Here is a 70,114-nt window from a genome sequence, read left to right as displayed (position 1 = left end):
TCCTTCTAGAAGCTGGGACATTTCACCATCTCAGCAGAAGAGGGCAGGGGAGTTACAAGGTGAGGGCACACTCTCCCCTGTTTATCTGGCACTCAAAGAGAAAGAGAAAATGAAAACCAGATGTGTTTCCCTGCCCATGGCAAACACCAGCCTTTCCATCCTTACAGTCCTTCCTGACATCAGCACTAATTGAAACAACATCCCACTCACCCTTGCCATGTCTGGCAGAGGTTGCAGCTCTTGCTATTGCATCCCTCTAGCTTTCAAGTCAAGTGCTCCTGTGTCACACAAGGAAAGCAATCTGTTACCTGCTGTGCCATGCTCATGGCAGCAGCAATGCAGATGCCAGCAGCTGATGCCCACAAGGACAGCCAGCCTGGATTTATTTTCATTATACATCTTTGTCCTGATGTCCTTCTAGAAGCTGGGACATTTCACCATCTCAGCAGAAGAGGGCAGGGGAGTTACAAGGTGAGGGCACACTCTCCCCTGTTTATCTGGCACTCAAAGAGAAAGAGAAAATGAAAACCAGATGTGTTTCCCTGCCCATGGCAAACACCAGCCTTTCCATCCTTACAGTCCTTCCTGACATCAGCACTAATTGAAACAACATCCCACTCACCTTTGCCATGTCTGGCAGAGGTTGCAGCTCTTTCTATTGCATCCCTCTAGCTGTCAAGTCAAGAGCTCCTGTGTCACACAAGGAAAAGCAATCTGTTACCTGCTTTGCCATGCTCATGGCAGCAGCAATGCAGATGCCAGCAGCTGATGCCCACAAGGACAGCCAGCCTGGACTTATTTTCATTACATATCTTTGTCCTGATGTCCTTCTAGAAGCTGGGACATTTCACCATCTCAGCAGAAGAGGGCAGGGGAGTTACAAGGTGAGGGCACACTCTCCCCTGTTTATCTGGCACTCAAAGAGAAAGAGAAAATGAAAACCAGATGTGTTTCCCTGCCCATGGCAAACACCAGCCTTTCCATCCTTACAGTCCTTCCTGACATCAGCACTAATTGAAACAACATCCCACTCACCTTTGCCATGTCTGGCAGAGGTTGCAGCTCTTGCTATTGCATCCCTCTAGCTGTCAAGTCAAGAGCTCCTGTGTCACACAAGGAAAAGCAATCTGTTACCTGCTTTGCCATGCTCATGGCAGCAGCAATGCAGATGCCAGCAGCTGATGCCCACAAGGACAGCCAGCCTGGACTTATTTTCATTACATATCTTTGTCCTGATGTCCTTCTAGAAGCTGGGACATTTCACCATCTCAGCAGAAGAGGGCAGGGGAGTTACAAGGTGAGGGCACACTTTCCCCTGTTTATCTGGCACTCAAAGAGAAAGAGAAAATGAAAACCAGATGTGTTTCCCTGCCCATGGCAAACACCAGCCTTTCCATCCTTACAGTCCTTCCTGACATCAGCACTAATTGAAACAACATCCCACTCACCTTTGCCATGTCTGGCAGAGGTTGCAGCTCTTGCTATTGCATCCCTCTAGCTTTCAAGTCAAGTGCTCCTGTGTCACACAAGGAAAGCAATCTGTTACCTGCTGTGCCATGCTCATGGCAGCAGCAATGCAGATGCCAGCAGCTGATGCCCACAAGGACTGCCAGCCTGGACTTATTTTTCTTACATATCTTTGTCCTGATGTCCTTCCAGAAGCTGGGACATTTCTCCCTCTCAGCAGCAGAGAGCAGGAGAGTTGCAAGGTGAGGGCACACTCTCCCCTGTTTATCTGGCACTCAAAGAGAAAGAGAAAATGAAAACCAGATGTGTTTCCCTGCCCATGGCAAACACCAGCCTTTCCATCCTTACAGTCCTTCCTGACATCAGCACTAATTGAAACAACATCCCACTCACCCTTGCCATGTCTGGCAGAGGTTGCAGCTCTTGCTATTGCATCCCTCTAGCTTTCAAGTCAAGTGCTCCTGTGTCACACAAGGAAAGCAATCTGTTACCTGCTGTGCCATGCTCATGGCAGCAGCAATGCAGATGCCAGCAGCTGATGCCCACAAGGACAGCCAGCCTGGATTTATTTTCATTATACATCTTTGTCCTGATGTCCTTCTAGAAGCTGGGACATTTCACCATCTCAGCAGAAGAGGGCAGGGGAGTTACAAGGTGAGGGCACACTCTCCCCTGTTTATCTGGCACTCAAAGAGAAAGAGAAAATGAAAACCAGATGTGTTTCCCTGCCCATGGCAAACACCAGCCTTTCCATCCTTACAGTCCTTCCTGACATCAGCACTAATTGAAACAACATCCCACTCACCTTTGCCATGTCTGGCAGAGGTTGCAGCTCTTTCTATTGCATCCCTCTAGCTGTCAAGTCAAGAGCTCCTGTGTCACACAAGGAAAAGCAATCTGTTACCTGCTTTGCCATGCTCATGGCAGCAGCAATGCAGATGCCAGCAGCTGATGCCCACAAGGACAGCCAGCCTGGACTTATTTTCATTACATATCTTTGTCCTGATGTCCTTCTAGAAGCTGGGACATTTCACCATCTCAGCAGAAGAGGGCAGGGGAGTTACAAGGTGAGGGCACACTCTCCCCTGTTTATCTGGCACTCAAAGAGAAAGAGAAAATGAAAACCAGATGTGTTTCCCTGCCCATGGCAAACACCAGCCTTTCCATCCTTACAGTCCTTCCTGACATCAGCACTAATTGAAACAACATCCCACTCACCTTTGCCATGTCTGGCAGAGGTTGCAGCTCTTGCTATTGCATCCCTCTAGCTGTCAAGTCAAGAGCTCCTGTGTCACACAAGGAAAAGCAATCTGTTACCTGCTTTGCCATGCTCATGGCAGCAGCAATGCAGATGCCAGCAGCTGATGCCCACAAGGACAGCCAGCCTGGACTTATTTTCATTACATATCTTTGTCCTGATGTCCTTCTAGAAGCTGGGACATTTCACCATCTCAGCAGAAGAGGGCAGGGGAGTTACAAGGTGAGGGCACACTTTCCCCTGTTTATCTGGCACTCAAAGAGAAAGAGAAAATGAAAACCAGATGTGTTTCCCTGCCCATGGCAAACACCAGCCTTTCCATCCTTACAGTCCTTCCTGACATCAGCACTAATTGAAACAACATCCCACTCACCTTTGCCATGTCTGGCAGAGGTTGCAGCTCTTGCTATTGCATCCCTCTAGCTTTCAAGTCAAGTGCTCCTGTGTCACACAAGGAAAGCAATCTGTTACCTGCTGTGCCATGCTCATGGCAGCAGCAATGCAGATGCCAGCAGCTGATGCCCACAAGGACTGCCAGCCTGGACTTATTTTTCTTACATATCTTTGTCCTGATGTCCTTCCAGAAGCTGGGACATTTCTCCCTCTCAGCAGCAGAGAGCAGGAGAGTTGCAAGGTGAGGGCACACTCTCCCCTGTTTATCTGGCACTCAAAGAGAAAGAGAAAATGAAAACCAGATGTGTTTCCCTGCCCATGGCAAACACCAGCCTTTCCATCCTTACAGTCCTTCCTGACATCAGCACTAATTGAAACAACATCCCACTCACCTTTGCCATGTCTGGCAGAGGTTGCAGCTCTTGCTATTGCATCCCTCTAGCTGTCAAGTCAAGAGCTCCTGTGTCACACAAGGAAAAGCAATCTGTTACCTGCTGTGCCATGCTCATGGCAGCAGCAATGCAGATGCCAGCAGCTGATGCCCACAAGGACAGCCAGCCTGGACTTATTTTCATTACATATCTTTGTCCTGATGTCCTTCTAGAAGCTGGGACATTTCACCATCTCAGCAGAAGAGGGCAGGGGAGTTACAAGGTGAGGGCACACTCTCCCCTGTTTATCTGGCACTCAAAGAGAAAGAGAAAATGAAAACCAGATGTGTTTCCCTGCCCATGGCAAACACCAGCCTTTCCATCCTTACAGTCCTTCCTGACATCAGCACTAATTGAAACAACATCCCACTCACCTTTGCCATGTCTGGCAGAGGTTGCAGCTCTTGCTATTGCATCCCTCTAGCTGTCAAGAGCTCCTGTGTCACACAAGGAAAAGCAATCTGTTACCTGCTTTGCCATGCTCATGGCAGCAGCAATGCAGATGCCAGCAGCTGATGCCCACAAGGACAGCCAGCCTGGACTTATTTTCATTACATATCTTTGTCCTGATGTCCTTCTAGAAGCTGGGACATTTCACCATCTCAGCAGAAGAGGGCAGGGGAGTTACAAGGTGAGGGCACACTCTCCCCTGTTTATCTGGCACTCAAAGAGAAAGAGAAAATGAAAACCAGATGTGTTTCCCTGCCCATGGCAAACACCAGCCTTTCCATCCTTACAGTCCTTCCTGACATCAGCACTAATTGAAACAACATCCCACTCACCTTTGCCATGTCTGGCAGAGGTTGCAGCTCTTGCTATTGCATCCCTCTAGCTGTCAAGTCAAGAGCTCCTGTGTCACACAAGGAAAAGCAATCTGTTACCTGCTGTGCCATGCTCATGGCAGCAGCAATGCAGATGCCAGCAGCTGATGCCCACAAGGACAGCCAGCCTGGACTTATTTTCATTACATATCTTTGTCCTGATGTCCTTCTAGAAGCTGGGACATTTCACCATCTCAGCAGAAGAGGGCAGGGGAGTTACAAGGTGAGGGCACACTCTCCCCTGTTTATCTGGCACTCAAAGAGAAAGAGAAAATGAAAACCAGATGTGTTTCCCTGCCCATGGCAAACACCAGCCTTTCCATCCTTACAGTCCTTCCTGACATCAGCACTAATTGAAACAACATCCCACTCACCTTTGCCATGTCTGGCAGAGGTTGCAGCTCTTGCTATTGCATCCCTCTAGCTGTCAAGAGCTCCTGTGTCACACAAGGAAAAGCAATCTGTTACCTGCTTTGCCATGCTCATGGCAGCAGCAATGCAGATGCCAGCAGCTGATGCCCACAAGGACAGCCAGCCTGGACTTATTTTCATTACATATCTTTGTCCTGATGTCCTTCTAGAAGCTGGGACATTTCACCATCTCAGCAGAAGAGGGCAGGGGAGTTACAAGGTGAGGGCACACTCTCCCCTGTTTATCTGGCACTCAAAGAGAAAGAGAAAATGAAAACCAGATGTGTTTCCCTGCCCATGGCAAACACCAGCCTTTCCATCCTTACAGTCCTTCCTGACATCAGCACTAATTGAAACAACATCCCACTCACCTTTGCCATGTCTGGCAGAGGTTGCAGCTCTTGCTATTGCATCCCTCTAGCTGTCAAGTCAAGAGCTCCTGTGTCACACAAGGAAAAGCAATCTGTTACCTGCTTTGCCATGCTCATGGCAGCAGCAATGCAGATGCCAGCAGCTGATGCCCACAAGGACAGCCAGCCTGGACTTATTTTCATTACATATCTTTGTCCTGATGTCCTTCTAGAAGCTGGGACATTTCACCATCTCAGCAGAAGAGGGCAGGGGAGTTACAAGGTGAGGGCACACTCTCCCCTGTTTATCTGGCACTCAAAGAGAAAGAGAAAATGAAAACCAGATGTGTTTCCCTGCCCATGGCAAACACCAGCCTTTCCATCCTTACAGTCCTTCCTGACATCAGCACTAATTGAAACAACATCCCACTCACCTTTGCCATGTCTGGCAGAGGTTGCAGCTCTTGCTATTGCATCCCTCTAGCTGTCAAGAGCTCCTGTGTCACACAAGGAAAAGCAATCTGTTACCTGCTTTGCCATGCTCATGGCAGCAGCAATGCAGATGCTAGCAGCTGATGCCCACAAGGACAGCCAGCCTGGACTTATTTTCATTACATATCTTTGTCCTGATGTCCTTCTAGAAGCTGGGACATTTCACCATCTCAGCAGAAGAGGGCAGGGGAGTTACAAGGTGAGGGCACACTCTCCCCTGTTTATCTGGCACTCAAAGAGAAAGAGAAAATGAAAACCAGATGTGTTTCCCTGCCCATGGCAAACACCAGCCTTTCCATCCTTACAGTCCTTCCTGACATCAGCACTAATTGAAACAACATCCCACTCACCTTTGCCATGTCTGGCAGAGGTTGCAGCTCTGTCTATTGCATCCCTCTAGCTGTCAAGAGCTCCTGTGTCACACAAGGAAAGCAATCTGTTACCTGCTTTGCCATGCTCATGGCAGCAGCAATGCAGATGCCAGCAGCTGATGCCCACAAGGACAGCCAGCCTGGACTTATTTTCATTACATATCTTTGTCCTGATGTCCTTCTAGAAGCTGGGACATTTCACCATCTCAGCAGAAGAGGGCAGGGGAGTTACAAGGTGAGGGCACACTCTCCCCTGTTTATCTGGCACTCAAAGAGAAAGAGAAAATGAAAACCAGATGTGTTTCCCTGCCCATGGCAAACACCAGCCTTTCCATCCTTACAGTCCTTCCTGACATCAGCAGAAACTGAAACAACATCCCTCTCACCTTTGCCTAATCTGGCAGGGAGGTGATGCTCTTTCTAATTTACCCCTCTGGCTTTGAATTCACCAGTGCTTGTGTCACACAAGGATATGCAAGATTCCACCTGTTCTGCAATTTCCATAGCAACAACTATGCAGATGTCAGCACCTGATGCCCACAAGGACAGCCAACCTGGACTTTTTTTCATTACATATCTTTGTCCTGAAGTCCTTCTAGAAGGTTGAACACTTCTCCATCTCTGCTGCAATGGTCAAAAAGTGTCCAAGTTTAGGGCACAGTCTGCTCATGGCCTCTTGCACTCAAAGACAAAGGGAACATGAAAAGCAGAAGTGTTTCTTTGCCCATGGCAGACACTAGCCTTTCCATCCTTACAGTCCTTCCTACAATCACCTGGAATTGAAACAACATCCCCCATCTCTTTTTTGAAATTATTCATGCATAAATAATGATAATGAGAATTTTTCTGTAAATCTTATTTCTGCATGGAAACGATCAGATAACCGGAGCTCTTTTCTCTAAAACAATCCAGCAAATTTTCATTGCTTATCTATGTACGGAAATTGTTTTTGCCATTCATCTCAAATATCAATACATCTGGCAAATTAATACACAAAAATTATTTACAGACATTTCTGGACAGTCATTAGAGCAGAATCCTTTCACTGATGAAATCCCACAGTCCTGATTCATACAACACTGACACTGGAGGACACAGTAGTTTAGATGAGAGCGCATTAAAAATGACTAAGTTAAGGTCTCAGAAATAGCAAAGAGTGACAAGTATGAAAAAAAGAGGTTGCAGAAACTGCTTCAGTTTGGCACTCTGGCATAAAGTATGACAACACACAACCTGCCTGTGCAGTTCCAGAAGCAGAAGAAAGCCGTCAACCAAGACTTGTTCTCATCTGCTCTGAAAGTCCACTGGGACAAGGCCACTTTTCTCTGACGTGCTTCCAGAAGTATCACTTCTGAGCACTGTGCCAGGGAGTTACAAGATACTGTTTGTGTGTACAGAGGAGAAAAAGACGTCTGTCTGGAAACAGACTTGGTGAAGGAGAAGCAGCATTTTCCAGAGTACTTCAGAAAGAACTGAGCACTGCCCCAAGAGCTTCAGAGCGGCAGGCTGTCACAGTGTGCCAACCAGCTCAGCTGTGAGTTGGCACTGAAGCTGCACCACAGGGAGAACAAAGCCCCCTGTGCACCCTTGGAGAGCCAAGGGTTGGAGATTCATGAACCTTGAGCTCCTTTCCAACCCGGGCCATGCTGTGATTCTGGGATTCTCACCTTTGCCTCATCTGGCAGAGGGAGGCAGCTCTTTCTCTTGTCTCCCTCTGGCTGTCAGGTCACCAGGGCCAGTGTCACACAGGGAACTGCAAACACTGTGTGTGCTGTGCCCTGCCCATGGCAGCACAGAGGCAGCTGCCAGCAGCTGATGCCCACAAGGACAGCCAGCCTGGACTTCCTTTGATTCCTTCCCTTTGGATCAGCGTCCTTCAGGAAGGCGGAACATCTCTCCAGCTGAGCAGCAGAGGACAGCAGGGCTTCGTTGTCTGGGCATGTTCTCTTCTGGCCCTCTGGCCCTCACAGACACAGGAGGAGGACACAGAGGCTGCTGTAACACAGCCAGCCCTGCCTCTCAGGTCAGCTCTCAGGCCATCCTCTCTCCCCTCAGCAGCAGCTCACTGTTCTGCACTCCTCTGGCCTGGGCTGGCAGAGGTGTGCAGCAGTTCTGCTGATCTCCCAGTGCTGGCCATGTCTGCAGTGCCTGTGTGAAAGACACAGGAAGCTGCCAGCATTGCACTGCTCTGCTGTGCCCCTGCCATCACCGAGTTTGCTGTCAGCAGCTGCTGCTACACGTCCATTCAGGCACAGGCCTTTCCTTCCTGGCCCTCTTTCCCCCCCTCTCTCCTCTGCTCTCTCTCGTGCTCCCCTTTGGCCTGGGCTGGCTGAGCAGTGCAGGCCTTGTTGTTGCTCCCTGGGCCAACTACGTCACGGTTCCCCGTGACTCTGCCAGCTGCTCTGACACAGCGACTGCGTCCTCAGTGTGGATTCCAGAATGCGACAGACGTCCAGAGAAGACTTCCAGGGCTGATTGGAACATGCTGCCATCAAGAACTGCCATGGCTCAGGCCCCCTGGGAATCTGCTCACAGCGAAAGCTGCTGTCACTCTGTGTGGGCACAGCCTTGTCTGTGTAGGCCTGCTCACACTGCAGCCCCTGTCTGCACCAGAACCGTGCCGATCCACCTTCTCTTGGCCTCCTTGCCTGCATGGAAAAGGGCAGCTTGGGCTGAAGGCCCTCAACTTTCAGATGGCCGAGTGAAGTCTCTGAGCCCTGGTGACCCACTCAGCTCTTCAGCCTGCTGACCTGCTCTGCTGGGGCTGTCTTAAAAGGCAGAGGGCACGTGATCCTAATGTCCCCACATCCATCCCTCTTAGCATACTGTAGGCCAGTTCCTAAAAGGACACCTGCACAATCTCTCTGAATGTTAATCAACATGCACTTGGTCTGTGCACTGCAGAAATTGCATCTCTTAATTCCTGCTTGAATGAACATTCTGTAATAATCTGCTGAGACAGTGCAAGGCTTGACAATGAGACTATAGTTTATGAAAGCAGCACTTTTTACTTCCTTTACAAGTTCTTATCTGGATGCTAAATTCAATATCAATTCACTTCTCACTGGGTTGAATGTTTTAAATATTTGGTAAACATAATGGTTCTAATTCTGACATTTAATATGAAAATATTAAAATTCCTTCTAAGTACTTTTTTGTTAGAATGCCAGATGCTAAAGGGATGAAGTGGCACAAGAAAGCAAAATATCTTTGCTGATGGCAGGAAGGACTGTAAGGATGGAAAGGCTGGTGTTTGCCATGGGCAGGGAAACACATCTGGTTTTCTTGTTCCCTTTGTCTTTGAGTGCCAGAAAAATAGAGGAGAGCGTGCCCTCACCTTGGACCCCTCCTGCCCTCTGCTGCTGAGATGGAGAAATGTCCCAGCTCCTACAAGGACATCAGGACAAAGATATGTATTGGAAATAAGTCCAGGCTGGCTGTACTTGTGGGCATCTGTTGCTGGAAAATTTAATGTCAGTAAACTGCCTAGATAATGACAGAATGAGGGTGACAATAGAATGGTACGTAATCACAGTGCAATGAAAAAAGTATGCAGGGTGCAGGAAGGGAGGTGTGGACATTCTGAGTTGCAACTCTTTATTTGTTCCAGAAAGCTCTATCAGAATGGAAGACTGAAGGAAATACTTTGAGTGTTTTTTTAATGTGACTGGATAAAAGATCCATGTGGCAAATTGAATAACTGGGTGGTAAAGGGACGTAGATACCTCACTGTTTCATGGAACCTCTCAATTAAGCATCTGAGCACTGCGTACAGGACTTGGGAATATAAGTATTAGAGGATCATGGAATATCTTTATTTGGAAGGGACCTCGAGGATCATGTATTCCACCTCCTGGTTCCACACCGGACCTCCTATGGGTCAAGCCCTGTGTCTGAGAGCATTGTGCAAATGCTCTTTGGCCTTTGTCAGCTCAGTGCCAAACCACTGCCCTGGGGAGCCAGTGCCAAATTCCATGTATCTAGTTCATCCTCCAGAATGATGCCAAGAACAGTTATAGAGATCGACTTACAAACAAAATTCTTGTCTTGAATTAATGGTACACTGACCATTTAAAAAAAAAAAAAAGGAGTTAGAAGAAAACATGTAAGTGTAGATTTAAAAGCAACCTGTATTGTTACTTAGAGTTTGATATAGTGTAATCCAGTGCACAGTACTTGTAACGTGTGTTTTACAAAATGCTTTGCAATGTAGGGATCTATTAAGATAAATGCTGCAAGTTCTAATATGTCCATGACCTTTTCAAACTGTTCCTTACTCCTACACATCACTACGAGTAGTTCTTCTGTCAGGAAGGATCACATGAGTAATTAACCTGTGACCTTAAGTTTGGAATTAAATGCATACAGTGGAAGTAAGGGCTGTGGGTTATTTTGCTCTTTCAGTGTTGAACAGCCGAGGTGTTTTGTTTTGGAGGGTGGACAGTGATGGGACAAGTGGGGAGTGGCTTTAAACTGAGACGAGGGGTGTTGAGGTTTAGGTTGGATGTGAGGAGGAAGTTTTTCAGCCAGAGGGTGGTGAGGCACTGGAACAGGTTGCCCAGGGAGGCTGTGGATGCCCCATCCCTGCAGGCATCCACGGCCAGGCTGGATGTGGCTCTGGGCAGCCTGGGCTGCTGGTTGGCAGGTTAGAAACCCAGCATGACTTTATTGCAGCCCTGGGTGCAGGGGGATCACTGCTCCTAGCATGCACACAGAAGAGCTGGAGCACACAGGTGATGTCCATTCCACTTGTGAACATTCCTGCAATTGCAGAGAGCGTGCGCCTGTTCCACTCACTGCTGCACAGATTAAAAACTGATTGCAGATGAGCTGTTTTGGTATGGGGTTCTTGCCAACGGTCTGCAGTGGCTGTGTGATTCCTCGGGGAGTTGCTCTCCAGCCCAAAGGTCATGTCCTAAGTCGACCAGATCCCGTTTGTGTCCAGAAATGGCTGACAACAGATCAGCTGCTGGTCAAGTTTCTAACATCACACTGGCCTTGCTCCAGTGTCTGTGTCATCAGCCCCAGCACATACGGTGCACCTCTTCAAGGCTTTGCAACACTGAGACTCTGCACTTGGGCTCCAGACATCCTGCTGCACCAAGAGGTTATTCTAGCTTTGGTATCTTGCAACTTTGTATATAACTACATCACTGTAATCATAAATGTCTAGGAGCATGGAGATGGAGAAATTAATCTTCGTGTAATTCTCTGTACTGCAGCCCCGTGGTTGTCAACACCTAATGCAATATTGAAATTTCAGTTGAGAAATTGAAAGCTATCCCTAACAAAAAACATCTAAATTTGTTATTGAAATCACAGTAAGGATCAATAAATCCAAATGCTTCTAGCATAACCACGATTATAGGCAGTGTTTAGACAAGCTCTTACAGGAAAACCATGAACACAAGGCTAAAGAGAGACTAAGTGATGCACTCTGCAGGAATACTCATGGAAGTCTTCACAGTGCAGGAGTCTGATCTGATTACAGATGCTGTGCTTTAAGTACCCCTTATCATATCTTTTTTTTCACTGTTGTGCAGGGGTTGGACTCAGTGATCTCTGGAGGCTGGAGATGCTGTTTGCTAATGGCAGATGGAAGATGGAGAGAGGAAAAGCAAGTCCAAGGCATGCTGTGCATAGCCACCACATGGCATCTGCACCATTTCCCCCTGCACCAAGGAGGAGCAGCTCACAAGCTTGGCCTGGGCCAGGGAAGGGAGCAGACAAACATCTGGACCGACCCCAAACGAGCTGGTTCTGCAGGTTGGGTGTCTTCTGCTGCTTGTCTCACATCCTGCTGCTCAGCGGTAGATTTGTTCCTGCTCAGTGCTAACAGGAAACTCACACAGCATTTCTGTTTCAGCTGTGCCAACGCTTTGATCCCTTGCTGCTTGGATGGGGCGTTTGAAGAATGATGCCTGTGCTGATGTCCAGCCAGGCTTTGGGGATGAGTCTCCACACCAGGGTCCGTCTGACAGGACTGAGGGTTGGGGATCCAGCCAGGTCGAGTCCAGCGTGCTTTGCTCTTGCTCTTAGTGCTTGTTTTTGCTCAGGAGGGCAGGAGGTGAACCTCGTGAACCAATGCCTGCAGACGGGCTTTGCAGAGAAAGAGGTCCTGCAGGCCTTGTGTGACAGCCACGGAGCTGCAGCGAGGCTGCATCAGTGTAAAACACCAGAGATCCACGGAGGTGTGAAGGGGAGCTGTGGGCTGCAGTAACGCAGGAAGGGATGTGCATGCTCGGGGTTTGGTTGTTGTGTGTGTGTTAAGTGACTGTGATACCACTGCTGGGTCAGTGGGAGTGTACGGAACAAGTGTGACAGCCTTTTTGATGGAGCCCTGTGAAAGGAGTCCTATGGATTTGAGATCCAACTGTCAGCCCGTGGGCATCATCCAGGAGTTGGGGTAGGGGATGAGGCAAGGGAAGTTGGTGTAAGAAGGTGATAAAGCAGTCTGGCAGCAGTTCTGTGTTTCTCCCATCTCCTGCTTTATTTCCTTACAGGTGATTGGTGCTGCAACATGCCCTTGAATGTAACAAAACCCACTCTAGTGTGGATTTGACATGGGCCCAGCACTGCAAGGTACGCTGCTGGGAGGAAGCGTCCATCTGGCTGAGGGCAGGAAGGCCCTCCAGAGGGATGCACTGAGGCCAGTTGTGCGAGGCTCAACAGGAGCAAGCGCCAGGTCCTGCGCTTTGGTCATGACGACCCCGTGCCAGCTTCTCCAGGATTTGGCTGGGGTAGATGATTCCAGAACGTTGGGCTGGGCTGTTGGAATCTTCTGCCCTTGTGACTGGTCTTGCCTCCCCAGCCTGTCCGTCGTGGTGGAGCAGCCTGGTGGCCCTCAGTGATGTCATAAGGGCTAGAATGAGGGGAGGAGCAGTGCGTGCTGCGTCCCTTCATTGGAGCGCTGGAGCTCTGACTGAGCAGCTCGCTTGTTGCACTTGTGCACCGACTGCGTCCCTTTGTCTTCACACCGTCCTGTGCAGCACCTTGTAGGTAAGCTGAGACAGTGTGGGAGAGACGGGGGGACAGTGAGTGCTGAGAACTGCTGGCTGGCGGAGCTCATAGGATCACATTATCTCCATCAGCAGAGGGGTGGCCATGAGGGACAGGGAGGTGATTGTCCCCCCCTGCTCTGCTCTTGTGAGGCCCCAGCTGCACTACAGTGTCCAGAAAGACAGGGAGCTGTTGGAGAGGGTCCAGAGGCGAGCCACAGAGATGATCAGGGGACAGGAGCACCTCCCCTGCCAAGACAGGCTGAGGGAGCTGGGCTTGTTCAGCCTGGAGAAATTAAGGCTGTGGGGTGACCTCATGGCAGCCTTCAGTACCTAAAGGGAGCCTAAAAAGAGGAGGGGAATCAACTCTTTGAAAGGGTAGATAACTGCAGGACAAGGGGAAATGGTTTTAAGTTGAAAACTTAAGTTTTTAAGTTGAGGGAGGGCAGATTTTGGTTTTTCCCTCGTAATAATTGCTAAACCGTGGAAGCAAACTGACCTGCTCTTTCACTCTCCTCTCTCCACCCTCTGCCTGCTTCCCTGCTGCAGCTTTTGCTCGTGGAAGATCAGAGCAAAGTGACAAGGAACGGCTGCGGATTCGTGAGATTTGTCTCCCTCGTTCTGATCTCTTGCCAGGTACCTGCCATGGTTTGTCCCCCCACATGCTTTAGCAGCCCGTGACGCCCCGTGTTTAGTAACACAGCCTCATCCAGCTTTGATGGGACGCTGGTCACGTGTGGGTTTTCTCCACGTGCTCTGCAGCTCAGCCCTCAGAAGGATGCTGTCTGTGGTGCTGTGACCAGCTGGTTTTATGGAAAGCAATCCCTTAGGCAAAGAGTCCCAGCCCCAGCTTGTGCAGAGCTGCACAGCATCACCAGGGACACCAGCAGGCGTGCTTGGGCTGTGTGAGTGTGCCCGACAGCTGTAGGGAGCACAGCAGAGATGTGAACAGAGAAAATAAAAGTGTGTTTCTTTTCAGTTCCAGCTTGTCACACCTACGCTGATGGCTGTGGCGTGCAGCGAGATCAGCTGTGGGCCTGACCTGGCATGGACAGAGGTAGAGTATGAAGCTCTGATTGGTCTTTGTTCCCTGACTGCAGCCAGCAGAGTGAGCCGCAGATGTGCTCTCCTGCTTTCCAAGAGAGCTCCTCTGTGGCAAGACAGTAGTGCAAGAGTGGCAAGTTTATAAAAGTACCAGAGCCATCTCGGCTGTTGTGTTTGTCCTCTACTGACTTTTCCCTTGAAATGGCTGCAGAAACAACAATCATTCTCTGCTCTGTTGGTTGGACTGCTCAAGAGAGCTGCTTGGTGCTTGCAATGGCACTGTTTGCACCTTGTAACTGCAGCCGTAGCTTTGGTTTCCCTCTTCACGGTCTCCTAGCATCTGAAACAGTCAGCCTTCCTGCACAAAGAGCGCAGGAAAGGAGGGGGCAAAATGGACAAGGCCACCTGTCTGCGTCAGTGCCATTGCTGATTAGTCTGGGTGGGGAGAGATGCATCTTTGCATTGCCTGGCGTGTGCCTGCTGCACACCAGGGAGAGAAACAGCCGTTATTAGATTTGCAGTTCCTTCTGAAGTGCCCATGATAAGGGCCGAGTGCATTTCCTGCAGCTTTCTCTGCAGATGTGCTCCTCACCTTGAAATCCTCCTTGTTGGTTCCCAGCTCCTCACCGTGGCCTGTGCTCTCTGTTTCAGGCTGAGAACAAGGGGAAGCCCCTGCTGGACCATGAGGTGGCACCTGTGAATGTTCCAGCTATTGCTGCTGCCGATGTCGTTAAGAGATACGTTGCCCAGGCAGCGGATGAACTCTCCTTTGAGGTAAGCAGTTCAAGGCGTTCCTTGTTCAATTTTACAATGGCAAATGCCTTCAGAGCTGCACTGGTGCAAGTGCTCTCATGCTCAGCGATGTTTGGCAGTGCAGAAGAATGCAGACATTTGAGCTGTGCTTTCCTCCCAGCTGTGCTGAAGCTGGGACTGACGTTGCAATCTCTTGCAGGTGGGAGACATCATCTGTGTCATCAACATGCCACCAAAGGAGCTGACCCCCTGGTGGAGAGGCAAGCTCGGCTTCCAGGTAGGCACAAGCTTCAGACTGGAGAGTGCAACTTCAGTAGAGGCAGGAATCTCAGCTTAGAGCTGCTCTGCCTGCATAGGATGCCTAATGGACATAAACAGTTTCCCTGTGTCGGTGCCAGAGGACCTTGCCTTTATCTGCAAATGTTGAAAAATTATTACGTTTGTGCTTTGAACTATGGCCATTTTCTGCTGGATAGTCTTATGGAATGTCAGGCAAGCACATTCCGAGGGAAATGTTACGTGGCTTTTGGTTTAACAGTTCAGATCTGAGAAGTGCTGCATGCAATAGTTGGCCTCTCTTCTTGTTACAGGTTGGATTTTTCCCAGGGGAGTGTGTGGAACTCATTAATAAGAACATTCCTGAGGCACTCATCAACTCAGTGCCAAAGCCAGGTACGGATGTTACATTTGATGGTGTGGGAAAGCAAAATGAAGTCTTTTTTGGGGTGCGTTCAATGTTTAGTACCTCCTTAATCCATCCCACATTGTCCTCTGAGTTGATGATTCTTCATGCACACCATGGGGCAGAGATTTGGCCCAATCCTCCTGTGTTTATGACTGGACTTGGGGAAAGTATAGAATCTTCATAGAATGGCTTGGGATGGAAGGGAACTCAGGGATCATCATGCTCCAACCCTCCCGCCTCAGGATGGTCTCCCAGCCCCCACATTTAATGTCAGATTAGACCAGGCTGCCCAGGACCCCATCCAACCTGGCCTTGGGCTCCTCCAGAGATGGGGAAAATCCCTTTTTGTATGTACTGGTTGGTAATGTTCTTCCCGTTCTGACGTGCTCTGTAGAATGTGCTGTGCTCGGCCTCGTCCAACGGAGCCAGACCTGAAATGACCTGGTTTCTTCCTTTTGTTGTGCAGTGCCCAAGAAACGCAGCAAGATCCTCACCTTCCTTCGTTCCTTGGTGAAGGCCCGCCCAAAGAAACCGACCGAGCGGGAGGTGGAGAAGGAAAGGGTGTTTGGCGGTGACCTGGGAGAGCATCTTCTCCACTCCGGTCGTGATGGTAAGGAGCTGCCCATTCCTGAGATCTTCCTCTGCTGGGCATCTAAAGAAGATGAAAGGGAGCTCATATCTAGCAGGGGGCAGGCTGATAGCCGTGGAGACACGTGTAATGGGAGTTGATGGCTGAAGGATAAAGTGAGGCGGATGCTCCTAAGAGACAAGCACATCTGTATTTGCTTCAGCCAAGCCTGGCTGGGCTTAGTGGATGGGATGTGAAGCACAGCCTGCAGCAGGACTTGAATCAGGAGCTCCACTGACGGCTGGCACGTGTTCTTCAGTCCCCCAGGTCCTCCAGAGCTGCGCTGAGTTCCTTGAGCAGCACGGCGTGGTGCAGGGGATATACCGCCTGTCCGGCGTCGCGTCCAACATCCAGAGGCTGCGGTAAGAGTGCTGCGACTGACACAGCCTGAGTGCATCTGGTGTGGCTTTGGGCTTGCCTTCCTCTCGCTCAACCGGGTTTGCGTCCCTCTCTCCAGGCAGGAATTTGAGTCGGAGCAGATTCCTGAGCTCACCGTCCGTGACATTCACAGCGTGAGCTCCCTCTGCAAGATGTACTTCAGGGAGCTCCCGAACCCTCTGCTCACCCACCAGCTGTACGGCAAGTTCTCGGTAAGCACAAGGCCACGTCTTTCATTTCCCTCTTCCTGGGCCTCTTGGCAGATGGCTGCAGCAGTGCCCCAGCTCGGAGGCCCTTTTGCTGTCAGCCCCACGAGGTTTACTCGCAGTGGTGTACTAGCCTGATTGGTGTCTCGCTCCCTTTCTGCACTACTCCAGGATGCTGTTGGTGCCGCTACAGAGGAGGAGCGGCTGCTCAGAATGCAGGACGTCATCCAGCAGCTGCCCGCTCCTCACTACAGGTCAGTGCTGCCCTCAGCCTGCTGAGCTCAGCCCTGCTGCATTGCAGAGGGCAACGATGCGGTTCCAGGCTCTGTCTCACGCCGGCAACACGATGCCTGTGTATGCTGAAGGGTTGAAGGCTCCATGGGCTTACTTTATGGGGTCAGTTCCTGGGCACGGGGGCACGCTTGGTGCAGCTGATGGCTGCGGCTGTGCTGTGCTGGGGCTTGGTGCTGCAGCGTGGCACTCAGTCAGGTTGGATCTACTTCATCTTCCGTGACAGTAGCAATCACAAGAAGTAGCATGAATGGAGGTTTGCTTTCTGAATTGCAGCACGGCATGCTCGTTGGTGCTGAACGTTTGCCTCTCTTGTTTTCCAGGACACTGGAGTTCCTGATGAGACACTTGGCGTGTCTGGCTGGGAGCTCCACCATCACAAACATGCATGCCAAGAACCTAGCCATTGTGTGGGCTCCAAACCTCTTAAGGTAAACTTCTGGTTCTGATTCAACACAACACTGACATCTGTTCTCCAGTAAAAAAAAAAAACAGTCCTCCCTTTTTCGCCATCAAATGTGCTCTTCTCCTGTAAAATCTGTGGCTGACAGAAGAGCTGGAGCCTGGGCTGTTCTCCAATCCCACGGGCACAATGTCTATGTGACAATTTCTGCAGTCTTGTTGAGATGGGACTGACGTGTCCTTGATCATCCAGGGGAATTTCTGCAGTGGCATCACTGATTGCCCACTGCGGAAGTCTCCAGAGCCTCAGCTGACAGCTTTTGGCTGCAACAATTCAGACTCGGGGAAACGGTCTTGGAGAAATGACTTCTAAAATCTGCCTTTTCTACAGATCACAGCAGAACGAGTCTGCCTGCGCCAGCGGAAGAGCTGCCTGCATGGAGCTGCAGACGCAGTCGGATGTGGTGGAATTTCTCATCAACCACACAGACGTCCTCTTCTGCTCCAAATCCGGAGCAGACATTGCAGATGCAGCAGGTGAGTGTCTTCCTCCATTAACTTTATCTTGACCTGACACCTTGACCAAATGCAGGCCTTCTCCGGGACCTTTGAGATTCTCTTTTACCATCAAGGGGACAGCAGACCTCTGGGCTTCCATTAGAATCTGGCATCCTGTTGCTGGATGCTGAGAATGTCCAAGCCCAAACTTCACAAGGAGGAAACCATCATTATTATGGTTTGCATGCAGGAAAAGCTTGATGCAAGCGTGGCAGCGAAGCTTTCTCAGTTCCCTGCCCCCATTTCCTTGGGTTTTTCCTTGCCTGTTTTGATACAGTAAGCTGCTCTTAGTTATAACCGTGTCCTTTGCCATAAACAGACTTCTGCCCACATGGTTATTTTGGGCTTCTGTTCTTCCAGTGGCTCAGATAAGCAAGCCTGAGAAAACTACAGCACCTCCCCCAGAACTGTGGTGGCTGTGCTGCTGCTTTCTGATCCTCACTCTTACCTGTGGTTTTCCCTGACAGGGCACAATTCTCTCCCAGGGCCCAAGTCTGTGGGGGTCTCTTCTGCTGCCACAAAGCTGCTCAGCCTGGAGGAGGCACAGGCACAGAGGCGAGGCCACAGCAGCTCTCCCCCTGTGACAGAGAGCAGCAGGGACATTGTAGTGGAAGAAAGCCCTGCAGCTGGGCAGGGCAAATTCCACACCGTCGTTGACTTTCCATCTGACAGGTAAAGAGGACTTTCTTTTCCAGCAGCTAGCATCATTGTCTGGGTGGGTGTTAGTGTTTTTTTTTTTCCAGTATTTCTAGTGCCAGAAGTTGCTGAAAGTAAGTTAGGCTAAGGTGTGGTTTTCTAGATTTCAGGGCCACGTGCCTGAAACCAAATCCAGTTCTCCTCTAAGCAGAGCAGTTGGTCAGACTTGCTGGCACAGGAAATTAAACATGGCAGTGAGATGAGGCCGATGAGGTGCTAATGTAATAGTCAGAGATGCTTCTGAACTTCCTTTATGGCTGCACGGTTCCTCAGAAAGCAGTTACGCCTGCCAGCTCCATCAAAGCCATCCCTCAGATGCTGTGCTGTACAGCTGTGGAGCCTTTGCTCACATGCTCTGCATCTTGCTTGACAGAGTTGAGGGGAATTTAGCCAGCAAGACTTCAGGGCTGAGCTGTAGAACGGAGCCATCCTCAACTGCTGGAAACAGCGAGTTTCTAAGTTGTGTTTCTGCAGAAACCAGGCAGTCCCAGGAACAAGAAACTGCTGCCAAGAGCTCAGTGCTGCTCTTCCCTCACCCTGCACCACGCACGACTCACAGCATTGGCTGTTTTCTCTCTCCAGACAAAATCCACCCAGCAAGAAGGAGGAATCGCCAGCTAGCAGTTGGTGTTGCTGCTTCAGCCTCAGAAAGCCATTTTCTGGGAGCAAACGCCAACTGCAGCGCAATGCCAGGCAGCCCTCAGAAACAGCAGTGGTAGTCCTGGCAGGTAAGGGTGCAAATGCAGTTTCCAAATCCCTGCTTTTCAGGAACATAGAATTCAAGTATGCTCTGCACTTGTATCTCTTTCTAGCGTCCAATCCCATGCCTAAATCTTCATCCCTGATCAAGAACCACTGGCGTAATTCAGCTTGTGAAAGTTTGACACTAACCCCTGTGTATCCTTTCTAGGTGAATCGAGCCCTTGCCAAGCCATAAGATCCAGGGCAAGTAGCGAGGATGCTCTCTGTGCTTCCATCAGTGGAGAGCTCTTAGGAAGCACAAATTGCTGCAGTTCCAATAGCAGCCTTCCATCTAACAACATTAATGGAGAGAAGGAGCTCATCGAAGTCCATGCTCTCATTACACCTGGCTCTGCTGAAGTTGCTGACCTGAGCCTCCCAGACACCACAGTCACAAGTGTGGATTTTAACCAAGAGTCTCTGCAGTGCAGCCCATCTGAAGCACAGTGTGAGTGCCCTGACAGCAGCACCTCCATGCAGGAGCAGGTCAGCATCAGTGAGGAGGAGCAGAGCCTCTTGCAAGGGGACTTTCAATCAGGCCTCCAGTCCCAGGCACCGGATAGCAGCACTGAGAGCTCTGAGCCACTCTCTCCATGACAAGACAGGATGAGTCCCATCTTCACCGTGGACCTCTCACACCCTCCTGTCCTTTATATAATAATAAAAGCACACTCGTGCTCAACCAACGCCTTGACTGCCTCCAGAGTCTTCATTCACACGGACTGGGATGAATGCAGCACACAGCAAGGCACCCCAGCTTGCAATGCTGTGGCTGTGGGGTGCGTGCAGCACAGCTCCGGGTTTGTTCCTGTTTTGTCTGGCTTTGGGATGTCTGCAGGGGGAGCTCTGCTACCATTTGGCATGGTAGCAAATAATCTCTCGCATCCTGGATGCTGCTCATGATACTCCCAAGCTTCCTGGCTGTGGCTTTGTGATGCTTTTCAGGGCTTTCTGATGCATTTTCATGCCTTGGATGTTGCTTAACACCTCCCTCCTCCCATCATGTCCTTTCCTGGCTCCCATCTACGAGCTGGCCGTGCAGATCATCTCCAGACCTGTCATCAGCACACTGCGGCAGGAGAAGCTCCCCCTGGCCAACGTCAGGCAGTACTGCTTGGTCTGCAGCTCAGTGGCCATTTCCCTTTTAGGCGGCTCCTGCAGAAGAATCAAGCAGCAGAACCTTTTGCTCACCCTGCAGCACACAAATGCTACGAAAGCAGAAACAACCTGGGAATCTCTGGGTCTGCCAGACTTCACAGACACTCACCGACTGTGTCTGATGGTTCCCTCCCATCCTTGATTTCCTTCTCCCCTTCTCCTCGTCTGATCCCACTGCTGAGCCATGATCAAGCTGCCCAGTGTGGCAGAGCATCATGCAGAGCCGTGCTGGCACCTCCTCCCCTTCCTCTCCTGCAGCTCAGCGTGCAACCTGAGCAAGTTTTTTTCTGAGAAAGTGACCAGCTCTTTTCCATCCCTTTGCCCCTACAAACAGTTGTCCAGAGGATCTCGTCCAAGAATTCCTGGAACAGCCTGCAGCTGGCTCTCCTGAAGTTCAGGCTCCTGCCTTTGCTTCCTGCCAGGCCCGCATTCCTTGAGATCACCAACTCAAGGAGGGCATGGTCACTGCAGCCCTGACCGCCTCCTGTCGTAACCCCTGGTGTGCACCATGTCCAGCAATGCTTCCCTTCTGCTTGCTGTGCCCAATGCCTGCACCACAGAGTGATTCTCACTGCACTCCAGGAGTCTGTCAGATTGCTTGCAGCCAGCCATGCTGATTTCCCAGACTGACTGGAATCCCCCATCAGGATGAGAGTCAGTGAGTGCGATGCTTCTGCTGGCTGCAGTAAGCAGCTCCCACCAACAGGCTCTCTTTCCAGGCGGCTGTAGCAGACCCTCACCTCCAGAAGCCCTGCACTGCTGCACTTCCTAATTTTACCCACAAGTTCACAACCTGCTCATGGCTCTTCTTAGTTCTTTGCAGTCAACTTCTCATCATAGGGGGCAAATCCCTTGCCTTCCAGAATTCCGTAGTATCAATTGTGTCTCCTTTATGTCAGGATTTTTTGTCTTTCTTTTTTTTTCCCATTTTCTAGGTAGGAAAATGAATTTCTGAGCCAGGAGAAGCAGAAGTGAAACAGTCTTCCTGGCACTGCTCAGGTTGCAGGAGTTGCCAAGTGCTCCTCAGGTAATGTGTGCTGAAGAGCTGACCTTGGTGGCAGGGGCTGTGGCTGCATTTTGTGCCTGTCATGCGGGAATCCAAGAAAGCCTATTCAGAGCAGGAGCTGCAGAGCGAGATAAACATCACGAGAAGGTAAGGCTGAGAAGCAAGGACACCTCCAGAAAGAAGAGAAAAACTGAGTCAAGTGAGCTGCGTGACGGCCGTGTGATGCTGACCATGATTGGAGGAAGAGCGCATGGCTGGGAATGACTGATGGCTCTGGTTGGATGGGTGCCTGTGTGCACAGAGGTAAGGAGTGTTTGTGGGATGTTTTGCTGGCATCTAACGGCTGTAAGGGGAAGTCAAGAGAGAAAACTTGTGAATGCATAGAAGGGATGTTAAAATCTGGAACAGACTGTTTGGATCAGTCACAGCTGAGTCCAGATTGCCACACTGTCAGAACCTGGGGCCTAGGATTTTCCTTTAAGAGTGCCAACTGCTCATTTTAAATGATAAAAAGTAACATTGATAGAAGCTTCCCTCCTTGCATTAGAATAAGGCATTGATATTTGATGTTTCTGTCTTTCCATTCCTTCAGCAGCCTGGGTGTTGATGCAGCTGTATGCATCTGCTGCCCTCTCCTTCTGTTTTGTGTAAAAGAACAGTAAAATATGCAATCAGTGTGAGATCTTTCTGAAGTATTTTACTTTATTTGCCCCTAGGCTGCAATGGCTGGGAAATGGCAGTGTCACCCAGGAGCCCACACGGCGACCTGATGTCTCATTGTTGGGGTCTATTGGAAACCACCACGATGACAAAAGAATGCCTGGGATTCCTCCGGCCCAAATGCCAAACCTTGCACTTGGCTGTGCTGAACCTCATGAGGTTCACCCAGGCCCACCTCTCAAGTCTGCTGAGCTCAAACAGATGTCATTTTTCTCGTGTCCTTCCATTCCGAGTCCATCTGTTCCCCAAAGCAAAAGAATTTGGAGGGAACCACCGACAGTTATGTGAGCGATTTCAGCGTCTATTTCTGATCATGGCAACAACTTCAGAGGTCACACTTAATTTACGGTGCCCGTTGTAATTCTGACCAAGGCTGCAGTTGCAGCTGACTTCCCAAGGCTGCAAGACGTGGTGGTGACACAGCCTTGTGCTTCTGCATTTGTGCTCATCCCACGTTTCCTTTCTCTGTCTCGCAGGTCAGCTCCTGCTGGAAGCAGATGGTATCCCAGTGTGAATGAAGGTCAGTGCAGGAGCAGCTGCTGATGGGAGGAAGGAAGTCCATGCTGAAGAGCTCTGAAGCATCTGCAGGTATGGTTCTGGAGGAGGCAGCAGTGATGTCGGAGGGCTCCCAGCAGGAAGCTGTCTCATCCAAATGCTTGCTGAGTGGTTGGAAGGGAGCTTTCTGCATGACAGCAGCACCAGTCGCTTGCTTCAAATGCTGCAAAGACAAGGATTAGCACGAGTTCCAGTATCTACAGTATCATCACGAATCACGACAGGATTACAATGTGTCCTCATACAAACGCAGCCATTTCTCTCTGAGTCCAGAGGCTGTCCGGAAAGCATCTTTGAGGTCTCTCACACCAAACCACTGCTGTCCGTGTGGGATCTGACTCATTAGGGTATAGGGGTTAGGAACCACAGGCTGTCTTTTGAGAACGGGTTCAGTCATTTCCTTACATCTTGCACCAGCCGATACGTGCCGTCTGCCTTCCGTGCCGACAGGATTGGGGTGTTATAAGGCCACAGACAAGGTTCCAGAAGACCATCCTTAAGCACTGTCTGTGTTACAGCTTTTAGACCCACTCTCCCTTCTAAGGGTATGGGATATTGTTGCTGTTTCACAGCTCCACTCCCTCCTTGGGCAGTTATTTGTAAGGGAAAATTGTGAGTCCACCCCGATTTCCTTCCCCTGCCCACACCTTTGGATTCATTTCTTCTCATCACAGCTGTTAACACATTCATTGACCCCTGATATCTGTTTCACAGACTTGCAGCTGTAATCCTCATTTAACTGTTAAATCTCTCCCCCATAAATCGGTCCCTGCTTCAGGCACAGAGAACAATTGCCCTGCAACTATTTTATCTTTCCATTTCAGTTCTGTGGTCTCCAAGAGTGGAGCTGTCACTTCTGATCCCTCAGCCCCAGTTATGCACAACAGCCACATCCAGATACACGTCTGGTACCTCTGAACTAGCTAATGCTGTAGGATGGAATGTTGTTTCTGCACTGGCTATCAAATGTGGGATTGCTCTGAAGCAGTACAGCACCATGTGTTTTGTAATTTGCCCTTAGAAACAGTTTGAAAAAGTAGAAAGACTTTATTAGTATTAGTAAAAAGAAGTTATTTCATAACATATTTTAGAAATACAGTTGTTCAATCATGTGATCAATTCTCACCTACAGAACTGTAATAGTTACAAATTGCATGGGTATAGCATTAAGGACCAGAAAGCATGTTGTAAGGCCATTCTGTTTGGATAGGAGAAGCTCAGCAAAAGAAAAACAGACTCCAAAGAAGCCAGGGCCTCCACACAAGGCCGAACTGACTCACTCTGTGGGCAGGTTGGGATGCAACAGGCAGGCATCAAGAGACTCCCCTCTGTCCTCCTTCCAAACTTCTCTCTCTTCAGGGATGAGCAGGTGTCCAGAAATAGTGGCCAAGTGTTGATAAGCAGCTGTCAGGCATTCAATAATTAGCAGTATACCTGCTGAGCTAGCAACAATTGGTGTTTAGCCAGTCACACACACACACATAGAATGGCACTGGTTGGAAGGGACCTCAAGGATCTGGAATCTCCAACTCCCTGCCACAGGCAGGGCCACCAACCTCTGTACCACTGCACATATGCACACTGCTGGATAAAAACAGCAGTGTGGGAAAAATCTGTATGCTGTGGATGAAAAGGGTGAATCAGAATGGCTTAACAGCTGTCCCACAAGGAAAAGCAATCCCTTACCTGCTGTGCCATGCTCATGGCAGCAGAAATGCAGATGCCAGCAGCTGATGCCCACAAGGACAGCCAGCCTGGACTTATTTTCATTACATACCTTTGTCCTGATGTCCTTCTAGAAGCTGGAACATTTCTCCATCTCAGCAGAAGAGGGCAGGAGGGGTCCAAGGTGAGGGCACACTCTCCTCTTTTTCTGGAACACAAAGACAAAGAGAAGATGAAAACCAGATGTGTTTCCCTGCCCATGGCAAACACCAGCCTTTCCATCCTTACAGTCCTTCCTGACATCAGCACTAATTGAAACAACATCCCACTCACCTTTGCCATGTCTGGCAGAGGTTGCAGCTCTTTCTATTGCATCCCTCTTGCTTTCAAGTCAAGAGCTCCTGTGTCACACAAGGAAATGCAATCTTTTACCTGCTGTGCCATGCTCATGGCAGCAGCAATGCAGATGCCAGCAGCTGATGCCCACAAGGACAGCCAGCCTGGACTTATTTTCATTACATATCTTTGTCCTGATGTCCTTCTAGAAGCTGGAACTTTTCTTCATCTCAGCAGAAGAGGGCAGGAGGGGTCCAAGGTTAGGGCACACTCTCCTCTTTTTCTGGCACACAAAGACAAAGAGAAGATGAAATCCAGATGCCATGCCCACAAGGATAGCCAGACTGGACTTATTTTCATTACATATCTTTGTCCTGATGTCCTTCTACAAGCTGGAACTTTTCTCCATCTCAGCAGAAGAGGGCAGGAGGTGTCCAAGGTGAGGGCACAGTCTCCACTTTTTCTGGCACACAAAAGGAAAGAGAAGATGAAATCCAGATGTGTTTCCCTGCCCATGGCAAACACCAGCCTTTCCATCCTTACAGTCCTTCCTTTCATCAGCACTAATTGAAACAACATCCTACTCACCTTTGCCATGTCTGGCAGAGGTTGCAGCTCTTTCTATTGCATCCCTCTAGCTTTCAAGACAACAGAACCAGTGTCAGTAAAGGAAAAAGCAATCTTTTACCTGCTATGCCATGCTCATTGCAGCAGCACCAATGCAGATGCCAGCAGCTGATGCCCACAAGGACAGCCAGCCTGGACTTATTTTCATTACATACCTTTGTCCTGATGTCCTTCTAGAAGCTGGAACATTTCTCCATCTCAGCAGAAGAGGGCTGGAGAGTTCCACGGTGAGGGCACACTCTCCCCTGTTTATCTGGCACTCAAAGAGAAAGAAAATGAAAACCAGATGTGTTACCCTGCCAAATGGCAAACACCAGCCTTTCCATCCTTACAGTCCTTTCTGACATCAGCACTAATTGAAACAACATCCCACTCACCCTTGCCATGTCTGGCAGAGGTTGCAGCTCTTTCTATTGCATCCCTCTAGCTGTCAAGTCAAGAGCTCCTGTGTCATTCAGGGAAAAGCAATCTTTTACCTGCTTTGCCATGCTCATGGCAGCAGCAATGCAGATGTCAGCAGCTGATGCCCACAAGGACAGCCAGCCTGGACTTATTTTCATTACATATCTTTGTCCTGATGTCCTTCTAGAAGCTGGAACATTTCTCCATCTCAGCAGAAGAGGGCTGGAGAGTTCCACGGTGAGGGCACACTCTCCCCTGTTTATCTGGCACTCAAAGAGAAAGAGAAAATGAAAACCAGATGTGTTTCCCTGCCCGATGGCAAACACCAGCCTTTCCATCCTTACAGTCCTTTCTGACATCAGCACTAATTGAAACAACATCCCACTCACCTTTGCCATGTCTGGCAGAGGTTGCAGCTCATTCTGTTACTTCCCTCTAGCTTTCAAGTCAAGAGCTCCTTTGTCAGTCAAGGAAAAGCAATCTTTTACCTGCCGTGCCATGCTCATGGAAGCAGCAATGCAGATGCCAGCAGCTGATGCCCACAAGGACAGCCAGCCTGGACTTATTTTCATTCAATATCTTTGTCCTGATGTCCTTCTAGAAGCTGGAACATTTCTCCATCTCAGCAGAAGAGGGCAGGAGGGGTCCAAGGTTAGGGCACACTCTCCTCTTTTTCTGGCACACAAAGAGAAAGAGAAGATGAAAAGCATATGTGTTTCCCTGCCCATGGCAAACACCAGCCTTTCCATCCTTACAGTCCTTCCTGACATCAGCACTAATTGAAACAACATCCCACTCACCTTTGCCATGTCTGGCAGAGGTTGCAGCTCTTGCTATTGCATCCCTCTAGCTTTCAAGTCAACAGAACCAGTGTCAGTCAAGGAAAAGCAATCTTTCACCTGCTTTGCCATGCTCATGGAAGCAGCAATGCAGATGCCAGCAGCTGATGCCCACAAGGACAGCCAGCCTGGACTTATTTTCATTACATATCTTTGTCCTGATGTCCTTCTAGAAGCTGGAACATTTCTCCATCTCAGCAGAAGAGGGCAGGAGGGGTCCAAGGTTAGAGCACACTCTCCTCTATTTTTCTGGCACTCAAAGACAAAGAGAAGATGAAAACCAGATGTGTTTCCCTGCCCGATGGCAAACACCAGCCTTTCCATCCTTACAGTCTTCCTGCCATCAGCACTAATTGAAACAACATCCCACTCACCCTTTGCCTAATCTGGCAGGGAGGTGATGCTGTTTCTATTATACCCCTCTGGCTTTGAATTCACCAGTGCTTATGTCACACACGGATATGCAAGATTCCACCTGTTCTGCCATTCCCATAGCAACAGCTATGCAGATGTCAGTAGCTGATGCCCACAAGGACAGCCAGCCTGGACTTATTTTCATTACATATCTTTGTCCTGAAGTCCTTCTAGAAGGTTGAACACTTCTCCATCTCTGCTGCAATGGTCAAAAAGGGTCCAAGTTTAGGGCACACTCTCCTCATGGCCTCTTGCACTCAAAGACAAAGGGAACATGAAAACCAGAAGTGTTTCTTTGCCCATGGCAGACACTAGCCTTTCCATCCTGACAGTCCTTCCTACAATCAGACGGAATTGAAACAACATCCCCCACGTCTCTTTTTTGAACTTATTCAAGCATGAATTGTAATAATGAGAATTTTTCTGTAAATCTTATTTCTGCATGGAAACGATCAGATAACCGGAGCTTTTTTCTCTAAATCAACCCAGGAAATTTGCATTGTTTATCTTTGTACGCAAAATGTTTTTGCCATTCATCTCAAATATCAATACATCTGGCCAAAGAATATAGAAAAAGTATTTACAGACATTTTTGGACATAGATTACTTCTTGTCAAGTGGGAAAGAATCCCTAAGCTGCAATCATGAAATTCTTTTATCACTTTCTCTGATTTAGCCAGTGTTACTAAAAGGGAAATAAGACACAGGCGTTTGATAGCAGCTGCCAATTTAAGAATGATAATAACTTTTATTATTCTTGGCTAAGATCAAAGTCCCGCATTTCAGGATTATCTCCAGCTCATCAAGTATAATTAACAGTTTTGGATAGCCACATTATTGTATAGCAATATTGTCTTCCTGCAAGGAATTTCATTGTTTTGATACGTGCCACAGGTTGTTAATAGATTGCCTGATTACCATTTATTTTTTTTATTGGCTTATGATGACCACAGAAAATTATACAGCAGCACCATAAAAACTTTAAATCCTATCCCATGTATCTGCATTCATACAAAAATCATATTGGAAAGCATTGGTGAAACTAAGATTACAAAATAAAGCAGAGGACAATGTCAGTGAAAGCCTGCAGGTTTCTCAGCTCTGCCCATTTCAAACCCCTGAAGACATCCACGGGTTTCCTGCTGTGGGACACAGGCACTCACCTGCAGCTCAGCACTGCCTGCTCATGCCTGCGCACACCTTCAGGCTGGAACCAAGGAAATCCTCAGCAAAGACATCAGTACACTTTTGTTATGACGACTTTCATAAAGAAGCATCAAACATTTCTTCACGAGAAATACTGCGAGTCACTTTGACACTAGCCCTTATTTTAAATGTTTAGATTTGTGCTTCATTCAGGCGTGCTGTCACTCACAAAAAGATTTGTATTCTTTTGCTTTTCATTCTGAGGAACACAGTGATTTCTGCCTTGTTTACTGGCTGTAGGCACAGCAATACTCCTGCACCTTCAGGGAAACAGCAAATCCATCTCCTTCACACCCTACTTCTATCAAGCTCATTCACCTTACAAGGTATTTATTGCAAGCAGCTCTTCCAAAAATGGAGATTAACAGAACCTGCAACCCAGGACACCTCAGTAAGCCAGTACTTTTCATCTCCTGAAGGTGTAGGTAGACACAGAGCTGGAACATCTTTTCCAGAGCTGTGTGATGCTATCTCATCTGTGTTCCCTAACTGTTGACTCAGTTTCACTTCTTCTCTAACCTGGTTGCATCCCAGGATTTCTGGTGCCAAAAATAAACTGACAGCTTTCATCACTAGTTAAAAGGAAACTGCAATAGGAAAAGCAATTTTTCTGATTTCTCTGTTGATCAAAGATGCTTCATGCAAGCCTGATGCGGTAGAAACAATATCAGCTTTAGAATGACAGTCATTAGAGCAGAATCCTTTCACTGATGAAATCCCACAGTCCTGATTCATACAACACTGACACTGGAGGACACAGTAGTTTAGATGAGAGCGCATTAAAAATGACTAAGTTAAGGTCTCAGAAATAGCAAAGAGTGACAAGTATGAAAAAAAGAAGTTGCAGAAACTGCTTCAGTTTGGCACTCTGGCATAAAGTATGACAACACACAACCTGGCTGTGCAGTTCCAGAAGCAGAAGAAAGCCGTCAACCAAGACTTGTTCTCATCTGCTCTGAAAGTCCACTGGGACAAGGCCACTTTTCTCTGACGTGCTTCCAGAAGTATCACTTCTGAGCACTGTGCCAGGGAGTTACAAGATACTGTTTGTGTGTACAGAGGAGAAAAAGACGTCTGTCTGGAAACAGACTTGGTGAAGGAGAAGCAGCATTTTGCAGAGTACTTCAGAAAGAACTGAGCACTGCCCCAAGAGCTTCAGAGCGGCAGGCTGTCACAGTGTGCCAACCAGCTCAGCTGTGAGTTGGCACTGAAGCTGCACCACAGGGAGAACAAAGCCCCCTGTGCACCCTTGGAGAGCCAAGGGTTGGAGATTCATGAACCTTGAGCTCCTTTCCAACCCGGGCCATGCTGTGATTCTGGGATTCTCACCTTTGCCTCATCTGGCAGAGGGAGGCAGCTCTTTCTCTTGTCTCCCTATGGCTGTCAGGTCACCAGGGCCAGTGTCACACAGGGAACTGCAAACACTGTGTGTGCTGTGCCCTGCCCATGGCAGCACAGAGGCAGCTGCCAGCAGCTGATGCCCACAAGGACAGCCAGCCTGGACTTCCTTTGATTCCTTCCCTTTGGATCAGCGTCCTTCAGGAAGGCGGAACATCTCTCCAGCTGAGCAGCAGAGGACAGCAGGGCTTCGTTGTCTGGGCATGTTCTCTTCTGGCCCTCTGGCCCTCACAGACACAGGAGGAGGACACAGAGGCTGCTGTAACACAGCCAGCCCTGCCTCTCAGGTCAGCTCTCAGGCCATCCTCTCTCCCCTCAGCAGCAGCTCACTGTTCTGCACTCCTCTGGCCTGGGCTGGCAGAGGTGTGCAGCAGTTCTGCTGATCTCCCAGTGCTGGCCATGTCTGCAGTGCCTGTGTGAAAGACACAGGAAGCTGCCAGCATTGCACTGCTCTGCTGTGCCCCTGCCATCACCGAGTTTGCTGTCAGCAGCTGCTGCTACACGTCCATTCAGGCACAGGCCTTTCCTTCCTGGCCCTCTTTCCCCCCCTCTCTCCTCTGCTCTCTCTCGTGCTCCCCTTTGGCCTGGGCTGGCTGAGCAGTGCAGGCCTTGTTGTTGCTCCCTGGGCCAACTACGTCACGGTTCCCCGTGACTCTGCCAGCTGCTCTGACACAGCGACTGCGTCCTCAGTGTGGATTCCAGAATGCGACAGACGTCCAGAGAAGACTTCCAGGGCTGATTGGAACATGCTGCCATCAAGAACTGCCATGGCTCAGGCCCCCTGGGAATCTGCTCACAGCGAAAGCTGCTGTCACTCTGTGTGGGCACAGCCTTGTCTGTGTAGGCCTGCTCACACTGCAGCCCCTGTCTGCACCAGAACCGTGCCGATCCACCTTCTCTTGGCCTCCTTGCCTGCATGGAAAAGGGCAGCTTGGGCTGAAGGCCCTCAACTTTCAGATGGCCGAGTGAAGTCTCTGAGCCCTGGTGACCCACGCAGCTCTTCAGCCTGCTGACCTGCTCTGCTGGGGCTGTCTTAACAGGCAGAGGGCACGTTATCCTCATGTCCCCACATCCATCCCTCTTAGCATACTGTAGGCCAGTTCCTAAAAGGACACCTGCACATTCTCTCTGAATGTTAATCAACATGTAGTTAGTTTTCAGTGGTGATTAGCTATGTGTTTAGTCAGAGGTGCAATGGTTCTAATGGTGAGAGAAAGACATTCCCAGTTGTCACCAGGTGGAACACACTTCAGACTGGAATCCTCAAGCAGACTGCAGTCAAGCTTTCTTAATTACTCGTTGTTGTTATCAATTCAGACGCATCTCTGAATTCCTGCTTGAATGAACATTCTGTAATAATCTGCTGAGACAGTGCAAGGCCTGACAATGAGACTATAGTTTATGAAAGCAGCACTTTTTACTTCCTTTACAAGTTCTTATCTGAATGCTAAATACAACATCACTTCACTTATCACTGGGTTGAACGTTTTAAATATTTGGTAAACATAATGGTTCTAATTCTGACATTTAATATGAAAATATTAAAATTCCTTGTAAGTACTTTTTTGTTAGAATGCCAGATGCTAAAGGGATGAAGTGGCACAAGAAAGCAAAATGTCTCTGCTGATGGCAGGAAGGACTGTAAGGATGGAAAGGCTGGTGTTTGCCATGGGCAGGGAAACACATCTGGTTTTCTTGTTCCCTTTGTCTTTGAGTGCCAGAAAAATAGAGGAGAGCGTGCCCTCACCTTGGACCCCTCCTGCCCTCTGCTGCTGAGATGGAGAAATGTCCCAGCTCCTACAAGGACATCAGGACAAAGATAAGTATTGGAAATAAGTCCAGGCTGGCTGTACTTGTGGGCATCTGTTGCTGGAAAATTTAATGTCAGTAAACTGCCTAGATAATGACAGAATGAGGGTGACAATAGAATGGTACGTAATCACAGTGCAATGAAAAAAGTATGCAGGGTGCAGGAAGGGAGGTGTGGACATTCTGAGTTGCAACTCTTTATTTGCTCCAGAAAGCTCTATCAGAATGGAAGACTGAAGGAAATACTTTGAGGGGTTTTTTAATGTGACTGGATAAAAGATCCACGTGGCAAATTGAATAACTGGGTGGTAAAGGGACATAGATACCTCACTGTTTCATGGAACCTTTCAATTAAGCACCTGAGCACTGCGTACAGGACTTGGGAATATAAGTATTACAGGATGATGGAATATCTGTATTTGGAAGGGACCTCGAGGATCATGTATTCCACCTCCTGGTTCCACACCGGACCTCCTATGGGTCAAGCCCTGTGTCTGAGAGCATTGTGCAAATGCTCTTTGGCCTTTGTCAGCTCAGTGCCAAACCACTGCCCTGGGGAGCCAGTGCCAAATTCCATGTATCTAGTTCATCCTACAGAATGATGCCAAGAACAGTTATAGAGATAGACTTACAAACAAAATTCTTGTCTTGAATTAATGGTACACTCACCATTTAAAAAAAAAAAAAAAAAAAAAAATCAAAGCCACATTCTTACGCTGGCATTTTACAGTATTGTCAGATTTTTGTAATTCTGTTTTGTCATATAGGATTCTCTCATCGTGAAATAATGACCAAGTTCTCTTTTCAGATCTAAACATGCAAATGCTGAAGGCAGCAGTGCTGTTCAAGAGTACATTACCAGCTCAAACACTGCTTTGGCTATAAAACTGAAGGCAGTCAGGAATTTTATCAAGGAGTTAGCATGTAAGTGTAGATTTAAAAGCAACCTGTATTGTTACTTAGAGTTTGATATAGTGTAATCCAATGCACAGTACTTGTAACGTGTGTTTTACAAAATGCTTTGCAATGTAGGTATCTATTAAGATAAATGCTGCAAGTTCTAATATGTCCATGACCTTTTCAAACTGTTCCTTACTCCTACACATCACTACGAGTAGTTCTTCTGTCAGGAAGGATCACATGAGTAATTAACCTGTGACCTTAAGTTTGGAATTAAATGCATACAGTGGAAGTAAGAGCTGTGGGTTATTTTGCTCTTTCAGTGTTGAACAGCCGAGGTGTTTTGTTTTGGAGGGTGGATAGTGATGGGACAAGTGGGGAATGGCTTTAAACTGAGACGGGGGGTGTTGATTTTTAGGTTGGATGTGAGGAGGAAGTTTTTCAGCCAGAGGGTGGTGAGGCACTGGAACAGGTTGCCCAGGGAGGCTGTGGATGCCCCATCCCTGCAGGCATCCAAGGCCAGGCTGGATGTGGCTCTGGGCAGCCTGGGCTGCTGGTGGGCAGGTTAGAAAGCCCACAGGACCTTATTGCAGCCCTGGGTGCAGGGGGATCACTGCTCCTAGCATGCACACAGAAGAGCTGGAGCACACAGGTGATGTACATTCCACTTGTGAACATTCCTGCAATTCCAGAGAGCGTGCGCCTGTTCCACTCACTGCTGCACAGATTAAAAACTGATTGCAGATGAGCTGTTTTGGTATGGGGTTCTTGCCAACGGTCTGCAGTGGCTGTGTGATTCCTCGGGGAGTTGCTCTCCAGCCCAAAGGTCATGTCCTAAGTCGACCAGATCCCGTTTGTGTCCAGAAATGGCTGACAACAGATCAGCTGCTGGTCAAGTTTCTAACATCACACTGGCCTTGCTCCAGTGTCTGTGTCATCAGCCCCAGCACATACGGTGCACCTCTTCAAGGCTTGGGAACACTGAGACTCTGCACTTGGGCTCCAGACATCCTGCTGCACCAAGAGGTTATTCTAGCTTTGGTATCTTGCAACTTTGTATATAACTACATCACTGTAACCATAAATATCTAGGAGCATGGAGATGGAGAAATTCATCTTCCTGTAATTCTCTGTACTGCAGCCCCGTGGTTGTCAACACCTAATGCAATATTGAAATTTCAGTTGAGAAATTGAAAGCTGTCCCTAACAAAAAAACATCTGGATTTGTTATTGAAATTACACTGAGGATCAAGAAATCCAAATGCTTCTAGCATAACCACGATTACAGGCAGTGTTTAGACAAGCTCTTACAGGAAAACCATGAACACAAGGCTTAGGAGAGACTAAGTGATGCACTCTGCAGGAATACTCATGGAAGTCTTCACAGTGCAGGAGTCTGATCTGATTACAGATGCTGTGCTTTAAGTACCCCTTATCATATCTTTTTTTTTCACTGTTGTGCAGGGGTTGGACTCAGTGATCTCTGGAGGCTGGAGATGCTGTTTGCTAATGGCAGATGGAGAGAGGAAAAGCAAGTCCAAGGCATGCTGTGCATAGCCACCACATGGCATCTGCACCATTTCCCCCTGCACCAAGGAGGAGCAGCTCACAAGCTTGGCCTGGGCCAGGGAAGGGAGCAGACAAACATCTGGACCGACCCCAAACGAGCTGGTTCTGCAGGTTGGGTGTCTTCTGCTGCTTGTCTCACATCCTGCTGCTCAGCGGTAGATTTGTTCCTGCTCAGTGCTAACAGGAAACTCACACAGCATTTCTGTTTCAGCTGTGCCAACGCTTTGATCCCTTGCTGCTTGGATGGGGCGTTTGAAGAATGATGCCTGTGCTGATGTCCAGCCAGGCTTTGGGGATGAGTCTCCACACCAGGGTCCGTCTGACAGGACTGAGGGTTGGGGATCCAGCCAGGTCGAGTCCAGCGTGCTTTGCTCTTGTTCTTAGTGCTTGTTTTTGCTCAGGAGGGCAGGAGGTGAACCTCGTGAACCAATGCCTGCAGACGGGGTTTGCAGAGAAAGAGGTCCTGCAGGCCTTGTGTGACAGCCACGGAGCTGCAGCGAGGCTGCATCCGTGTAAAACACCAGAGATCCACGGAGGTGTGAAGGGGAGCTGTGGGCTGCAGTCACGCAGGAAGGGATGTGCATGCTCGGGGTTTGGTTGTTGTGTGTGTGTTAAGTGACTGTGATACCACTGCTGGGTCAGTGTGAGTGTACGGAACAAGTGTGACAGCCTTTTTGATGGAGCCCTGTGAAAGGAGTCCTATGGACTTGAGATCCAACTATCAGCCCGTGGGCATCATCCAGGAGTTGGGGTAGGGGATGAGGCAAGGGAAGTTGGGCTAAGAAAGGGATAAAGCAGTCTGGCAGTAGTTCTGTGTTTCTCCCATCTCCTCTTTATTTCCTTCCAGGTGAAATAGATGGGTGCTGCAACATGCCCTTGAATGTAACAAAACCCACTCTAGTGTGGATTTGACATGGGCCCAGCACTGCAAGGTACGCTGCTGGGAGGAAGCGTCCATCTGGCTGAGGGCAGGAAGGCCCTCCAGAGGGATGCACTGAGGCCAGTTGTGCGAGGCTCAACAAGAGCAAGCGCCAGGTCCTGCGCTTTGGTCATGACGACCCCGTGCCAGCTTCTCCAGGATTTGGCTGGGGTAGAATTCCAAGCAGCCCCTGATTCCAGAACGTTGGGCTGGGCTGTTGGAATCTTCTGCCCTTGTGACTGGTCTTGCCTCCCCACCCTGTCCGTGGTGGAGCAGCCTGGTGGCCCTCAGTGATGTCATAAGGGCTAGAATGAGGGGAGGAGCAGTGCGTGCTGCGTCCCTTCATTGGAGCGCTGGAGCTCTGACTGAGCAGCTCGCTTGTTGCACTTGTGCACCGACTGCGTCCCTTTGTCTTCACACCGTCCTGTGCAGCACCTTGTAGGTAAGCTGAGACAGTGTGGGAGAGACGGGGGGACAGTGAGTGCTGAGAACTGCTGGCTGGCAGAGCTCATAGGATCACATTCTCTCCATCAGCAGAGGGGTGGCCATGAGGGACAGGGAGGTGATCGTCCCCCCCTGCTCTGCTCTTGTGAGGCCCCAGCTGCACTACAGTGTCCAGAAAGACAGGGAGCTGTTGGAGAGGGTCCAGAGGCGAGCCACAGAGATGATCAGGGGACAGGAGCACCTCCCCTACAAAGACAGGCTGAGGGAGCTGGGCTTGTTCAGCCTGGAGAAATTAAGGCTGTGGGGTGACCTCATGGCAGCCTTCAGTACCTAAAGGGAGCCTAAAAAGAGGAGGGGAATCAACTCTTTGAAAGGGTAGATAACTGCAGGACAAGAGGAAATGGTTTTAAGTTGAAAACTTAAGTTTTTAAGTTGAGGGAGGGCAGATTTTGGATTTTCCCTCGTATTCTTTGCTAAACCGTGGAAGCAAACTGACCTGCTCTTTCTCTCTCCTCTCTCCACCCTCTGCCTGCTTCCCTGGTGCAGCTTTTGCTCGTGGAAGATCAGAGCAAAGTGACAAGGAACGGCTGCGGATTCGAGAGATTTCTCTCCCTCGTTCTGATCTCTTGCCAGGTACCTGCCATGCTTTGTCCCCCCACATGCTTTAGCAGCCCGTGACGCCCCGTGTTTAGTAGCACAGCCTCATCCAGCTTTGATGGGACGCTGGTCACGTGTGGGTTTTCTCCACGTGCTCTGAAGCTCAGCCCTCAGAAGGATGCTGTCTGTGGTGCTGTGACCAGCTGGTTTTATGGAAAGCAATCCCTTAGGCAAAGAGTCCCAGCCCCAGCTTGTGCAGAGCTGCACAGCATCACCAGGGACACCAGCAGGCGTGCTTGGGCTGTGTGAGTGTGCCCGACAGCTGTAGGGAGCACAGCAGAGATGTGAACAGAGAAAATAAAAGTGTGTTTCTTTTCAGTTCCAGCTTGTCACACCTACGCTGATGGCTGTGGCGTGCAGCGAGATCAGCTGTGGGCCTGACCTGGCATGGACAGAGGTAGAGTATGAAGCTCTGATTGGTCTTTGTTCCCTGACTGCAGCCAGCAGAGTGAGCCGCAGATGTGCTCTCCTGCTTTCCAAGAGAGCTCCTCTGTGGCAAGACAGTAGTGCAAGCGTGGCAAGTTTATAAAAGTACCAGAGCCATCTCGGCTGTTGTGTTTGTCCTCTACTGACTTTTCCCTTGAAATGGCTGCAGAAACAACAATCATTCTCTGCTCTGTTTGGCCTCGCTGTTGGTTGGACTGCTCAAGAGAGCTGCTTGGTGCTTGCAATGGCACTGTTTGCACCTTGTAACTGCAGCCGTAGCTTTGGTTTCCCTCTTCACGGTCTCCTAGCATCTGAAACAGTCAGCCTTCCTGCACAAAGAGCGCAGGAAAGGAGGGGGCAAAATGGACAAGGCCACCTGTCTGCGTCAGTGCCATTGCTGCTTAGTCTGGGTGGGGAGAGATGCAGCATTGCCTGGCGTGTGCCTGCTGCACACCAGGGAGAGAAACAGCCGTTATTAGACTTGCAGTTCCTTCTGAAGTGCCCACGATAAGGACCGAGTGCATTTCCTGCAGCTTTCTCTGCAGACGTGCTCCTCACCTTGAAATCCTCCTTGTTGGTTCCCAGCTCCTCACCGTGGCCTGTGCTCTCTGTTTCAGACTGAGAACAAGGGGAAGCCCCTGCTGGACCATGAGGTGGCACTTGTGAATGTTCCAGCTATTGCTGCTGCCCATGCTATTAAGAGATACGTTGCCCAGGCAGCGGATGAACTCTCCTTTGAGGTAAGCAGTTCAAGGCATTCCTTGTTGCTCAATTCTACAGTGGCAAATGCCTTCAGAGCTGCACTGGTGCAAGTGCTCTCATGCTCGGCCATGTTTGGCAGTGCAGAAGAATGCAGTCATTTGAGCTGTGCTTTCCTCCCAGCCGTGCTGAAGCTGGGATTGACGTTGCAATCTCTTGCAGGTGGGAGACATCGTGTGTGTCATCGACATGCCACCAAAGGAGCTGACCCCCTGGTGGAGAGGCAAGCTCGGCTTCCAGGTAGGCACAAGCTTCAGACTGGAGAGTGCAACTCCAGTAGAGGCAGGAATCTCAGCTTAGAGCTGCTCTGCCTGCATAGGATGCCTAATGGACATAAACAGTTTCCCTGTGTCTGTGTCAGAGGACCTTGTCTTTGGCTGCAAATGTTGAAAAATTGTTACCTTTATGCTGTGAACTATGGCCATTTTCTGCTGGATAGTCTTATGGAACGTCAGGCAAGCACGTTCCGAGGGAAATGTTATGTGGCTTTTGGTTTAACAGTTCAGATCTGAGAAGTGCTGCATGCAATAGTTGGCCTCTCTTTTCTTCTTGTTACAGGTTGGATTTTTCTCAGGGGAGTGTGTAGAACTCATTAATAAGAACATTCCTGAGGCACTCATCAACTCAGTGCCAAAGCCAGGTATGGATGTTGCAGTTGATGGTGTGGGGAAGCAAAATGAAGTCTTTTTTGGGGTGTGTTCCATGTTTAGTACCTCCTTTATCCATCCCACATTGTTCTCTGGGTTGATGATTCTTCATGCACACCATGGGGCAGAGATTTGGCCCAATCCTCCTGTGTTTATGATTGGACTTGGGGAAAGTATAGAATCTTCATAGAATGGCTTGGGATGGAAGGAACCTCAGGGATCATCATGCTCCAACCCTCCCGCCTCAGGATGGTCTCCCAGCCCCCACATTTATTGTCAGATTAGACCAGGCTGCCCAGGGCCCCATCCAACCTGGCCTTGGGCTCCTCCAGAGATGGGGAAAATCCCTTTTTGTATGTACTGGTTGGTAATGTTCTTCCCGTTCTGACGTGCTCTGTAGAATGTGCTGTGCTCGGCCTCGTCCAACGGAGCCAAACCTGAAATGACCTGGTTTCTTCCTTTTGTTGTGCAGAGCCCAAGAAACGCAGCAAGATCCTCACCTTCCTTCGTTCCTTGGTGAAGGCCCGCCCAAAGAAGCCAACCGAGCGGGAGGTGAAGAAGGAAAGGGTGTTTGGCTGTGACCTGGGAGAGCATCTTCTCCACTCCGGTCGTGATGGTAAGGAGCAGCCCATTCCTGAGATCTTCCTCTGCTGGGCATCTAAAGAAGATGAAAGGGAGCTCATATCTAGCAGGGGGCAGGCTGATAGCCGTGGAGACACGTGTAATGGGAGTTGATGGCTGAAGGATAAAGTGAGGCGGATGCTCCTAAGAGACAAGCACATCTGTATTTGCTTCAGCCAAGCCTGGCTGGGCTTAGTGGATGGGATGTGAAGCACAGCCTGCAGCAGGACTTGAATCAGGAGCTCCACTGACGGCTGGCACGTGTTCTTCAGTCCCCCAGGTCCTCCAGAGCTGCGCTGAGTTCATTGAGCAGCACGGCGTGGTGCAGGGGATATACCGCCTGTCCGGCGTCGCGTCCAACATCCAGAGGCTGCGGTAAGAGTGCTGCGACTGACACAGCCTGAGTGCATCTGGTGTGGCTTTGGGCTTGCCTTCCTCTCGCTCAACCGGGTTTGCGTCCCTCTCTCCAGGCAGGAATTTGAGTCGGAGCAGATTCCTGAGCTCACCGTCCGTGACATTCACAGCGTGAGCTCCCTCTGCAAGATGTACTTCAGGGAGCTCCCGAACCCTCTGCTCACCCACCAGCTGTACGGCAAGTTCTCGGTAAGCACAAGGCCACGTCTTTCATTTCCCTCTTCCTGGGCCTCTTGGCAGATGGCTGCAGCAGTGCCCCAGCTCGGAGGCCCTTTTGCTGTCAGCCCCACGAGGTTTACTCGCAGTGCTGTACTAGCCTGATTGGTGTCTCGCTCCCTTTCTGCACTACTCCAGGATGCTGTTGGTGCCGCTACAGAGGAGGAGCGGCTGCTCAGAATGCAGGACGTCATCCAGCAGCTGCCCGCTCCTCACTACAGGTCAGTGCTGCCCTCAGCCTGCTGAGCTCAGCCCTGCTGCATTGCAGAGGGCAACGATGCGGTTCCAGCCTTTGTCTTTCTGAATTGCAGCACGGCATGCTCGTTGTTGCTGAACGTTTGCCTCTCTTGTTTTCCAGGACACTGGAGTTCCTGATGAGACACTTGGCGTGTCTGGCTGGGAGCTCCACCATCACAAACATGCATGCCAAGAACCTAGCCATTGTGTGGGCTCCAAACCTCTTAAGGTAAACTTCTGGTTCTGTTTCAACACTTCCTCTGTTCTCCAGTTAAGAAAAACAGTCCTCTCTTTTTCTCCATCAAATGTGCTCTTCTCCTGTAAAATCTGTGGCTGACAGAAGAGCAGGAGCCTGGGCTGTTCTCCAACCCCACGGGCACAATGTGTAGGTGACAATTTCTGCAGTCTTGTTGAGATGGGACTGACGTGTCCTTGATCATCCAGGGGAATTTCTGCAGTGGCATCACTGATTGCCCACTGCGGAAGTCTCCAGAGCCTCAGCTGACAGCTTTTGGCTGCAACAATTCAGACTCGGGGAAACGGTCTTGGAGAAATGACTTCTAAAATCTGCCTTTTCTACAGATCACAGCAGAATGAGTCTGCCTGCGCCAGCGGAAGAGCTGCCTGCATGGAGCTGCAGACACAGTCGGATGTGGTGGAATTTCTCATCAACCACACAGACGTCCTCTTCTGCTCCAAATCCAGAGCAGACATCACAGATGCAGCAGGTAAGTGTCTTCCTCCATTAGCTTGATCTTGACCTGACACCTTGACCAAATGCAGGCCTTCTCCGGGACCTTTGAGATACTCTTTTACCATCATGGGGACAGCAGACCTCTGGGCTTCCATTAGGGTATGGCATCCTGTTGCTGGATGCTGAGAATGTCCAAGCCCAAACTTCACAAGGAGGAAACTGTCATTATTATGTTTGCACGCAGGAGAAGATTGATGCAAGTGTGGCAGCGAAGCTTTCTCAGTTCCCTGCCCCCATTTCCTTGGGTTTTTCCTTGCCTATTTTGATACAGTAAGCTGCTCTTCATTATGACCGTGTCCTTTGCCATAAACACACCTCTGCCCACATGGTTATTTAGGGCTCCTCTTCTTCCAGTGGCTCGGATAAGCAAGCCTGAGAAAAGTACAGCACCTCCCCCAGAACTCTGGTGGCTGTGCTGCTGTATTCTGATCCTCGCTCTTACCTGTGGTTTTCCCTGACAGGGCACAGTTCTCTCCCAGGGCCCAAGTCTGTGGGGGTCTCTTCTGCTGCCACAAAGCTGCTCAGCCTGGAGGAGGCACAGGCACAGAGGCGAGGCCACAGCACCTCTTCTGTGGTAACAGAGAGCAGCAGGGACATTGAAGTGGAAGAAAGCCCTGCAGCTGGGCAGGGCAAATTCCACACCGTCGTTGACTTTCCATTTGACAGGTAAAGAGGACTTTCTTTTCCAGCACCTAGCATCATTGTTTGGGTGGGCTTTTGTGTTTTCCTGCAGAAACCAGGCAGTGCTAGGAACAAGCAACTGCTGCCAAGAGCTCAGTGCAGCTCTTCCCTCACCCTGCACCACGCACGACTCACAGCATTGGCTGTTTTCTCTCTCCAGACAAAATCCACCCAGCAAGACTGAGGAATCACCAGCTAGCAGTTGGTGTTGCTGCTTCAGCCTCAGGAAGCCATCCTCTGGCAGCAAACGCCAACTGCAGCGCAATGCCAGGCAGCCCTCAGAAACAGCAGTGGTAGTCCTGGCAGGTAAGGGTGCAAATGCAGCTTCCAAATCCCTGCTTTTCAGGAACATAGAATTCAAGCTTGCTCTGCACTTGTATCTCTTTCTAGCGTTCAATCCCGTGCCTAAATCTTCACCCCTGATCAAGAACCACTGTTGTAATTCAGCTTGTGAAAGTTTGACACTAATCCCTGTGTATCCTTTCTAGGTGAATCGAGCCCTTGCCAACCCACAAGATCCAGGGCAAGTAGCGAGGATGCTCTCTGTGCTTCTATCAGTGGAGAGCTCATAGGAAGCACAAATTGCTGCAGTTCCAACAGCAGCCTTCCATCTAACAACATTAATGGAGAGAAGGAGCTCATCGAAGTCCATGCTCTCATTACACCTGGCTCTGCTGAAGTTGCTGACCTGTGCCTCCCAGACACCACAGTCACAAGTGTGGATTTTAACCAGGAGTCTCTGCAGAGCAGCCCATCTGAAGCACAGTGTGAGTGCCCCAACAGCAGCACCTCCATGCAGGAGCAGGTCAGCATCAGTGAGGAGGAGCAGAGCCTCTTGCAGGGGGACTTTCAATCAGGCCTCCAGTCCCAGGCACCGGACAGCAGCACTGAGAGCTCTGAGCCACTCTCTCCATGACAAGACAGGATGAGTCCCATCATCACCATCGACCTCTCACACCCTCCTGTCCTTTATATAATAATAAAAGCACACTCGTGCTCAATCAACACCTTGACTGCCTCCAGAGTCTTCATTCACACGGACTGGGATGAATGCAGCACACAGCAAGGCACCTCAGCTTGCAATGCTGTGGCTGTGGGGTGCGTGCAGCACAGCTCCGGGTTTGTTCCTGTTTTGTCTTGCTTTGGGATGTCTGCAGGGGGAGCTCTGCTACCATTTGGCATGGTAGCAAATAATCTCTCGCATCCTGGATGCTGCTCATGATACTCCCAAGCTTCCTGGCTGTGGCTTTGTGATGCTTTTCAGGGCTTTCTGATGCATTTCCATGCGTTGGCTGTTGCTTAACACCTCCCTCCTCCCATCATGTCCTTTCCTGGCTCCCACCTACGAACTGGCCCTGCAGATCATCTCCAGACCTGTCATCAGCACACTGCGGCAGGAGAAGCTCCCCCTGGCCAACGTCAGGCAGTACTGCTTGGTCTGCAGCTCAGTGGCCATTTCCCTTTTAGGCGGCTCCTGCAGAAGAATCAAGAAGCAGAACCTTTTGCTCACCCTGCAGCACACAAATGCTACAAAAGCAGAAACAACCTGGGAATCTCTGGGTCTGCAAGACTGCACAGACACTCACCGACTGTGTCTGATGGCTCCCTCCCATCCTTGATTTCCTTCTCCCCTTCTCCACGTCGGATCCCACTGCTGAGCCATGATCAAGCTGCCCAGTGTGGCAGAGCATCGTGCAGAGCCGTGCTGGCACCTCCTCCCCTTCCTCTCCTGCAGCTCAGCGTGCAACCTGAGCAAGTTTTTTTCTGAGAAAGTGACCAGCTCTTTTCCATCCCTTTGCCCCTACAAACAGTTGTCCAGAGCATCTCGTCGAAGAATTCCTGGAACAGCCTGCAGCTGGCTCTCCTGAAGTTCAGGCTCCTGCCTTTGCTTCCTGCCAGGCCCGCATTCCTTGAGATCACCAACTCAAGGAGGGCATGGTCACTGCAGCCCTGACCGCCTCCTGTCGTAACCCCTGGTGTGCACCATGTCCAGCAATGCTTCCCTTCTGCTTGCTGTGCCCAATGCCTGCACCACAGAGTGATTCTCACTGCACTCCAGGAGTCTGTCAGATTGCTTGCAGCCAGCCATGCTGATTTCCCAGACTGACTGGAATCCCCCATCAGGATGAGAGTCAGTGAGTGCGATGCTTCTGCTGGCTGCAGTAAGCAGCTCCCACCAACAGGCTCTCTTTCCAGGTGGCTGTAGCAGACCCTCACCTCCAGAAGCCCTGCACTGCTGCAGTTCCTGATTTTACCCACAAGTTCACAACCTGCTCATGGCTCTTCTGAGTTCTTTGCACTCAACTTCTCATCATAGGGGGCAAATCCCTTGCCTTCCAGAATTCCATAGTAACCCTTGTGTCTGCTTTATGTCAGGATTTTTTTTCTTTCTTTTTCCATTTTCTAGGTAGGAAAATTAATTTCTGAGCCAGGAGAAGCAGAAGTGAAACAGTCTTCCTGGCACTGCTCAGGTTGCAGGAGTTGCCAAGTGCTCCTCAGGTAATGTGTGCTGAAGAGCTGACCTTGGTGGCAGGGGCTGTGGCTGCATTTTGTGCCTGTCATGCGGGAATCCAAGAAAGCCTATTCAGAGCAGGAGCTGCAGAGCGAGATAAACATCACGAGAAGGTAAGGCTGAGAAGCAAGGACACCTCCAGAAAGAAGAGAAAAACTGAGTCAAGTGAGCTGCGTGACGGCCGTGTGATGCTGACCATGATTGGAGGAAGAGCGCATGGCTGGGAATGACTGATGGCTCTGGTTGGATGGGTGCCTGTGTGCACAGAGTTAAGGAGTGTTTGTGGGATGTTTTGCTGGCATCTAACGGCTGTAAGGGGAAGTCAAGAGAGAAAACTTGTGAATGCATAGAAGGGATGTTAAAATCTGGAACAGACTGTTTGGATCAGTCACAGCTGAGTCCGTGCCAGATTGCCACACTGTCAGAACCTGGGGCCTAGGATTTTCCTGTAAGAGTGCCAACTGCTTATTTTAAATGATAAAAAGTAACATTGAAAAAAGCTTCCCTCCTTGCATTAGAATAACGCATTGATATTTGATGTTTCTGTCTTTCCATTCCTTTAGCAGCCTGGGTGTTGATGCAGCTGCATGCATCTGCTGTCCTCCCCTTCTGTTTTGTGTAAAAGAACAGTAAAATATGCAATCAGTGTGAGATCTTTCTGAAGTATTTTACTTTATTTGCCCCTAGGCTGCAATGGCTGGGCAATGGCAGTGTCACCCAGGAGCCCACACGGCGACCTGATGTCTCATTGTTGGGGTCTATTGGAAACCACCACGATGACAAAAGAATGCCTGGGATTCCTCCGGCCCAAATGCCAAACCTTGCACTTGGCTGTGCTGAACCTCATGAGGTTCACCCAGGCCCACCTCTCAAGTCTGCTGAGCTCAATCAGATGTCATTTTTCTCGTGTCCTTCCATTCCGAGTCCATCTGTTCCCCAAAGCAAAAGAATTTGGAGGGAACCACCGACAGTTATGTGAGCGATTTCAGCGTCTATTTCTGATCATGGCAACAACTTCAGAGGTCACACTTAATTTACGGTGCCCGTTGTAATTCTGACCAAGGCTGCAGTTGCAGCTGACTTCCCAAGGCTGCAAGACGTGGTGGTGACACAGCCTTGTGCTTCTGCATTGGTGCTCATCCCACGTTTCCTTTCTCTGTCTCGCAGGTCAGCTCCTGCTGGAAGCAGATGGTATCCCAGTGTGAATGAAGGTCAGTGCAGGAGCAGCTGCTGATGGGAGGAAGGAAGTCCATGCTGAAGAGCTCTGAAGCATCTGCAGGTATGGTTCTGGAGGAGGCAGCAGTGATGCCGGAGGGCTCCCCAGCAGGAAGCTGTCTCATCCAAATGCTTGCTGAGTGGTTGGAAGGGAGCTTTCTGCATGACAGCAGCACCAGCTGCTTGCTTCAAATGCTGCAAAGACAAGGATTAGCACGAGTTCCAGTATCTACAGTATCATCACGAATCACGATAGGATTACAATGTGTCCTCATACAAACGCAGCCATTTCTCTCTGAGTCCAAAGGCTGTCCGGAAAGCATCTGTGAGGTCTCTCACACCAAACCACTGCTGTCCGTGTGGGATCTGACTCATTAGGGTATAGGGGTTAGGAACCACAGGCTGTCTTTTGAGAACGGGTTCAGTCATTTCCTTACATCTTGCACCAGCCGATACGTGCCGTCTGCCTTCCGTGCCGACAGGATTGGGGTGTTATAAGGCCACAGACAAGGTTCCAGAAGACCATCCTTAAGCACTGTCTGTGTTACAGCTTTTAGACCCACTCTCCCTTCTAAGGCTATGGGATGTTGTTGCTGTTTCACAGCTCCACTCCCTCCTTGGGCAGTTCTTTGTAAGGGAAAATTGTGAGTCCACCCCGATTTCCTTCCCCTGCCCACAGCTTTGGATTCATTTCTTCTCATCACCAGCTGTTAACACATTCATTGACACCTGATATCTGTTTCACAGACTTGCAGCTGTAATCCTCATTTAACTGTTAAATCTCTCCCCCATAAATCGGTCCCTGCTTCAGGCACACAGAACAATTGCCCTGCAACTATTTTATCTTTCCATTTCAGTTCTGTGGTCTCCAAGAGTGGAGCTGTCACTTCTGATCCCTCAGCCCCAGTTATGCACAACAGCCACATCCAGATACACGTCTGGTACCTCTGAACTAGCTAATGCTGTAGGATGGAATGTTGTTTCTGCACTGGCTATCAAATGTGGGATTGCTCTGAAGCAGTACAGCACAATGTGTTTTGTAATTTGCCCTTAGAAACAGTTTGAAAAAGTAGAAAGACTTTATTAGTATTAGTATTAGTAAAAAGAAGTTATTTCATAACATATTTTAGAAATACAGTTGTTCAATCATGTGATCAATTCTCACTTACAGAACTGTAATAGTTACAAATTGCATGGGTATAGTATTAAGGACCAGAAAGCATGTTGTAAGGCCATTCTGTTTGGATAGGAGAAGCTCAGCAAAAGAAAAACAGACTCCAAAGAAGCCAGGGCCTCCACACAAGGCCGAACTGACTCACTCTGTGGGCAGGTTGGGATGCAACAGGCAGGCATCAAGAGACTCCCCTCTGTCCTCCTTCCAAACTTCTCTCTCTTCAGGGATGAGCAGGTGTCCAGAAATAGTGGCCAAGTGTTGATAAGCAGCTGTCAGGCGTTCAATAATTAGCAGTATACCTGCTGAGCTAGCAACAATTGGTGTTTAGCCAGTCACAAACACACACACAGAATGGCCCGGGTTGGAAGGGACCTCAAGGATCAGGAATCTCCAACCCCCTGCCACAGGCAGGGCCACCAACATCTGTAGCACTGCACATATGCACACTGCTGGATAGAAACAGCAGTGTGGGAAAAAACTGTATGCTGTGGATGCAAAGGGTGAATCAGAATGGCTTAACAGCTGTCCCACAAGGAAAAGCAATCCCTTACCTGCTGTGACATGCTCATGGCAACACCAATGCAGAAGCTAGCAGCTGATGCCCACAAGGACAGCCAGCCTGGACTTATTTTCACTACATATCTTTGTCCTGATGTCCTTGTAGAACCTGGGACATTTCTCCATCTCAGCAGAAGAGGGCAAGAGGGGTAGAAAGCATGCACACTCTCCTCTATTTTTCTGGCACTCAAAGAGAAAGAGAAGATGAAAACCAGCATTGTTTCCCTGCCCATGCCAAACACCAGCCTTTCCATCCTTACAGTCCTTCCTGCAATCATCAGCAATGGAAACAACATCCCACTCACCTTTGCCATGTCTGGCAGAGGTTGCAGCTCTTTCTATTGCATCCCTCTAGCTTTCAAGTCAAGAGCTCCTGTGTCACACAAGGAAACGCAATCTTTTACCTGCTTTGCCATTCTCATGGCAGCAGCAATGCAGATGCCAGCAGCTGATGCCCACAAGGACAGCCAGCCTGGACTTATGTTCATTACATATCTTTGTCCTGATGTCCTTCTAGATGCTGGAACATTTTTCCATCTCAGCAGAAGAGGGCAGGAGGGGTCCAAGGTGAGGGCACACTCTGCTCTTTATCTGGCACTCAAAGAGAAAGAGAAAATGAAAACGAGATGTGTTTCCCAGCCCATGGCAAACACCAGCCTTTCCATCCTTACAGTCCTTCCTGCAATCATCAGCAATGGAAACAACATCCCACTCACCTTTGCCATGTCTGGCAGAGGTTGCAGCTCTTTCTATTGCATCCCTCTAGCTTTCAAGTCAAGAGCTCCTGTGTCACACAAGGAAAAGCAATCTTTTACCTGCTGTGCCATGCTCATGGCAGCAGCAATGCAGATGCCAGCAGCTGATGCCCACAAGGACAGCCAGCCTGGACTTATTTTCATTACATATCCTTGTCCTGATGTCCTTCTACAAGCTGGAACATTTCTCCATCTCAGCAGAAGAGGGCAGGAGGGGTCCAAGGTGAGGGCACACTCTGCTCTTTATCTGGCACTCAAAGAGAAAGAGAAAATGACAAGCAGATGTGTTTCCCTCCCCATGGCAAACACCAGCCTTTCCATCCTTACAGTCCTTCCTGACATCAACACTAATTGAAACAACATCCCACTCACATTTGCCATGTCTGGCAGAGGTTGCAGCTCTTTCTATTGCATCCCTCTAGCTTTCAAGTCAAGAGCTCCTGTGTCACACAAGGAAAAGCAAACTTTTACCTGCTTTGCCATGCTCATGGCAGCAGCAATGCAGATGCCAGCAGCTGATGCCCACAAGGACAGCCAGCCTGGACTTATTTTCATTACATATCCTTGTCCTGATGTCCTTCTACAAGCTGGAACATTTCTCCATCTCAGCAGGAGAGGGCAGGAGGGGTCCAAGGTGAGGGCACACTCTGCTCTTTATCTGGCACTCAAAGAGAAAGAGAAAATGAAAACAAGATGTGTTTCCCAGCCCACGGCAAACACCAGCCTTTCCATCCTTACAGTCCTTCCTGCAATCATCAGCAATGGAAACAACATCCCAATCACCTTTGCCATGTCTGGCAGAGGTTGCAGCTCTTTCTATTGCATCCCTCTAGCTTTCAAGTCAAGAGCTCCTGTGTCACACAAGGAAAAGCAATCTTTTACCTGCTGTGCCATGCTCATGGCAGCAGCAATGCAGATGCCAGCAGCTGATGCCCACAAGGACAGCCAGCCTGGACTTATTTTCATTACATATCTTTGTCCTGATTTCCTTCTAGAAGCTGGAACATTTCTCCATCTCAGCAGCAGAGGGCAGGATGGGTCCAAGGTGAGGGCACACTCTGCTCTTTATCTGGCACTCAAAGAGAAAGAGAAAATGAAAACCAGATATTTTTCCCTGCCCATGGCAAACACCAGCCTTTCCATCCTTACAGACCTTCCTGACATCAGCACTAATTGAAACAACATCCCACTCACCTTTGCCATGTCTGGCAGAGGTTGCAGCTCTTTCTATTGCATCCCTCTAGCTTTCAAGTCAAGAGCTCCTGTGTCACACAAGGAAAAGCAATCTTTTACCTGCTGTGCCATGCTCATGGCAGCAGAAGTCCAGATGCCAGCAGCTGATGCCCACAAGGACATCCAGCCTGGACTTATTTTCATTACATATCTTTGTCCTGATGTCCTTCTAGAAGCTCTAACATTTCTCAGCAGCAGCAGAGGAGGGCAGGAGGGGTCCAAGGTGAGGGCACACTCTGCTCTTTATCTGGCACTCAAAGAGAAAGAGAAAATGAAAACCAGCTGTGTTTCCCAGCCCATGGCAAACACCAGCCTTTCCATCCTTCCAGTCCTCCTGACATCAGCAGCAACTGAAACAACATCCCACTCACCTTTGCCATGTCTGGCAGAGGTTGCAGCTCTTTCTGTTACATCCCTCTAGCTGTCAAGTCAAGAGCTCCTGTGTCACACAAGGAAAAGCAATCTTTTACCTGCTGTGCCATGCTCATGGCAGCAGCAATGCAGATGCCAGCAGCTGATGCCCACAAGGACAGCCAGCCTGGACTTATTTTCATTACATATCTTTGTCCTGATGTCCTTCTAGAAGCTGGAACATTTCTCCCTCTGAGCAGCAGAGGGCAGGAGGGGTCCAAGGTGAGGGCACACTCTGCTCTTTATCTGGCACTCAAAGAGTAAGAGAAAATGAAAACCAGCTGTGTTTCCCTGACCATGGCAAACACCAGCCTTTCCATCCTTACAGTCCTTCCTGCAATCATCAGCAATGGAAAAAACATCCCACTCACCTTTGCCATGTCTGGCAGAGGTTGCAGCTCTTTCTATTGCATCCCTCTAGCTTTCAAGTCAAGAGCTCCTGTGTCACACAAGGAAACGCAATCTTTTACCTGCTTTGCCATTCTCATGGCAGCAGCAATGCAGATGCCAGCAGCTGATGCCCACAAGGACAGCCAGCCTGGACTTATGTTCATTACATATCTTTGTCCTGATGTCCTTCTAGATGCTGGAACATTTTTCCATCTCAGCAGAAGAGGGCAGGAGGGGTCCAAGGTGAGGGCACACTCTGCTCTTTATCTGGCACTCAAAGAGAAAGAGAAAATGAAAACGAGATGTGTTTCCCAGCCCATGGCAAACACCAGCCTTTCCATCCTTACAGTCCTTCCTGCAATCATCAGCAATGGAAACAACATCCCACTCACCTTTGCCATGTCTGGCAGAGGTTGCAGCTCTTTCTATTGCATCCCTCTAGCTTTCAAGTCAAGAGCTCCTGTGTCACACAAGGAAAAGCAATCTTTTACCTGCTGTGCCATGCTCATGGCAGCAGCAATGCAGATGCCAGCAGCTGATGCCCACAAGGACAGCCAGCCTGGACTTATTTTCATTACATATCCTTGTCCTGATGTCCTTCTACAAGCTGGAACATTTCTCCATCTCAGCAGAAGAGGGCAGGAGGGGTCCAAGGTGAGGGCACACTCTGCTCTTTATCTGGCACTCAAAGAGAAAGAGAAAATGACAAGCAGATGTGTTTCCCTCCCCATGGCAAACACCAGCCTTTCCATCCTTACAGTCCTTCCTGACATCAACACTAATTGAAACAACATCCCACTCACATTTGCCATGTCTGGCAGAGGTTGCAGCTCTTTCTATTGCATCCCTCTAGCTTTCAAGTCAAGAGCTCCTGTGTCACACAAGGAAAAGCAAACTTTTACCTGCTTTGCCATGCTCATGGCAGCAGCAATGCAGATGCCAGCAGCTGATGCCCACAAGGACAGCCAGCCTGGAATTATTTTCATTACATATCCTTGTCCTGATGTCCTTCTACAAGCTGGAACATTTCTCCATCTCAGCAGGAGAGGGCAGGAGGGGTCCAAGGTGAGGGCACACTCTGCTCTTTATCTGGCACTCAAAGAGAAAGAGAAAATGAAAACAAGATGTGTTTCCCAGCCCACGGCAAACACCAGCCTTTCCATCCTTACAGTCCTTCCTGCAATCATCAGCAATGGAAACAACATCCCAATCACCTTTGCCATGTCTGGCAGAGGTTGCAGCTCTTTCTATTGCATCCCTCTAGCTTTCAAGTCAAGAGCTCCTGTGTCACACAAGGAAAAGCAATCTTTTACCTGCTGTGCCATGCTCATGGCAGCAGCAATGCAGATGCCAGCAGCTGATGCCCACAAGGACAGCCAGCCTGGACTTATTTTCATTACATATCTTTGTCCTGATTTCCTTCTAGAAGCTGGAACATTTCTCCATCTCAGCAGCAGAGGGCAGGATGGGTCCAAGGTGAGGGCACACTCTGCTCTTTATCTGGCACTCAAAGAGAAAGAGAAAATGAAAACCAGATATTTTTCCCTGCCCATGGCAAACACCAGCCTTTCCATCCTTACAGACCTTCCTGACATCAGCACTAATTGAAACAACATCCCACTCACCTTTGCCATGTCTGGCAGAGGTTGCAGCTCTTTCTATTGCATCCCTCTAGCTTTCAAGTCAAGAGCTCCTGTGTCACACAAGGAAAAGCAATCTTTTACCTGCTGTGCCATGCTCATGGCAGCAGAAGTCCAGATGCCAGCAGCTGATGCCCACAAGGACATCCAGCCTGGACTTATTTTCATTACATATCTTTGTCCTGATGTCCTTCTAGAAGCTCTAACATTTCTCAGCAGCAGCAGAGGAGGGCAGGAGGGGTCCAAGGTGAGGGCACACTCTGCTCTTTATCTGGCACTCAAAGAGAAAGAGAAAATGAAAACCAGCTGTGTTTCCCAGCCCATGGCAAACACCAGCCTTTCCATCCTTCCAGTCCTCCTGACATCAGCAGCAACTGAAACAACATCCCACTCACCTTTGCCATGTCTGGCAGAGGTTGCAGCTCTTTCTGTTACATCCCTCTAGCTGTCAAGTCAAGAGCTCCTGTGTCACACAAGGAAAAGCAATCTTTTACCTGCTGTGCCATGCTCATGGCAGCAGCAATGCAGATGCCAGCAGCTGATGCCCACAAGGACAGCCAGCCTGGACTTATTTTCATTACATATCTTTGTCCTGATGTCCTTCTAGAAGCTGGAACATTTCTCCCTCTGAGCAGCAGAGGGCAGGAGGGGTCCAAGGTGAGGGCACACTCTGCTCTTTATCTGGCACTCAAAGAGTAAGAGAAAATGAAAACCAGCTGTGTTTCCCTGACCATGGCAAACACCAGCCTTTCCATCCTTACAGTCCTTCCTGCAATCATCAGCAATGGAAAAAACATCCCACTCACCTTTGCCATGTCTGGCAGAGGTTGCAGCTCTTTCTATTGCATCCCTCTAGCTTTCAAGTCAAGAGCTCCTGTGTCACACAAGGAAACGCAATCTTTTACCTGCTTTGCCATTCTCATGGCAGCAGCAATGCAGATGCCAGCAGCTGATGCCCACAAGGACAGCCAGCCTGGACTTATGTTCATTACATATCTTTGTCCTGATGTCCTTCTAGATGCTGGAACATTTTTCCATCTCAGCAGAAGAGGGCAGGAGGGGTCCAAGGTGAGGGCACACTCTGCTCTTTATCTGGCACTCAAAGAGAAAGAGAAAATGAAAACGAGATGTGTTTCCCAGCCCATGGCAAACACCAGCCTTTCCATCCTTACAGTCCTTCCTGCAATCATCAGCAATGGAAACAACATCCCACTCACCTTTGCCATGTCTGGCAGAGGTTGCAGCTCTTTCTATTGCATCCCTCTAGCTTTCAAGTCAAGAGCTCCTGTGTCACACAAGGAAAAGCAATCTTTTACCTGCTGTGCCATGCTCATGGCAGCAGAAATGCAGATGCCAGCAGCTGATGCCCACAAGGACAGCCAGCCTGGACTTATTTTCATTACATATCCTTGTCCTGATGTCCTTCTACAAGCTGGAACATTTCTCCATCTCAGCAGAAGAGGGAAGGAGGGGTCCAAGGTGAGGGCACACTCTGCTCTTTATCTGGCACTCAAAGAGAAAGAGAAAATGACAAGCAGATGTGTTTCCCTCCCCATGGCAAACACCAGCCTTTCCATCCTTACAGTCCTTCCTGACATCAACACTAATTGAAACAACATCCCACTCACCTTTGCCATGTCTGGCAGAGGTTGCAGCTCTTTCTATTGCATCCCTCTAGCTTTCAAGTCAAGAGCTCCTGTGTCACACAAGGAAAAGCAATCTTTTACCTGCTGTGCCATGCTCATGGCAGCAGCAATGCAGATGCCAGCAGCTGATGCCCACAAGGACAGCCAGCCTGGAATTATTTTCATCAGATATCCTTGTCCTGATGTCCTTCTACAAGCTGGAACATTTCTCCATCTCAGCAGAAGAGGGCAGGAGGGGTCCAAGGTGAGGGCACACTCTGCTCTTTATCTGGCACTCAAAGAGAAAGAGAAAATGAAAACCAGATGTGTTTCCCTGCCCATGGCAAACACCAGCCTTTCCATCCTTACAGTCCTTCCTGCAATCATCAGCAATGGAAACAACATCCCACTCACCTTTGCCATGTCTGGCAGAGGTTGCAGCTCTTTCTATTGCATCCCTCTAGCTTTCAAGTCAAGAGCTCCTGTGACACAAGGAAAAGCAATCTTTTACTAGCTTTGCCATGCTCATGGCAGCAGCAATGCAGATGCCAGCAGCTGATGCCCACAAGGACAGCCAGCCTGGACTTATGTTCATTACATATCTTTGTCCTGATGTCCTTCTAGAAGCTGGAACATTTCTCCATCTCAGCAGAAGAGGGCAGGAGGGGTCCAAGGTGAGGGCACACTCTGCTCTTTTTCTGGCACACAAAGAGAAAATGAAAACCAGATGTCTTTCCCTGCCCATGGCAAACACCAGCCTTTCCATCCTGACAGTCCTACCTGACATCAGCACTAATTGAAACAATATCCCACTCACCTTTGCCATGTCTGGCAGAGGTTGCAGCTCTTTCTATTGCATCCCTCTAGCTGTCAAGTCAAGAGCTCCTGTGTCACACAAGGAAAAGCAATCTTTTACCTGCTGTGCCATGCTCATGGCAGCAGCAATGCAGATGCCAGCAGCTGATGCCCACAAGGACAGCCAGCCTGGACTTATTTTCATTACATATCCTTGTCCTGATGTCCTTCTACAAGCTGGAACATTTCTCCATCTCAGCAGAAGAGGGCAGGATGGGTCCAAGGTGAGGGCACACTCTGCTCTTTATCTGGCACTCAAAGAGAAAGAGAAAATGAAAACCAGATGTGTTTCCCTGCCCATGGCAAACACCAGACTTTCCATCCTTCCAGTCCTTCCTGACATCAGCACTAATTGAAACAACATCCCACTCACCTTTGCCATGTCTGGCCGAGGTTGCAGCTCTTTCTATTGCATCCCTCTAGCTTTCAAGTCAAGAGCTCCTGTGACACAAGGAAAAGCAATCTTTTACTAGCTTTGCCATGCTCATGGCAGCAGCAATGCAGATGCCAGCAGCTGATGCCCACAAGGAAAGCCAGCCTGGACTTATGTTCATTACGCATCTTTGTCCTGATGTCCTTCTAGAAGCTGGAACATTTCTCCATCTCAGCAGAAGAGGGCAGGAGGGGTCCAAGGTGAGGGCACACTCTGCTTTTTGTCTGGCACTCAAAGAGAAAGAGAAAATGAAAACCAGATGTGTTTCCCAGCCCATGGCAAACACCAGCCTTTCCATCCTTACAGTCCTTCCTGCAATCATCAGCAATGGAAACAACATCCCACTCACCTTTGCCATGTCTGGCAGAGGTTGCAGCTCTTTCTATTGCATCCCTCTAGCTTTCAAGTCAAGAGCTCCTGTGACACAAGGAAAAGCAATCTTTTACTAGCTTTGCCATGCTCATGGCAGCAGCAATGCAGATGCCAGCAGCTGATGCCCACAAGGAAAGCCAGCCTGGACTTATGTTCATTACGCATCTTTGTCCTGATGTCCTTCTAGAAGCTGGAACATTTCTCCATCTCAGCAGAAGAGGGCAGGAGGGGTCCAAGGTGAGGGCACACTCTGCTTTTTGTCTGGCACTCAAAGAGAAAGAGAAAATGAAAACCAGATGTCTTTCCCTGCCCATGGCAAACACCAGCCTTTCCATCCTTACAGTCCTTCCTGACATCAGCAGCAACTGAAACAACATCCCACTCACCTTTGCCATGTCTGCCAGAGGTTGCAGCTCTTTCTATTGCATCCCTCTAGCTTTCAAGTCAAGAGCTCCTGTGTCACACAAGGAAAAGCAATCTTTTACCTGCTGTGCCATGCTCATGGCAGCAGCAATGCAGATGCCAGCAGCTGATGCCCACAAGGATAGCTAGCCTGGACTTATTTTCATTACATATCTTTGTCCTGATGTCCTTCTAGAAGCTTGGACATTTCTCCCTCTGAGCAGCAGAGAGCTGAATGGGTCCAAGGTGAGGGCACACTCTGCTCTGTATCTGGCACTCAAAGAGAAATAGAAAATGAAAATAAGATGTGTTTCCCAGCCCATGGCAAACACCAGACTTTCCATCCTTACAATCTTCCTGATTTCAGGAATAATTGAAACAACATCCCACTCACCTTTCCACGTCTGGCAGAGCTTGCAGCTCTTTCTACTGCATCCCTCTAGCTTTCAAGTCAAGAGCTCCTGTGTCACACAAGGAAAAGCAATCTTTTACCTGCTGTGCCATGCTCATGGCAGCAGCAATGCAGATGCCAGCAGCTGATGCCCACAAGGACAGCCAGCCTGGACTTATGTTCATTACGCATCTTTGTCCTGATGTCCTTCTAGAAGCTGGAACATTTCTCCATCTCAGCAGAAGAGGGCAGGAGGGGTCCAAGGTGAGGGCACACTCTACACTTTATCTGGCACTCAAAGAGAAAGAGAAAATTAAAACCAGATGTGTTTCCCTGCCCATGGCAAACACCAGACTTTCCATCCTTACAGTCCTTCCTGACATCAGCAGCAACTGAAACAACATTCCACTCACCTTTGCCATGTCTGGCAGAGGTTGCAGCTCTTTCTATTGCATCAATCTAGCTTTCAAGTCAAGAGCTCCTGTGTCACACAAGGAAAAGCAACCTTTTACCTGCTGTGCCATGCTCATGGCAGCAGCAATGCAGATGCCAGCAGCTGATGCCCACAAGGAAAGCCAGCCTGGACTTATGTTCATTACGCATCTTTGTCCTGATGTCCTTCTAGAAGCTGGAACATTTCTCCATCTCAGCAGAAGAGGGCAGGAGGGGTCCAAGGTGAGGGCACACTCTGCTCTTTATCTGGCACTCAAAGAGAAAGAGAAAATGAAAACCAGATGTCTTTCCCTGCCCATGGCAAACACCAGACTTTCCATCCTTACAGTCCTTCCTGACATCAGCAGCAACTGAAACAACATCCCACTCACCTTTGCCATGTCTGGCAGAGGTTGCAGCTCTTTCTATTGCATCCCTCTAGCTGTCAAGTCAAGTGCTCCTGTGTCACACAAGGAAAAGCAATCTTTTACCTGCTGTGCCATGCTCATGGCAGCAGCAATGCAGATGCCAGCAGCTGATGCCCACAAGGACAGCCAGCCTGGACTTATTTTCATTACATATCCTTGTCCTGATGTCCTTCTAGAAGCTGGAACATTTCTCCATCTCAGCAGAAGAGGGCAGGATGGGTCCAAGGTGAGGGCACACTCTGCTCTTTATCTGGCACTCAAAGAGAAAGAGAAAATGAAAACCAGATGTGTTTCCCTGCCCATGGCAAACACCAGCCTTTCCATCCTTACAGTCCTTCCTGACATCAGCACTAATTGAAACAACATCCCACTCACCTTTGCCATGTCTGGCAGAGGTTGCAGCTCTTTCTATTGCATCCCTCTAGCTTTCAATCAAGAGCTCCTGTGTCACACAAGGAAACGCAATCTTTTACCTGCTGTGCCATGCTCATGGCAGCAGCAATGCAGATGCCAGCAGCTGATGCCCACAAGGACAGCCAGCCTGGACTTATTTTCATCACATATCCTTGTCCTGATGTCCTTCTAGAAGCTGGAACATTTCTCCATCTCAGCAGAAGAGGGCAGGAGGGGTCCAAGGTGAGGGCACACTCTGCTTGTGTCTGGCACTCAAAGAGAAAGACAAAATGAAAACCAGATGTGTTTCCCAGCCCATGGCAAACACCAGCCTTTCCATCCTTACAGTCCTTCCTGCAATCATCAGCAATGTAAACAACATCCCACTCACCTTTGCCATGTCTGGCAGAGGTTGCAGCTCTTTCTATTGCATCCCTCTAGCTTTCAAGTCAAGAGCTCCTGTGTCACACAAGGAAAAGCAATCTTTTACCTGCTGTGCCATGCTCATGGCTGCAGACGTCCAGATGCCAGCAGCTGATGCCCACAAGGACAGCCAGCCTGGACTTATTTTCATTACATATCTTTGTCCTGATGTCCTTCTACAAGCTGGAACATTTCTCCATCTCAGCAGAAGAGGGCAGGAGGGGTCCAAGGTGAGGGCACACTCTGCTCTTTTTCTGGCACACAAAGAGAAAATGAAAACCAGATGTGTTTCCCTGCCCATGGCAAACACCAGACTTTCCATCCTTACAGTCCTTCCTGACATCAGCACTAATTGAAACAACATCCCACTCACCTTTGCCATGTCTGGCAGAGGTTGCAGCTCTTTCTATTGCATCCCTCTAGCTGTCATGTCAAGAGCTCCTGTGTCACACAAGGAAAAGCAATCTTTTACCTGCTGTGCCATGCTCATGGCAGCAGCAATGCAGATGCCAGCAGCTGATGCCCACAAGGACAGCCAGCCTGGACTTATTTTCATTACATATCCTTGTCCTGATGTCCTTCTACAAGCTGGAACATTTCTCCATCTCAGCAGAAGAGGGCAGGATGGGTCCAAGGTGAGGGCACACTCTGCTCTTTATCTGGCACTCAAAGAGAAAGAGAAAATGAAAACAAGATGTGTTTCCCAGCCCATGGCAAACACCAGCCTTTCCATCCCTACAGTCCTTCCTGCAATCATCAGCAATGGAAACAACATCCCACTCACCTTTGCCATGTCTGGCAGAGGTTGCAGCTCTTTCTATTGCATCCCTCTAGCTGTCATGTCAAGAGCTCCTGTGTCACACAAGGAAAAGCAATCTTTTACCTGCTGTGCCATGCTCATGGCAGCAGCAATGCAGATGCCAGCAGCTGATGCCCACAAGGACAGCCAGCCTGGAATTATTTTGATCACATATCCTTGTCCTGATGTCCTTCTACAAGCTGGAACATTTCTCCATCTCAGCAGAAGAGGGCAGGAGGGGTCCAAGGTGAGGGCACACTCTGCTTTTTGTCTGGCACTCAAAGAGAAAGATAAAATGAAAACCAGATGTGTTTCCCAGCCCATGGCAAACACCAGCCTTTCCATCCTTACAGTCCTTCCTGCAATCATCAGCAATGTAAACAACATCCCACTCACCTTTGCCATGTCTGGCAGAGGTTGCAGCTCTTTCTATTGCATCCCTCTAGCTTTCAAGTCAAGAGCTCCTGTGACACAAGGAAAAGCAATCTTTTACTAGCTTTGCCATGCTCATGGCAGCAGCAATGCAGATGACAGCAGCTGATGCCCACAAGGAAAGCCAGCCTGGACTTATGTTCATTACGCATCTTTGTCCTGATGTCCTTCTAGAAGCTGGAACATTTCTCCATCTCAGCAGAAGAGGGCAGGAGGGGTCCAAGGTGAGGGCACACTCTGCTCTTTTTCTGGCACACAAAGAGAAAATAAAAACAAGATGTGTTTCCCTGCCCATGGCAAACACCAGACTTTCCATCCTTAAAGTCCTCCTGACATCAGCACTAATTGAAACAACATCCCACTCACCTTTGCCATGTCTGGCCGAGGTTGCAGCTCTTTCTATTGCATCCCTCTAGCTTTCAAGTCAAGAGCTCCTGTGTCACACAAGGAAAAGCAATCTTTTACCTGCTGTGCCATGCTCATGGCAGCAGCAATGCAGATGCCAGCATCTGATGCCCACAAGGAAAGCCAGCCTGGACTTACTTTCATTACATATCCCTGTCCTGATGTCCTTCTACAAGCTGGAACATTTCTCCATCTCAGCAGAAGAGGGCAGGATGGGTCCAACGTGAGGGCACACTCTGCTCTTTTTCTGGCACTCAAAGAGAAAATGAAAACCAGATGTCTTTCCCTGCCCATGGCAAACACCAGCCTTTCCATCCTTACAGTCCTCCTGACATCAGCACTAATTGAAACAACATCACACTCACCTTTGCCATGTCTGGCAGAGGTTGCAGCTCTTTCTATTGCATCCCTCTAGCTTTCAAGTCAAGAGCTCCTCTGTCACACAAGGAAAAGCAATCTTTTACCTGCTGTGCCATGCTCATGGCAGCAGCAATGCAGATGCCAGCAGCTGATGCCCACAAGGACAGCCAGCCTGGACTTATTTTCATTACATATCTTTGTCCTGATGTCCTTCTAGAAGCTTGGACATTTCTCCCTCTGAGCAGCAGAGAGCTGGATGGGTCCAAGGTGAGGGCACACTCTGCTCTGTATCTGGCACTCAAAGAGAAAGATAAAATGAAAACCAGATGTGTTTCCCAGCCCATGGCAAACACCAGCCTTTCCATCCTTACAGTCCTTCCTGCAATCATCAGCAATGTAAACAACATCCCACTCACCTTTGCCATGTCTGGCAGAGGTTGCAGCTCTTTCTATTGCATCCCTCTAGCTGTCAAGTCAAGAGCTCCTGTGTCACACAAGGAAACGCAATCTTTTACCTGCTTTGCCATGCTCATGGCTGCAGACGTCCAGATGCCAGCAGCTGATGCCCACAAGGACAGCCAGCCTGGACTTATTTTCATTACATATCTTTGTCCTGATGTCCTTCTACAAGCTGGAACATTTCTCCATCTCAGCAGAAGAGGGCAGGAGGGGTCCAAGGTGAGGGCACACTCTGCTCTTTATCTGGCACTCAAAGAGAAAGAGAAAATGAAAACCAGATGTCTTTCCCTGCCCATGGCAAACACCAGACTTTCCATCCTTACAGTCCTTCCTGACATCAGCACTAATTGAAACAACATCCCACTCACCTTTGCCATGTCTGGCAGAGGTTGCAGCTCTTTCTATTGCATCCCTCTAGCTGTCAAGTCAAGAGCTCCTGTGTCACACAAGGAAACGCAATCTTTTACCTGCTGTGCCATGCTCATGGCTGCAGACGTCCAGATGCCAGCAGCTGATGCCCACAAGGACAGCCAGCCTGGACTTATTTTCATTACATATCTTTGTCCTGATGTCCTTCTACAAGCTGGAACATTTCTCCATCTCAGCAGAAGAGGGCAGGAGGGGTCCAAGGTGAGGGCACACTCTGCTCTTTTTCTGGCACACAAAGAGAAAATGAAAACCAGATGTCTTTCCCTGCCCATGGCAAACACCAGACTTTCCATCCTTCCAGTCCTTCCTGACATCAGCACTAATTGAAACAACATCCCACTCACCTTTGCCATGTCTGGCAGAGGTTGCAGCTCTTTCTATTGCATCCCTCTAGCTGTCAAGTCAAGAGCTCCTGTGTCACACAAGGAAAAGCAATCTTTTACCTGCTGTGCCATGCTCATGGCAGCAGCAATGCAGATGCCAGCAGCTGATGCCCACAAGGACAGCCAGCCTGGACTTATGTTCATTACATATCTTTGTCCTGATCTCCTTCTAGAAGCTGGAACATTTCTCCATCTCAGCAGAAGAGGGCAGGATGGGTCCAAGGTGAGGGCACACTCTGCTCTTTATCTGGCACTCAAAGAGAAAGAGAAAATGAAAACAAGATGTGTTTCCCAGCCCATGGCAAACACCAGCCTTTCCATCCTTACAGTCCTTCCTGACATCTGCACTAATTGAAACAACATCCCACTCAACTTTGCCATGTCTGGCAGAGGTTGCAGCTCTTTCTATTGCATCCCTCTAGCTTTCAAGTCAAGAGCTCCTGTGTCACACAGGGAAAAGCAACCTTTTACCTGCTTTGCCATGCTCATGGCAGCAGCAATGCAGATGCCAGCAGCTGATGCCCACAAGGACAGCCAGCCTGGACTTATTTTCATTACACATCTTTGTACTGATGTCCTTCTAGAAGCTGGAACATTTCTCCATCTCAGCAGAAGAGGGCAGGAGGGGTCCAAGGTGAGGGCACACTCTGCTCTTTTTCTGGCACACAAAGAGAAAATGAAAACCAGATGTCTTTCCCTGCCCATGGCAAACACCAGCCTTTCCATCCTTACAGTCCTTCCTGACATCAGCACTAATTGAAACAACATCCCACTCACCTTTGCCATGTCTGGCAGAGGTTGCAGCTCTTTCTATTGCATCCCTCTAGTTGTCAAGTCAAGAGCTCCTGTGTCACACAAGGAAACGCGATCTATTACCTGCTGTGCCATGCTCATGGCAGCAGCAATGCAGATGCCAGCAGCTGATGCCCACAAGGACAGCCAGCCTGGACTTATTTTCATTACATATCCTTGTCCTGATGTCCTTCTAGAAGCTGGAACATTTCTCCCTCTGAGCAGGAGAGGGCAGGATGGGTCCAAGGTGAGGGCACACTCTGCTCTTTTTCTGGCACACAAAGAGAAAGAGAAAATGAAAACCAGATGTGTTTCCCTGCCCATGGCAAACACCAGCCTTTCCATCCTTCCAGTCCTTCCTGACATCAGCACTAATTGAAACAACATCCCACTCACCTTTGCCATGTCTGGCAGAGGTTGCAGCTCTTTCTATTGCATCCCTCTAGCTTTCAAGTCATGAGCTCCTGTGACACAAGGAAAAGCAATCTTTTACTAGCTTTGCCATGCTCATGGCAGCAGCAATGCAGATGCCAGCAGCTGATGCCCACAAGGAAAGCCAGCCTGGACTTATGTTCATTACGCATCTTTGTCCTGATGTCCTTCTAGAAGCTGGAACATTTCTCCATCTCAGCAGAAGAGGGCAGGAGGGGTCCAAGGTGAGGGCACACTCTGCTCTTTATCTGGCACTCAAAGAGAAAGAGAAAATGAAAACCAGATGTCTTTCCCTGCCCATGGCAAAAACCAGACTTTCCATCCTTCCAGTCCTTCCTGACATCAGCACTAATTGAAACAACATCCCACTCACCTTTGCCATGTCTGGCAGAGGTTGCAGCTCTTTCTATTGCATCCCTCTAGCTGTCAAGTCAAGAGCTCCTGTGTCACACAAGGAAAAGCAATCTTTTACCTGCTGTGCCATGCTCATGGCAGCAGCAATGCAGATGCCAGCAGCTGATGCCCACAAGGACAGCCAGCCTGGACTTATTTTCATCACATATCCTTGTCCTGATGTCCTTCTACAAGCTGGAACATTTCTCCATCTCAGCAGAAGAGGGCAGGAGGGGTCCAAGGTGAGGGCACACTCTGCTTTTTGTCTGGCACTCAAAGAGAAAGACAAAATGAAAACCAGATGTGTTTCCCAGCCCATGGCAAACACCAGCCTTTCCATCCTTTCAGTCCTTCCTGCAATCATCAGCAATGTAAACAACATCCCACTCACCTTTGCCATGTCTGGCAGAGGTTGCAGCTCTTTCTATTGCATCCCTCTAGCTTTCAAGTCAAGAGCTCCTGTGTCACACAAGGAAACGCAATCTTTTACCTGCTGTGCCATGCTCATGGCTGCAGACGTCCAGATGCCAGCAGCTGATGCCCACAAGGACAGCCAGCCTGGACTTATTTTCATTACATATCTTTGTCCTGATGTCCTTCTACAAGCTGGAACATTTCTCCATCTCAGCAGAAGAGGGCAGGAGGGGTCCAAGGTGAGGGCACACTCTGCTCTTTTTCTGGCACACAAAGAGAAAATGAAAACCAGATGTCTTTCCCTGCCCATGGCAAACACCAGACTTTCCATCCTTACAGTCCTTCCTGACATCAGCACTAATTGAAACAACATCCCACTCACCTTTGCCATGTCTGGCAGAGGTTGCAGCTCTTTCTATTGCATCCCTCTAGCTGTCAAGTCAAGAGCTCCTGTGTCACACAAGGAAAAGCAATCTTTTACCTGCTGTGCCATGCTCATGGCAGCAGCAATGCAGATGCCAGCAGCTGATGCCCACAAGGACAGCTAGCCTGGACTTATTTTCATTACATATCCTTGTCCTGATGTCCTTCTACAAGCTGGAACATTTCTCCATCTCAGCAGAAGAGGGCAGGATGGGTCCAAGGTGAGGGCACACTCTGCTCTTTATCTGGCACTCAAAGAGAAAGAGAAAATGAAAACAAGATGTGTTTCCCAGCCCATGGCAAACACCAGCCTTTCCATCCCTACAGTCCTTCCTGCAATCATCAGCAATGGAAACAACATCCCACTCACCTTTGCCATGTCTGGCAGAGGTTGCAGCTCTTTCTATTGCATCCCTCTAGCTGTCAAGTCAAGAGCTCCTGTGTCACACAAGGAAAAGCAATCTTTTACCTGCTGTGCCATGCTCATGGCAGCAGCAATGCAGATGGCAGCAGCTGATGCCCACAAGGACAGCCAGCCTGGACTTATTTTGATCACATATCTTTGCCCTGATGTCCTTCTACAAGCTGGAACATTTCTCCATCTCAGCAGAAGAGGGCAGGAGGGGTCCAAGGTGAGGGCACACTCTGCTTTTTGACTGGCACTCAAAGTTAAAGATAAAATGAAAACCAGATGTGTTTCCCAGCCCATGGCAAACACCAGCCTTTCCATCCTTACAGTCCTTCCTGCAATCATCAGCAATGTAAACAACATCCCACTCACCTTTGCCATGTCTGGCAGAGGTTGCAGCTCTTTCTATTGCATCCCTCTAGCTGTCAAGTCAAGAGCTCCTGTGTCACACAAGGAAACGCAATCTTTTACCTGCTGTGCCATGCTCATGGCTGCAGACGTCCAGATGCCAGCAGCTGATGCCCACAAGGACAGCCAGCCTGGACTTATTTTCATTACATATCTTTGTCCTGATGTCCTTCTACAAGCTGGAACATTTCTCCATCTCAGCAGAAGAGGGCAGGAGGGGTCCAAGGTGAGGGCACACTCTGCTCTTTATCTGGCACTCAAAGAGAAAGAGAAAATGAAAACCAGATGTCTTTCCCTGCCCATGGCAAACACCAGACTTTCCATCCTTACAGTCCTTCCTGACATCAGCACTAATTGAAACAACATCCCACTCACCTTTGCCATGTCTGGCAGAGGTTGCAGCTCTTTCTATTGCATCCCTCTAGCTGTCAAGTCAAGAGCTCCTGTGTCACACAAGGAAAAGCAATCTTTTACCTGCTGTGCCATGCTCATGGCAGCAGCAATGCAGATGCCAGCAGCTGATGCCCACAAGGACAGCCAGCCTGGACTTATTTTCATTACATATCCTTGTCCTGATGTCCTTCTACAAGCTGGAACATTTCTCCATCTCAGCAGAAGAGGGCAGGATGGGTCCAAGGTGAGGGCACACTCTGCTCTTTATCTGGCACTCAAAGAGAAAGAGAAAATGAAAACAAGATGTGTTTCCCAGCCCATGGCAAACACCAGCCTTTCCATCCTTACAGTCCTTCCTGACATCTGCACTAATTGAAACAACATCCCACTCACCTTTGCCATATCTGGCAGAGGTTGCAGCTCTTTCTATTGCATCCCTCTAGCTTTCAAGTCAAGAGCTCCTGTGTCACACAAGGAAACGCAATCTTTTACCTGCTGTGCCATGCTCATGGCTGCAGACGTCCAGATGCCAGCAGCTGATGCCCACAAGGACAGCCAGCCTGGACTTATTTTCATTACATATCTTTGTCCTGATGTCCTTCTACAAGCTGGAACATTTCTCCATCTCAGCAGAAGAGGGCAGGAGGGGTCCAAGGTGAGGGCACACTCTGCTCTTTCTCTGGCACACAAAGAGAAAATGAAAACCAGATGTCTTTCCCTGCCCATGGCAAACACCAGACTTTCCATCCTTACAGTCCTTCCTGACATCAGCACTAATTGAAACAACATCCCACTCACCTTTGCCATGTCTGGCAAAGGTTGCAGCTCTTTCTATTGCATCCCTCTAGCTGTCAAGTCAAGAGCTCCTGTGTCACACAAGGAAAAGCAATCTTTTACCTGCTGTGCCATGCTCATGGCAGCAGCAATGCAGATGCCAGCAGCTGATGCCCACAAGGACAGCCAGCCTGGACTTATTTTCATTACATATCCTTGTCCTGATGTCCTTCTACAAGCTGGAACATTTCTCCATCTCAGCAGAAGAGGGCAGGATGGGTCCAAGGTGAGGGCACACTCTGCTCTTTATCTGGCACTCAAAGAGAAAGAGAAAATGAAAACAAGATGTGTTTCCCAGCCCATGGCAAACACCAGCCTTTCCATCCCTACAGCCCTTCCTGCAATCATCAGCAATAATTGAAACAACATCCCACTCACCTTTGCCATGTCTGGCAGAGGTTGCAGCTCTTTCTATTGCATCCCTCTAGCTTTCAAGTCAAGAGCTCCTGTGACACAAGGAAAAGCAATCTTTTACCTGCTTTGCCATGCTCATGGCAGCAGCAATGCAGATGCCAGCAGCTGATGCCCACAAGGAAAGCCAGCCTGGACTTATGTTCATTACGCATCTTTGTCCTGATGTCCTTCTACAAGCTGGAACATTTCTCCATCTCAGCAGAAGAGGGCAGGAGGGGTCCAAGGTGAGGGCACACTCTGCTCTTTATCTGGCACTCAAAGAGAAAGAGAAAATGAAAACCAGATGTGTTTCCCTGCCCATGGCAAAAACCAGACTTTCCATCCTTCCAGTCCTTCCTGACATCAGCACTAATTGAAACAACATCCCACTCACCTTTGCCATGTCTGGCAGAGGTTGCAGCTCTTTCTATTGCATCCCTCTAGCTGTCAAGTCAAGAGCTCCTGTGTCACACAAGGAAAAGCAATCTTTTACCTGCTGTGCCATGCTCATGGCAGCAGCAATGCAGATGCCAGCAGCTGATGCCCACAAGGACAGCCAGCCTGGACTTATTTTCATTACATATCCTTGTCCTGATGTCCTTCTACAAGCTGGAACATTTCTCCATCTCAGCAGAAGAGGGCAGGATGGGTCCAAGGTGAGGGCACACTCTGCTCTTTATCTGGCACTCAAAGAGAAAGAGAAAATGAAAACAAGATGTGTTTCCCAGCCCATGGCAAACACCAGCCTTTCCATCCCTACAGTCCTTCCTGCAATCATCAGCAATGGAAACAACATCCCACTCACCTTTGCCATGTCTGGCAGAGGTTGCAGCTCTTTCTATTGCATCCCTCTAGCTTTCAAGTCAAGAGCTCCTGTGTCACACAGGGAAACGCAATCTTTTACCTGCTGTGCCATGCTCATGGCTGCAGACGTCCAGATGCCAGCAGCTGATGCCCAAAAGGACATCCAGCCTGGAATTATTTTCATTACATATCTTTGTCCTGATGTCCTTCTACAAGCTGGAACATTTCTCCATCTCAGCAGAAGAGGGCAGGAGGGGTCCAAGGTGAGGGCACACTCTGCTCTTTTTCTGGCACACAAAGAGAAAGAGAAAATGAAAACCAGATGTCTTTCCCTGCCCATGGCAAACACCAGACTTTCCATCCTTACAGTCCTTCCTGACATCAGGACTAATTGAAACAACATCCCACTCACCTTTGCCATGTCTGGCAGAGGTTGCAGCTCTTTCTATTGCATCCCTCTAGCTGTCAAGTCAAGAGCTCCTGTGTCACACAAGGAAAAGCAATCTTTTACCTGCTGTGCCATGCTCATGGCAGCAGCAATGCAGATGCCAGCAGCTGATGCCCACAAGGACAGCCAGCCTGGACTTATTTTGATCACATATCCTTGTCCTGATGTCCTTCTACAAGCTGGAACATTTCTCCATCTCAGCAGAAGAGGGCAGGAGGGGTCCAAGGTGAGGGCACACTCTGCTTTTTGTCTGGCACTCAAAGAGAAAGATAAAATGAAAACCAGATGTGTTTCCCAGCCCATGGCAAACACCAGCCTTTCCATCCTTACAGTCCTTCCTGCAATCATCAGCAATGGAAACAACATCCCACTCACCTTTGCCATGTCTGGCAGAGGTTGCAGCTCTTTCTATTGCATCCCTCTAGCTTTCAAGTCAAGAGCTCCTCTGTCACACAAGGAAAAGCAATCTTTTACCTGCTGTGCCATGCTCATGGCAGCAGCAATGCAGATGCCAGCAGCTGATGCCCACAAGGATAGCTAGCCTGGACTTATTTTCATTACATATCTTTGTCCTGATGTCCTTCTAGAAGCTTGGACATTTCTCCCTCTGAGCAGCAGAGAGCTGGATGGGTCCAAGGTGAGGGCACACTCTGCTCTGTATCTGGCACTCAAAGAGAAATAGAAAATGAAAATAAGATGTGTTTCCCAGCCCATGGCAAACACCAGACTTTCCATCCTTACAATCTTCCTGATTTCAGGAATAATTGAAACAACATCCCACTCACCATTCCACGTCTGGCAGAGCTTGCAGCTCTTTCTACTGCATCCCTCTAGCTGTCAAGTCAAGAGCTCCTGTGTCACACAAGGAAAAGCAATCTTTTACCTGCTGTGCCATGCTCATGGCAGCAGCAATGCAGATGCCAGCAGCTGATGCCCACAAGGACAGCCAGCCTGGACTTATGTTCATTACGCATCTTTGTCCTGATGTCCTTCTAGAAGCTGGAACATTTCTCCATCTCAGCAGAAGAGGGCAGGAGGGGTCCAAGGTGAGGGCACACTCTACACCTTATCTGGCACTCAAAGAGAAAGAGAAAATGAAAACCAGATGTGTTTCCCTGCCCATGGCAAACACCAGACTTTCCATCCTTACAGTCCTTCCTGACATCAGCAGCAACTGAAACAACATTCCACTCACCTTTGCCATGTCTGGCAGAGGTTGCAGCTCTTTCTATTGCATCAATCTAGCTTTCAAGTCAAGAGCTCCTGTGTCACACAAGGAAAAGCAACCTTTTACCTGCTTTGCCATGCTCATGGCAGCAGCAATGCAGATGCCAGCAGCTGATGCCCACAAGGAAAGCCAGCCTGGACTTATTTTCATTACATATCTTTGTCCTGATGTCCTTCTAGAAGTTTGGACATTTCACCCTCTGAGCAGCAGAGGGCAGGATGGGTCCAAGGTGAGGGCACACTCTGCTCTTTATCTGGCACTCAAAGAGAAAGAGAAAATGAAAACCAGATGTCTTTCCCTGCCCATGGCAAACACCAGACTTTCCATCCTTACAGTCCTTCCTGACATCAGCACTAATTGAAACAACATCCCACTCACCTTTGCCATGTCTGGCAGAGGTTGCAGCTCTTTCTATTGCATCCCTCTAGCTTTCAAGTCAAGAGCTCCTGTGACACAAGGAAAAGCAATCTTTTACCTGCTTTGCCATGCTCATGGCTGCAGACGTCCAGATGCCAGCAGCTGATGCCCACAAGGACAGCCAGCCTGGACTTATTTTCATTACACATCTTTGTACTGATGTCCTTCTAGAAGCTGGAACATTTCTCCATCTCAGCAGAAGAGGGCAGGAGGGGTCCAAGGTGAGGGCACACTCTGCTCTTTATCTGGCACTCAAAGAGAAAGAGAAAATGAAAACCAGATGTGTTTCCCAGCCCATGGCAAACACCAGACTTTCCATCCTTACAGTCTTCCTGACTTCAGGAATAAATGAAACAACATCCCACTCACCTTTCCCATGTCTGGCAGAGGTTGCAGCTCTTTCTACTGCATCCCTCTAGCTTTCAAGACAAGAGCTCCTTTGTCACACAAGGAAAAGCAATCTTTTACCTGCTGTGCCATGCTCATGGCAGCAGCAATGCAGATGCCAGCAGCTGATGCCCACAAGGACAGCCAGCCTGGACTTATTTTCATTACACATCTTTGTTCTTTTGTCCTTCTTGAAGCTGGAACATTTCTCCATCTCAGCAGAAGAGGGCAGGAGGGGTCCAAGGTGAGGGCACACTCTCCTCTTTATCTGGCACTCAAAGAGAAAGAGAAAATGAAAACGAGATGTGTTTCCCAGCCCATGACAAACACCAGCCTTTCCTTCCTTACAGTCCTTCCTGACATCAGCACTAACTGAAACAACATCCCACTCACCTTTGCCATGTCTGGCAGAGGTTGCAGCTCTTTCTATTGCATCCCTCTAGCTTTCAAGTCAAGAGCTCCTGTGTCACACAAGGAAAAGCAATCTTTTACCTGCTGTGCCATGCTCATGGCAGCAGCAATGCAGATGCCAGCAGCTGATGCCCACAAGGACAGCCAGCCTGGACTTATTTTCATTACATATCTTTGTCCTGATGTCCATCTAGAAGCTGGGACATATCTCCCTCTGAGCATCAGAGGGCAGGTGAGTTACAAGGTGAGGGCACACTCTCCCCTGTTTCTCTGGCACTCAAAGAGAAAGAGAAAATGAAAACCAGATGTGTTTCCCTGCGCATGGCAAACACCAGCCTTTCCATCCTTATAGTCCTTCCTGACATTAGGAGAAATGGAAACAACATCCCACTCACCCTTGCCATGTCTGGCAGAGGTTGCAGCTCTTGCTATTGCATCCCTCTAGCTTTCAAGTCAAGAGCTCCTGTGTCACACAAGGAAAAGCAAACTTTTACCTGCTGTGCCATGCTCATGGCACAGAAGTCCAGATGCCAGCAGCTGATGCCCGCAAGGACAGCCATCCTGGACTTATTTTCATTACATATCTTTGTCCTGATGTCCTTCTAGAAGCTGGAACATTTCTCCATCTCAGCAGAAGAGGGCAGGATGGTTCCAACGTTTGGGCACACACTCCCCTGTTTATCTGGCACTCAAAGAGAAAGAGAAAATGAAAACCAGATGTGTTTCCCTGCCCATGGCAAACACCAGCCTTTCCATCCTTACAGTCCTTCCTGCCATCAGCACTAAGTGAAACAACATCCCACTCACCTTTGCCTAATCTGGCAGGGAGGTGATGCTGTTTCTATTATACCCCTCTGGCTTTGAATTCACCAGTGCTTGTGTCACACAAGGAAATGCAACATTCCAGCTGTTCTGCCATTCCCATAGCAACAACTATGCAGATGTCAGCAGCTGATGCCCACAAGGACATCCAACCTGGACTTATTTTCATTACATATCTTTGTCCTGAAGTCCTTCTAGAAGGTTGAACACTTCTCCATCTCTGCTGCAATGGTCAAAAAGGGTCCAAGTTTAGGGCACACTCTCCTCATGGCCTCTTGCACTCAAAGACAAAGGGAGCATGAAAACCAGAAGTGTTTCTTTGCCCATGGCAGACACTAGCCTTTCCATCCTGACAGTCCTTCCTACAATCACCTGGAATTGAAACAACATCCCCCACATCTCTTTTTTGAATTTATTCATTCATGAATAATAATAATGAGAATTTTTCTGTAAATCTTATTTCTGCATGGAAACGATCTGATAACCAGAGCTTTTTTCTCTAAAACAATCCAGCGAATTTGCATTGCTTATCTATGTACGCAAAATGTTTTTGCCATTCATCTCAAATATCAATTCAACTGGCCAAAGAATATAGAAAAAGTATTTACAGACATTTTTGGACATAGATTACTTCTGGTCAAGTGGGAAAGAATCCCTAAGCTGCAATCATGAAATTCTTTTATCACTTTCTCTGATTTAGCCAGTGTTACTAAAAGGGAAATAAGACACAGGCGTTTGATAGCAGCTGCCAATTTAAGAATGATAATAACTTTTATTATTCTTGGCTAAGATCAAAGTCCCGCATTTCAGGATTATCTCCAGCTCATCAAGTATAATTAACAGTTTTGGATAGCCACATTATTGTATAGCAATATTGTCTTCCTGCAAGGAATTTCATTGTTTTGATACGTGCCACAGGTTGTTAATAGATTGCCTGATTACCATTTATTTTTTTTATTGGCTTATGATGACCACAGAAAATTATACAGCAGCACCATAAAAACTTTAAATCCTATCCCATGTATCTGCATTCATACAAAAATC

The 70,114-nt window shown here is 49.0% G+C and overlaps 3 protein-coding genes across 3 annotated transcripts; all 3 read left to right on the top strand.

The window, feature by feature from the left end:
- Positions 1–14,740: 14,740 nt before the first annotated feature.
- Positions 14,741–17,121, top strand: LOC149912489 (rho GTPase-activating protein 32-like). Its single transcript, XM_090131120.1, has 5 exons — positions 14,741–14,810; positions 14,989–15,066; positions 15,380–15,461; positions 15,941–16,145; positions 17,118–17,121. The coding sequence occupies exons 2-5, from the start codon at positions 15,016–15,018 to the stop codon at positions 17,119–17,121; spliced, it is 342 nt and encodes a 113-aa protein (XP_089987246.1). The 5' UTR covers positions 14,741–14,810; positions 14,989–15,015.
- Positions 17,122–17,151: 30 nt separating this feature from the next.
- On the top strand, positions 17,152–18,689 carry LOC149912488 (rho GTPase-activating protein 32-like). The gene is made up of 4 exons (XM_090131119.1): positions 17,152–17,408; positions 17,771–17,916; positions 18,405–18,541; positions 18,681–18,689. The coding sequence occupies exons 1-4, from the start codon at positions 17,224–17,226 to the stop codon at positions 18,687–18,689; spliced, it is 477 nt and encodes a 158-aa protein (XP_089987245.1). The 5' UTR covers positions 17,152–17,223.
- A 17,565-nt stretch (positions 18,690–36,254) lies between these two features.
- LOC149912487 (rho GTPase-activating protein 33-like) lies at positions 36,255–37,483 on the top strand. The gene is made up of 3 exons (XM_090131118.1): positions 36,255–36,395; positions 37,042–37,164; positions 37,346–37,483. The coding sequence occupies exons 1-3, from the start codon at positions 36,342–36,344 to the stop codon at positions 37,481–37,483; spliced, it is 315 nt and encodes a 104-aa protein (XP_089987244.1). The 5' UTR covers positions 36,255–36,341.
- Positions 37,484–70,114: the final 32,631 nt, after the last annotated feature.

The sequence above is a fragment of the Phasianus colchicus genome, chromosome Z (genome assembly GCF_987193195.1).
Source record: "Phasianus colchicus chromosome Z, bPhaCol1.hap1.1, whole genome shotgun sequence".
Classification (NCBI taxonomy): domain Eukaryota; kingdom Metazoa; phylum Chordata; class Aves; order Galliformes; family Phasianidae; genus Phasianus; species Phasianus colchicus.
The sequence above is the reverse complement of the archived record's forward strand: the minus strand, read 5'-3'. Positions and strand labels throughout refer to the sequence as shown.

What these genes read in the sequence shown, in the direction of transcription:
- LOC149912487 (XM_090131118.1), top strand. Translation starts at nt 36,342, where the DNA reads ATGGCTGTGGCGTGCAGCGAGATCAGCTGTGGGCCTGACCTGGCATGG. An exon ending in CTGACCTGGCATGGACAGAG is followed by an intron (nt 36,396 to 37,041) that starts GTAGAGTATGAA and finishes TCTCTGTTTCAG; the next exon opens with ACTGAGAACAAGGGGAAGCC. An exon ending in CGGATGAACTCTCCTTTGAG is followed by an intron (nt 37,165 to 37,345) that starts GTAAGCAGTTCA and finishes AATCTCTTGCAG; the next exon opens with GTGGGAGACATCGTGTGTGT.
- LOC149912488 (XM_090131119.1), top strand. Translation starts at nt 17,224, where the DNA reads ATGAATGGAGGTTTGCTTTCTGAATTGCAGCACGGCATGCTCGTTGGT. An exon ending in TGGGCTCCAAACCTCTTAAG is followed by an intron (nt 17,409 to 17,770) that starts GTAAACTTCTGG and finishes CCTTTTCTACAG; the next exon opens with ATCACAGCAGAACGAGTCTG. An exon ending in AGACATTGCAGATGCAGCAG is followed by an intron (nt 17,917 to 18,404) that starts GTGAGTGTCTTC and finishes TTTCCCTGACAG; the next exon opens with GGCACAATTCTCTCCCAGGG.
- LOC149912489 (XM_090131120.1), top strand. Translation starts at nt 15,016, where the DNA reads ATGCCACCAAAGGAGCTGACCCCCTGGTGGAGAGGCAAGCTCGGCTTC. An exon ending in GAGGCAAGCTCGGCTTCCAG is followed by an intron (nt 15,067 to 15,379) that starts GTAGGCACAAGC and finishes TTCTTGTTACAG; the next exon opens with GTTGGATTTTTCCCAGGGGA. An exon ending in CAACTCAGTGCCAAAGCCAG is followed by an intron (nt 15,462 to 15,940) that starts GTACGGATGTTA and finishes TTTGTTGTGCAG; the next exon opens with TGCCCAAGAAACGCAGCAAG.